The sequence below is a fragment of the Eubalaena glacialis genome, chromosome 5 (assembly GCF_028564815.1).
Source record: "Eubalaena glacialis isolate mEubGla1 chromosome 5, mEubGla1.1.hap2.+ XY, whole genome shotgun sequence".
Lineage (NCBI taxonomy): Eukaryota > Metazoa > Chordata > Mammalia > Artiodactyla > Balaenidae > Eubalaena > Eubalaena glacialis.
In genome coordinates, this window is record NC_083720.1 from 31,933,451 (window position 1) to 32,005,539 (window position 72,089).

Genomic DNA, 72,089 nt, shown 5'->3' on the forward strand with positions numbered 1-72,089 from the left:
ACAGCTAAAATGGTGTTTATATACCAAAAATACTCCAAAGGCCATCCTACAATGAATGTCATTGCTTTTGGACATTTTAATGTCCAATGCAAAATATGACATAATTTGTGTAATGAATATGTGGTAACTGCTCATCCTTGTAGAATTATCAGAGCCACCAGCATGGCACTAACCACACAGCAGTTAATGTGGCTGTAACTCCTTAGAGACTGATCCAGCCTCCTCTGTAGAAGCACATGATACACTCTTAGTTGAGAATCTAGAAGACTGTTTACTCCCTCCCTCCATCACCATCCACCTCATCTAAAGATATCTAATTTTTTGCTTTCCAGTCATTTCTAGGGGAATTAGAAGTGCTTACCCTGCTTCTGGTTGAGTCCTTAATTTCATATGGTGTGGAGGAGACACGTGGGCTTTGAAATCATGCACACTAGGGGACATGGACACTTCTGCCATCCGTGATTTCCTCTGGTGTTTGATATCTCTGTATTTGATCATGTATATTCCATGATCAGCAGGTCACAGTTTGGCCATCACCTATCACAAGCAGGAGGTGCTTCTCTGTGAAGTTCCTTGTGTCACACAGCACACCTGATGGCGACAGGGGCTATGGTGGAAGAGATCCACCTCAAAGTTCTGTGATGCGGTTACTGGAGCAGGGGAATGTGACTGAGAGTGAAATGAAGGACAACATCCAATGGAGCCAAGTTTTGAGATGAGACAGTTAGGAATTCAAGCTCTGGAATAAAAATGCCAGATTTTGCCACTTCCTGGCTGTGAGATATCAGATGACTAACAACTTCTATAGTCTCCATTTCTAAAAATGAGAAAAAATATAGCACCTACCTTGCAAGCTGCTGAAAAGGATTAAATTAAGTAATATATGTGAAGGGTTTAACATAGTCCTGGCATATGGTAAGTAGGTCAATAAATCTTGGCTTTCGCTTTAGCAATATGGAGAATTTGAATTTCCAGATGCCATCTACTGATAAATGGTGATTAAATGCAACATTAGTTATAGTTTGACGACTTCATTGGAAGGATTTGGTCAAGAAGGTCCAAGGCTCTTCCTGCCCTGTATTTCCAGTATTCCTGGAAGGGTTAGAGGAAGGAGGGAGTGTGCCAGCAGAGGCATTATTCCACAAAACCAATTACTTGGGAGTCTAATACACAGGTGCCCTGGCATGGGTACTATATGAAAAAGTAATGACAGAAATACCCACTTCATAGGATAACTGTAAGAATTAAGTGTGATTAATTGTTTGAAACTACCTGGAGTCTAAGAAGTCATTTTCTTTTCCTCTTTCCTTTGCATGGTTTGGAAAATGTTTAAAGGTTTTATTTGGTAGCTTACAGAATTTTTTTAACCTAAAATCTAAAGAGATTGTTTCTTTCCATGATAAATTCTTGGAATGCTATTGTTTATTAAACATTTTTTTCTACTAATCTCCCCTTCCTTTTCACTCTTTGATCCTTTCTTTCCCCTATAGACCCTCCATTTCTCACATTCCTTTAACTTACATTTTGTTGCAAAATCCTGGTGCAAGAGCTTTATTGTGGCACCAATCGCAGAATGACTTTTTTAAATGGTCAGTTTCTACAGAAAAGAGTAGAATCCTAGCAAGATGCATCCTGCCACACTCTGATAGACACCCTTTTCTGAATTAAAAAAATGGCTCTTTTGGTATTCTATGCAAATGAACTTGAATATAAGTTGGAAACACATTTAGCTGTCTCCTCAAGCAAACATGTCTTTTCAATGTCAGAATTCTTGAAAGCCCTTGAATAAAAATTCACTTCCCTCTAGAGTTGTATTGATGTATTTTTAATATTGCTATATTTCTTTTATTGTTGCATAAAAATGCATTCTAATTTTGTTTGTAGTTTATAATAAAAAGGAACCAAGGGAAAAACAAGTAAGGGTCTATTGAAAGAGTTAAATCATTTCCCTACAGCTTTCCTAAGCGGAACTGATAGTCTTAGTCTGACTTAGAGAGCTGGAATAGAAAGGCTGCCAACATCTGTTTTGGTCAGAGACAGATAAAAGAGACTAATTCATAGCGGGAATAACCCATGTACGGCATTCTGTATTCCATTACCCTTTTCACAAAAAAATACACATGATATAGATAGACAGATATATTTCTACCTAAACTTTTCCACAGTGAAATGAAAGAAAGGTGAAAGGCTCAAAAGAGTTATTACTGATTTATTACCTAGAATGAAGCCAGGAGGCATGGCACATCAACAGTACCACCACCACCTTGCAAGGATGGGTCTCAGACATTTAGCAAAACTGATCTTAAAATCTAAAAATACAGAAGTGAAAATAACTTTTCAAATACCTGTGGAAACATAGGTCAGTGCTGACATAAACAACTGAAATGCAGGAATAATGTAAAGCCTTCATTTTATCCATTCGTTTCAACTTTCTCTCCATTAAAACTAATTCAAGAACTGCTAACACAGAGCCAAATGAACTAGTTTGAGACCCTCTTTTCTCATTATCAACAAAGGTGCTAACAGGCAGGCAATAGAAGTAGTAAGCTATCTGGAAAACTGATGAAATGCGTAAGCCACACAGAAATAATCAGGACTTTCCTGAATCAAGAGATCAACACCAGAAGAAAAAAAGAATTTTGCATTTGACATGAGCACAACTGTGGAGGTGGGGAGCGAGATTTGGTTTCTTTGGTTGGTCAGTTGGTTGGCTGGCTGGGGATGAAGACTGTCAGATCCATTTCTTACCTAAGAATCCACAAAAATCCCTCAGTACCCAGTGTCATCAAGAAATTTGTTTAACTCTGAATTTACTTCAGACAAGTAGTTCAGGTTTAAAATCTATTTCATTTTTGACATGAATCTTTGCATGATTGAAACAGTGTTGTGATAAGTAGAAGGTTTATGATATACTTTTGACAATGAACAGGAAAATCTTGAGTCAAAGCAGCCCAGTGGATGAACTACATGCCACAGTTTTGACATCCAGAGCCTGTGATTCCCATGAGAGGAAAAGCTCCGCCTTGGATACTCCAAAAGCAAAGGGGATGGGCACTCTTGTTCTTCTTGAGGTTTGAATTCTCTTCTCCTACTTAAAAATTAAGCATGAGCTCTTCATGACTAATCCTACTCTTTCACTCTTCTACCTCTTTCCTTCTTTCTTTTCTTCTTGGTCCTCTTTTTCACCCTCCCTTTCTCTTCAATTGCCTTGGAAACTGGTCTAGGTGGGGAATATGTCTTATACCTGAATACTGGAATTCAAGCTCATTGGGGGCTGAGACTGTACAATGAGAAACAGAGAACATGCTCAAATAGGCACTTTAAAGATAAAACCAGGACCACCCCAAGGTCCCATACTGAGGAAGTAGCTATGTCAGAGGGGAAGTAGCTCTTGCACAGGGACGGTCAGGCTGATGTGGTATATTGTTTCTTATACCTCAGAATCTGAAAACATTTGCTTATGAGCAACTGTCTTGTTAAATAACAACTATAGTATTTAATACTCAGAACACAGTATAAATGTTTTATGTTTCTGAATTCTTTAAACATCTAGAGCCTTAATTAATCAGAACTCAGTGAGATGGAACATTATCACCACCCCACCCCCACAAAAAAAATTTTTTTTAGAACTTTTTGGTCATCCCACTTAATGAGAAAGATATAAACTTTAAGTGACTCACAGAGACCACAGACATGATTGATAAAAATGTCTCCATGTGCCCTTAAGACAGTATACATTCAGGCCAATCTCTTAAATCTTCTACAGGCAGAGCATACAATACTGAACACATTCATATTCAGAATTTTAATCCTGAAGCAGAACAGAGCCATGATAATGGAAGAAATATTAACATGTTCTCTGTTCTTACTAAAGCAAGAAAAACTGCTACTGCCCTTCAGAAAGACTTTCAACAAGAGAGAATATTCTTTTTTCTTTGCATTCCAGATAATTGAATTTCTTTTTTCATCTGCCAAAGAATGTCAGTGCTCTGATCCTTCTAAGAAATCTGGGAGTAGTAGCCTGGAATTATTTATGATTTATGCCTACTGCCATCAAGGATTTGAGGCCTGGAAATCAAAGAATTGATATGACCAATATGCTAGACTCTACCCTTGACTTTTGGACCAAAGATGTGTGCTTCCTTTACTCGTAACTGTAGAACAAGAGGCAGAAAGTGATAGGATGACAGAGTTTGAAGGGACCTTTACTACTGGAAACTGTAGATCATTTTACAGAAAACTAAGTCCCAGAGAAGTAAAATAACCTGTCTAAGGCCAAAGGGCTCATCAGCAGTAGAACGGGGAGTAAAACCAGGTCCCCCGGCTCCAAATGTTTTCCCACTGGCCCAGACAATCTTGCCTCTGTTCAGGAATTGTTATCAGGGTGAGACCATTTTGTAAAGGCTGTGAATGCTGGAACATGCCCTGGAAGTACAAAATATTATCCAATTTTCTTTTAAATACCAAGTTCCACCCTGATACTTAGACTAATACATAGGGCACCTCAAACGGGTCATAAACCAGCACCTCAGCTGCCACGCGGCCACCACCAAGTTCTTCCTTTCCCTGGCATTGTCCCTGGGGTTACTGCCCCTGGAGAAGCCATTGATCAAATGGGGTCCAACAAGCCCCTGCCTCTGAAAGCATCACGCCCACCATTAGGCTTCCAGGTTGCCTTCCCTGGGTGGTGAGGGTGGGGAGCGGTGGGGTGGTCTGGCTCCTATGCTGTGGGCAGAGCTGGTGGCACTGGCAGATACCAGACTGTTCAGCTGGGGGTGCGGGAGCATAGAAAGAAGGAGGGATAATAGGCTGTAAACTGAAGAGGGCCTGAAGCATGTGTTGGGAGATGGAATATGGCCCCATGGTTCCAGAGTACCAGAGAAAAAGAATGCCACAGGAAAGCAGCCCAAAGAAATAGCTGGTCTTTTGCTTTTCACATGGAGTCTTATGATGAATAAGATCCACCCTTAGGGCCAGTGGGGTGATGGCTAGAAAGACTGCCTCTTTCTTCCCTTCTGTGCCACCTCAAGCGGGCCAGGTACCTATGTCCCTCACTTGTGCCATAGCCCCTCCTTCAGTATCTAACACAGGGGAAACTTCGGCTCTGGGAAAACAGAGGAAAACTCCAAACAAGAGTAGGAAACAACTTTATTTGTGGGCAGTGGTGTGCTAGAAAAAGTTTAACAATCAGCTCTCTGGGGAAAAAAAAAAGTATGCATAAGTTTAGTATAAATTTTACTGATATAAAGAATGTGTGGCTACAATTTATAAATATAATAAAATATATAAACCTGTATTATAAATTCTACGTAGACAATTGATTTCTCACAGAATGCTTTCCTTGATTTTTATCTAAGTTTTGTATCCTTAGCCAACCTACGGTTGCAATTATCAAACAAGTATAATTTTCACAGGAACACTGGTTAATATTTTCATGTGTCTTAAGGAGTAATAAACAACTAAGACATATATAGTAACCACACTTGTTCATTACTGACATAAGCAACTTCTTTGCTGAATCAGATAATAGTGTTTGAATACTGGAAGAATATTTCCTCAGTTTGGGAGACTATTCACAATGTAATGAGTACAGGTAAGACACCTGATTAAATTTAGTATACATTATTATTATTAACATTGTCTCCATCACTTTCTCAGGTCTAAATAATCAACAAAACAATAAATCAAGCCCTGATTTGTAGTCAGTTTCTGTGATGTCAATACTGACATCATGCTTATTTCAAACCACCTATGTGATGTCACTGAAGGTGGGGTTGTGAAGAGACACACAGCAGCACACCGTTATATGATATGTCCACTGTACAGGTATGACAGATGTAAGTGACCTCAAGAGCAGAGTATATTATATTGAAAAGTAGTAAAATAATTAGAAAGTGGTAAGTTTAGGGTATTTGCTACCTTTGTTTTTAATATAACTTATATAATTGTTAGTTTATATAATTTAATTTTAAATAGTGGTTGTGTTTGACGGTTGGCTCACAAAATTCCTAAAACCTTAACAATCAGCTCTCGTAAGCTGGTACTACCTGGCTCCAGCACTCCACTGAGGGGAAAAGACATTCTTTGGAAAATAAAGTGTCAGGAAAAAGATTACTATTTCATAAGATATATGTTCATATTAAGTTATAAAGCCATTTATTAAGAAACTGAATTTTCAAAACCCTTATCTGGTGAGTAGATTTGACATTTCTGTCCAAGCATGTGTGGAGTTAGATTCCCGCATTTCCCCCACAGCCTTTAACCACCCTCACCGACTTTCCCACAGACACCCACTGCGCAGAAGGGATTCATTTAACACACCTCATGAGAGCTTCACCTTGTCCTTTCCAAAATAACTCTTTCTGGAGCCAATTTTTTAGTGTAATTTATTCCAAACCTTTGATGGGGAAACTTGTACTCTTGAAGCTGTTCAGATGTGTAGTCAGCGAGGAGCTCCTGGGCCACAATGGCTGTTACAGCTACAGATGCTGTGGCCAGCCCTGACGCCCAGGGACAACACGTGGGTTTATAACATTCCTTGAGGGATAGCCGATCCATAGCCTATAAATGAATGCATTATGCTTATCCACGTACATGTTTTTCATCTGTGACAGGTATTTTATGGACTGGAGCCTTCATTTAAACGTTACATAATCCTCCTTTAATAAGTAATGTGAATATTCAATATAACTGAAACAAGAAAGATGGCCTTTGTTTCAGCATAACTGGTTCAAAAATGAAAGAACTCACCACAGACTAGAGCTTCATCATCAAAAAGATCAGTTACGTTAGAAGGTACGATCACACATCTATCACAGTGTAATCATAATGAAAGAAACATAAATGATGTAAGGATTTTTCCCTTTTTATATGGTCATCTTGAACTCCTCAGACATAAGAAGCTAGAGAAATACACCGTGGGTCAAATTACTAATTTGGCTTAACTAAAAGCAAGGCCAGCATGAATCAATTAAAAATGCTAAGTTACAAAATACTTTTTACCAAACACATTTAAAAAAAATTAGTTTGCATTACCAACTATCAAGTAGAGCTCTTACATCCATAGTTTTAATGTGTGGGAGATTAATGTCAACTAGGGAATCTGTAACCTAATCTTAAAGAATTTGTACCTGTAGCATTTAGCACAATGTCTGGCTAAACACTCAAAAGGAGTTTCAAGAATGAATGAATTGGGGGGAGGAGTCAAGATGGCAAAGTAGGAGGACAAGGAGGTCGCATCTCCTTACCACTAGGGCACCTACCAGGGGCTGGTGGGGGACCTTGGACACATAAAGGGACAGGAGGAATCCCTGCGTGACCCGGTAGGATGTGGGGGTGAAGGAGGAGGGAGAGGAAAAGTGGGGGTGGGATGGGACCAGCACCCCTGAGGGGTGGCTGGGGGAAGGGAGAGTTTCCCATGATCAGAGGGGCACACCCACGGTGTGGGGATCAGCAGGGATGGGGAGAGACCTTTGGTGGACTGGGGGATCAGAGGGGAACACAGACAGCATTTCCCTCACCTGCTCAGGCCGGGGAGCCTACTGGGGTCCCAGGCCTGAACCTCCACCCTCCACGGCACCCTCCAGCCATGCTGAGCCTAAGCCCCGTCCCCACCCCCCAAGGCCTTTTCTGGCTGTGCCCCTGAGACTAGGGACCACCCCCCCACACCAAGGCCTATTCTGGCCTTTTTTTCTTTTTTTTTTTTTTTTGCTGTTGTGGTTCTGTTTTGCCTGTTGTTATCATTTCATGTGTATATTTATTTTTCTATTTTTATTCTTTGTTATTTTTCTGCTCCTTTTTTTTGTTGCCTTTTTTTTTTTTTTGGCTGTGCCACATGGCTTGTGGAATCTTGGTTCCCAGGCCAGGGGTCGGGCCTGAACTCCTGTGGTGAGAGCGCTGAGTTCAAACCGCTGGACTAACAGAGAACCTAAGACTCCAGGGAATATTAATTGGTGTGAGGTCTCCCAGAGGTCCTCATCTCAGCACCAAGACCCGGCTCCACCCAACTGCCTGCAAACTCCAGTGTTGGATGCCTCAGGCCAAACAACCAGTAAGACAAGAACACAGCCCCACCCATCAAAAAAATGAGACCCCAAAAAAATGTGTTACAGACAAAGGAGCAAGGTAAAAAAACTACAAGACGAAATAAATGAAGAGGAAACAGGAAACCTACCTGAAAAAGAATTCAGAGTAATGATCATGAAGATGACCCAAAATCTCAGAAATAGAATGGAGGCATGGATTGAGAAGATACAAGAAATGTTTAACAAGAACCTAGAAAAACTAAAGTACAAACAAACAGTGATGAACAACACAGTAACTGAAATGAAGAATATGCTAAAAGGAATCAATAGCAGAATAACTGAAGCAGAAGAACGAATAAGTGAGCTGGAAGATAGAATGGTGGAAATAACTGCCAGGGAGCAGAATGAAGAAAAAAGAATGAAAAGAAATGAGGACAGTCTCAGAGACCTCTGGGACAACATTAAATGCACCAACATTCGAATTATAGGGGTCCCAGAAGAAGAAGAGAAAGAGGAAGGGTCTGAGAAAATATTTGAAGAAATTATAGTCAAAAAATTCCCTATCATGGGAAAGGAAATAGCCAACCAAGTCCAGAAAGTGCAGAGAGTCCCATACAGGATAAACCTTAGGAGAAACACACCAAGACACATTTTAATCAGAGTAACAAAAATTAAATTCAAAGAAAAAATATTAAAAGGGAAAAGCAACAAATAACATGCAAGGGAATCCCCATAAGGTTATCAGCTGGTTTTTCAGCACAAACTCTGCAGGCCAGAAGGGAGTGGCAGGATATACTTAAAGTGATGGAAGGGAAAAACGTACAACCAAGATTACTCTACCCAGCAAGGATCTCATTCAGACTCAACAGAGAAATCAAGAGCTTTACAGACAAGAAAAAGCTAAGAGAATTCAGCACCACCAAACCAGCTTTACAACAAGTGCTAAAGGAACTTCTCTAGGTGGGAAACACAAGAGAAGAAAAAGACCCACAAAAACAAACCCAAAACAATTAAGAAAATGGTAATAGGAACATACATATTGATAACCACCTTGAATGTAAATGGATTAAATGCTCCAACCAAAAGACACAGACTGAATGGATACACAAACAAGACCCATATATATGCTGTCTACAAGAGAACCACTTCAGACCTAGGGACACAGACAGACTGAAAGTGAGGGGATGGAATAAAGATATTCCATACAGATGGAAATCAAAAGAAAGCTGGAGTAGTGATACTCATATCAGATGAAATAGACTTTAAAATAAAGACTGTTACAAGAGACAAGGAAGGACACCAAGAAGAAGATATAACAATTATACATATTTATGCACCCAACATAGGAGCACCTCAATACATATGGCAAATGCTAACAGCCATAAAAGAGGAAATCAACAGTAACACAATAATAGTGGGGGACTTTAACACTCCACTTACACCAATCGAGAGATAATCCAAAATGGAAATAAATAAGGAAGTACAGCTTTAAATGACACAATAGACCAGATAGATTTCATTGATATTTACAGGACATTCCACCCAAAAGCAGCAGAATACACTTTCTTCTCAAGTGCACATGGAACATTCTCCAGGATAGATCACATCTAGGGGCGCAAATCAAGCATCAGAAAATTTAAGAAAATTGTATCAAGTATCTTTTCCGACCACAACGTTATGAGATTAGAAATCAATTACAGGAAAAAAACTGTAAAAAACACAAACATATGGAGGCTAAACAATACACTACTAAATAACAAAGAGATCACTGAAGAGATCAAAGAGGAAATTAAAAAATACATAGAAACAAATGACAACGAAAACATGACAACCCAAAACCTACTGGATGCAGTGAAAGCAGTTCTAAGAAGGAAGTTTACAGCAATTCAATCTCACTTCAAGAAACAAGAAAAATCTCAAATAAACAATCTAACCTTACACCTAAAGCTACTAGAGAAAGAAGAACAACAACAGCAACAAAAAAACCCCAAAGTTAGAAAGGAAGAAATCATAAAGATCAGAGCAGAAATAAATGAAATAAAAACGAAGAAAATAACAGCAAAGATCAATAAAACTAAAAGCTGGTTCTTTGAGAAGATAAATAAAATTGATAAACCTTCAGCCAGACTCATCAAGAAAAAAAGGGAGAGGACTCAAATCAATAAAATTAGAAATGAAAAAGGAGAAATTACAACTGACACCGCAGAAATACAAAGGATCAAAAGAGACTACTACAAGCAACTCTATGCCAATAAAATAGACAACCTGGAAGAAATGGACAAATTCCTGGAAAGGCACAGCTTTCCAAGACTGAACCAGGAAGAATTAGAAAAAGTATAAACAGACCATTCACAAGTAATGAATTGAAACTGTGATTAAAAATCTTCTGACAGGGACTTCCCTGGTGGCACAGTGGTTAAGAGTCCACCTGCCGATGCGGGAGACACAGGTTCGATCCCTGGTCCGGGAAGATGCCACATGCCACAGAGCAACTAAGCCCGTGCGCCACAACTACTGAGCCTGCGCTCTAGAGCCCGCGAGCCACAACTACTGAGCCCACGTGCTACAACTACTGAAGCCAGTGCACCTAGAGCCCATGCTCTGCAACAAGAGAAGCCACCGCAGTGAGAAGTCCATGCACTGCAACGAAGACCCAATGCAGCTAAAAAAAAAAAAAAGTTTGTAGTTTTACTTATGACACTAATCTTTTAAATAAACATTTCTCTATTAATACTATTAAAATTTAGGCCTTCACTAAATTATCATATTTTCTATTATAGGAGTTGGTAACTAAGAAGTTACGGTACTCCTTTGTTGTTTTTTCCTGTCCAGAGTCCATTTCCCTTTCTGCCATTTCCCTGATTTTCTCTTTGGAAACTGTCTCTCCCCTTCTCACAGTGTAGTCCATCAGGCTACACTGAAGTTGACTCCAACCTCAGTCCACAGATGGGCATATGATCCAAACCTGGCCAGTCAGAGCATTCCATCCTGCTGTCCATAGTAACTGATTTGGGGATGGGCATGTGATCCACTCTGCACCAAAAAAATATATTCCCAAGACTTTTGCTGGAACTATTATGAGAGAGATGCTCTCTTTCTGTTAGTGTGCTAATCTCGTAGGTTGTAAGCCTGTGTTGATGGTAACCACATTCAGCTTAAGGAGAGAACCAGCTCAGGAATAAGCCAGTGCAGGAGAATGCGGAGCTGAGAGCTAGAAAAAGACAGACTCTCGATGGATGATATTATCTGCACCTGCACATTGACTAAATGCTGCTCTACTCTTCGACTTTCCAATTTCATAAACCTGTAATTGAGATGGGTTTCTGTCACTAACAACCAGATGAGTCTATTCTACAAGCTTCTCTATGCTTATTTTCAAAGCATGTTCTCCTTGTTATATTTTAAATCCCAGTGAAAGTACGTAGGTTTCTTCAGTTGACAATATGTATAATTTAAACTCTTGCTAACATTTCCGAACATTTTAATTAAGGACTTCAGCAATTCAGAAAGCCAAGAACTGAGCTTTTATAGAACCTACAAAGAAAAGGTTTTTCTGTGTCCCTTGATGGCCTCAAGAAGCTAAGATAGTAAATAACTCAAATCTTGGAAGACTGTGATTCAAGAAATCCTTTCTCCATACAGGGCTCTGTGTACTCGTTAAATAATACCCATCACCACCAAAAACAGGGATCTAGAAATATGGTGTTAGGGTGGCCAGACGTACACAGATTCACAAAACGAAAAACCCAGAAGATTGCCATTCTTCTAGGATTCATGGAATGCCTCACAAAACTCCTCTCTTCAAAGGGAAATTTTAAGAAAACTATTCCAAAACAATTTATCATCCCAAATGCTGTACTGTGGAATCAAAAAGGAATATAAAGGTGTGGAAAGAGGAGCCCTAAACTGGATGTGGTTCCTACTTCTGGTGCTTGCCATCTGTGTGATCCAGTATGTTAGCTTCAGTCTCTCCATCTAGAAAATGGGGATGCTCTTCCTTATTTCTGCCTCATGAGAATCAATGGAGATAGTGTACTTTAAGTGTTCCAAGAGCTCTATAAATGAGCTGTCAACTATCATCTTCATCAACATATTAATAATATTGTTGTGTTTATTGACAGAGTTCACATACTTAAAAGAAAATCTGGTGTGGTAAGCAGTTAGTATACAGGGTATTTATCCACAAACTCCCTATCTATGTACCTGAGACAGACTTACACAAGGGTCTAAGCACCTTGCAACAAGAGGATAAATAGCTTGGGTGCTCCTCTGCTTTGTGACCTGTGCTTAACTGTGGGTGGCAGAGTGAATCTTGCTTTTCTACACAAGGCAGTATGTTAAGCACTGTCAGAGTTACAAAGGTGTGTAAGACAGTCTTCGCTTTCTAAGAACATAGAGGCCAGCTTAGAGCCAAACATATCTAATACCAAGCACAGCATGAGTGCTAGAACAGATGGGCAAGCAAGTGGCTATCTCAGTGGCAAGTAAGAAGCAATTAAATCTAGTTAACCTTCATCAAAAATGGGCATTTCCACGCAATTTTGAAAATGGCTTGGGTTTTAATAGCTGCTATGGAAGAAGACCCACAAGAAAAAGGAGAGACATCTGGAAAGGAACTGAGAAGTGAAAATGCATCAGGGATTCATGAAAGGTTGGAGTTGGGGAATAAACTCTGAATGAAGGGTTTGTCAGATTGGGGAGGGCTTTGAACACTAGCAAAGAAGTTGGACTTTATTCCACAGACAATAATGAGCCATTACAGTTTTTAAGTGAATAAGCTACAAAAACCAAGCTAAAATCTAAAAAGAAAACGCAAGCATCAGTGTGAAGGATTTCTTGAATAGAAGAAAGAACGTTGGCAGGCAGAAAAAGTACGGAGTACTGTAATTTATCCAGGTGAGGAAATGTTAGAATCTGAATTATGCAAGTGCCAGTGGGCATGAGAATGAAGGAAAATATTTTAGCGACTTCTGCATATAAACTAAAAATATTACTAAATATTACTAAAAGTATAAAAAATTCCATGTGGGAAATAAAGGAAGGCACCAGTACTTCTTGATAGAATGACTGGGAAATTGATAATAATCAAGTAGGAAATTCAAGTAGGATCAAGTAGGAAATTCAAGTGGAGCAACACATTTGGAAAGGAAGGCACATTTTGTACTTTTGGGATTTGAAGTGCTGGTGACATAGCGTAAGAGATATTGAAAGGCAATTGAAAATGAAGATGTTAGTCAGGATGAAGGGTAGAGCTAGAGCTAGAAATCATGAGATCTCCCAAGGACAGACCGTAGAATGGTATTTGGGGTCATGTGGGAAAAGAAGAGCCAGAAGTGATTCACCACTTCAGAAGTGAAGAAGTTTTAAGAAGGGAGTGGTCCCTGAATAACAGGCTGCAGAAAGAAAGAAGAGAAGAGCATTTGCCCACTAAAAGCTCAATTTGACTTTAACTGAAAGCTTGAAATTTTTTTTTTTAAATCTCGTTTTATATATACAAATACTTTAGAGTTTTTCCATCCCCAGGACCAGGGCCAATTAATACACTAGTTGTAAAACTAGATACTATAGAAAGGTGGTTTAAATAAGAATAATCATGTACGTTTCTTAAATCCCAAACACTGTCTCAAATGTTACTTTCCTGGGTTTTCTTCCCCCAAATTACTCTTTTTTCCAAAACATACCAAAAAATGTATCACGACAGATTTGGGTGATTATTTTTTTAATTAATTTTTATTGGGGTATAGTTGAGATTATTTTTTAGTTTTACACATTTAAGCACTTTTCTATTTTAAAAAATATTTTAATCAACTTTATTTTCAAAACACTAACCTAGGAATTACAATTCAACAAAGCTTCCATTTGAAAAAATATATAATCACTTAGATATTGATAGATAATTCAAATTTACTTTAGAAAAGAGACAAAAGAGCCTTAGGTTTCTTGCTGTCTTCTGGAAGCTCAGCAATGGGAGGGTCCAACCTATGGAGAGGAAAGCAAGGAGAACTCCTTGGTGGAGAGATATTTTGACAGAAGGATGTTGCAGACCAGAAAAATTGCTTAGCAGAACAGATCCTCATGGTGGTCCTTACAAGCTTTCTGGGAAAGCAACAGGATAAAGTCCTGGTGTCATGAATGTCCCCTTGGATCCACCAGCATCACAGAAACTTATTGGAGTGAGAGGTGGAAGAGCAAAACCTAGGCACCAAGGTGAGAATAGGAAAGGAGGGAAGGGAAAAAGTCTTTCCTCTGATGAGGGATGACCCTTTGGGGAGGACCATGCTGGATGCTCTAATGGGGAAGCCACTGGTAATTTCATGGACTTGATTTTTGTCCTAGTGATTCTACATTTCCAGAAATATCAGTCTTCAATGTATCTAGATCCACCTGCTTAGATATCTTTGCTTAGTTCTTCTACTATAAAGTCTATTTCACTGTGAAGTGCAAGATGTAGTTAAATGGAAAGGTTAAGTGGAATTAACTTTCACCAGTCATGTCTTTTCTAGCTGTTCCTGATCACTTATGATTAAGGCTGACTTCTATTAAGAATAACTTGAGGTCATTAATGTCCATCTATGTTTAAACATTTCAAAAATTTTACACTTACTTTAGAAAGTTGCATAGCAAAATGTTTCTCTTTCTCTAGGCAGTTAATTTTTAACTGAGTGAAAACTTTTGCTCCAAAAAAAGAGAATTATATAAAGTTCAAGGGTGGCTGCCCATTCCATCATTTTCCAAAGAAATCTGCAGTAATGACAGCTGGACTCAAGTTGTTGGCTGCCAGTCTTATAGAGCTACTCTAGAAGAAGCCCAAGGCACAAATCCAAAGCAGTCACAGCCTCTTCATGGCTCTGGTGGCCAACACAGAGGTGCTGCTAGCTGCCAATGTCCCAAGAACCACAACAAACTAAGCAGAACACTCCACAAAATTCAACCTGGATCCAAACCTGCCTCTGGTAAATGGGAAAGCCCATCAGTTGAGCAGGTCAGTGGCAAAAGAGAGGCACATCAAAGATGGAGAGAGCTTTGACATATGTATATACCCATAAAACTGTCACTACAATCAAGATAACAGACACTTCCATCACCCCCAAAAGTTTCCTTGTGGGCCTTTGTAATCCATCCTTCCCTCCATCCTCATCCCCAGACAATCACTGATCTGCTTCCTGTCACTGCAGATTTGTTTGTATTTTCTAGAATTTTATCTAGAAAGGAATCATGCAATAGGTATTCCTTTTTGTCTAGCTTAAAGCATAAGGATTTTAAGATTTATTCATGTTGTTCTGTATATCAATACTTTGTTCTTTTTTACAGTAGTATTCTATTATCTGGCTATAACACAATTTGTTTAACTATATACATATTGATGAGCCCATGGGTTGTTTCCAGTTTTATAAGTAAAGTTGCCACAAACATTTGTATACAAGTATTTGTGTGGAAAGATGCTTTCTCCTTCTTTTGGTTAAATACCTGGGAGTAAAATGACTAGGTCATATGGTAGGTATATGTTTAACTTTTTAAGAAATTTCCAAGATGTTTGTGTAGAATTGGTGTTATATTTTCCTTAAATGTTTCGTAGAATTCATGAATAAAGCCATCTGCGCCTGGGGTTTTCTTTGTGGGAAGATTTTTTACTATTAATTCAATATCTTTAATAGGTATAGGTTAACTTAATGTGCTCCCAAGGCTCACTGATGCTCTGTTTTGATCTTTTTATCTCGCTTTTTCCTTTCTCTGTTTCATTTGGAATAGTTTCTATTGCTGTGCCTTCAAATTCATTAATCTTCTCTTCTGTAGTGTTTAATCTGCTATTAATCCCATCTGGTGTACTTATTCTCAAACACTGGTTATTCTTTTTTTCTTTAATATCCTCATGGAGTATAATTGTTTTACATTGTTGTGTTAGTTGCTGCTGTATAAAAAAGTGAATCAGCTATATGTATACATATATCCCCGTATCCCCTCCCTCTTGTGTCTCCCTCCCACCCTCCCTATCCCACGCCTCTAGGTGGTCACAAAGCACTGAGCTGATCTCCCTGTGCTATGTGGCTGCTTCCCACTAGTTATCTATTTGACATTTGGTAGTGTATATATGTCAATGCCACTCTCTAACTTTGTCTCAGTTTACCCTCCCCTCTCCCCGTGTCCTCAAGTCCATTCTCTACATCTATGTCTTTATTCCTGTCCTGCCCCGAGGTTCTTCAGAACCATTTTTTAAAAATATATATTGCATATATATGTGTTAGCATATGGTATTTGTTTTTCTCTTTCTGACTTACTTCACTCTGTAGGACAGACTCTAGGTACATCCACCTCACTACAAATAACTCAATTGCGTTTCCTTTTATGGCTGAGTAATATTCCATTGTATATATGTGCCACATCTTCTTTATCCATTCATCTGTCGATGGACACTTAGGTTGCTTCCATGTCCTGGCTACTGTAAATAGTGTTGCAATGAACATTGTGGTACATGACCCTTTTTGAATTATGGTTTTCTCAGGGTATATGCCCAGTAGTGGGATTGCTGGGTCATATGGTAGTTCTATTTTTAGTTTTTTAAGGAACCTCCATACTATTCTCCATAGTAGCTGTATCAATTTACATTCCCACCAACAGTGCAAGAGGGTTCCCTTTTCTCCACACCCTCTCCAGCATTTATTGTTTCTAGATTTTTTGATGATGGCCATTCTGACCGGTGATCACCAGTGAGGTGATACGTCATTGTAGTTTTGATTTACATTTCTCTAATGATTAGTGATGTTGAGCATCCTTTCATGTGTTTGTTGGCAATCTGTATATCTTCTTTGGAGAAATGTCTATTTAGGTCTTCTGCCCATTTTTGGATTGGGTTGTTTGTTTTTTTGATATTGAGCTGCATGAGCTGCTTGTATATTTTAGAGATTAATCCTTTGTCAGTTGCTTCATTTGCAAATATTTTCTCCCGTTCTGAGGGTTGTCTTTTCGCCTTGTTTATGTTTTCCTTTGCTGTGCAAAAGCTTTTAAGTTTCATTAGGTCCCATTTGTTTATTTTTGTTTTTATTTCCATTTCTCTAGGAGGTGGGTCAGAAAGGATCTTGCTGTGATTTATGTCATAGAGTGTTCTGCCTATGCTTTCCTCTAAGAGTTTGATAGTGTCTGGCCTTACATTTAGGTCTTTAATCCATTTTGAGTTTATTTTTGTGTATGGTGTTAGGGAGTGTTCTAATTTCATTCTTTTACATGTAGCTGTCCAGTTTTCCCAGCACCACTTATTGAAGAACTGTCTTTTCTCCATTGTATATTCTTGCCTCCTTCATCAAAGATAAGGTGACCATATGTGCGTGGGTTTATCTCTGGGCTTTCTATCCTGTTCCATTGACCTATATTTCTGTTTTTGTGCCAGTACCATACTGTCTTGATTACTGTAGCTTGTAGTATAGTCTGAAGGCAGGGAGCCTGATTCCTGCAGCTCCGTTTTTCTTTCTCAAGATTGCTTTGGCTATTCCGGGTCTTTTGTGTTTCCATACAAATTGTGAAATTTTTTGTTCTAGTTCTGTGAAAAATGCCATTGGTGGTTTGACAGGGATTGCATTGAATGTGTAGATTGCTTTGGGTAGTATAGTCATTTTCACAATGTTGATTCTTCCAATCCAAGAACATGGTATATCTCTCCATCTCTTGAAGTTTGATATGGATCTTTTTGATTTCTTCCATGTCTCTCCTTATCATGCTCATGTGTTCCTCTATTTTCTTGAACATATGAAGCACATTTCTAACAGCTCTTTTAACGTCCTTACTATTAATCTTCTGATCATGTCATTTTTGGATCTGTCTCTATTGACTGACTTTTCTCCTTGTTATATTATGAATTTTCCCATTTGTTTGTATGTCTACTCGTTTTTTATTAGGGCTAGCCATTGTGAATTTTGATTGTGTAGTGATGGATTTTTGTTGTATTCCTTTAAATATTCTGCAACATTGTTCTGGGAAAGTTAAGTTACTTAGAAACAGGTGATCCTTTTAAGGCCTGCTTTTAACGTTTGTCAGGCAGGTCCACAATAACATTTAGTGGAGGGCTTGACCCCACAACTAAGGAAATACCTTTCTGAGCACTCTACTGCATGTATTGTGTTAAGAGGGCTTTCCATTTTGAATGGTGGGAAGATGAACTACTCCTTGCTCTGTGTGAGCTCTGGGGATTGTTCTACCTACTTCTTTCCACTGATTCTTTTCCTGGCCTCAGAATTTTCCTCACACACATGCACTGATTAGTACTCAGCTAAAGACTTGAGGGTACCCTCTGAATATCTCCAGAGCATTTTCTCTCTCTCTCTGTAGCTCTCTACTCTCTGGCACTCTGCCCTGTGAATTCTAGTCACCTTGGCCTCCTCAAGCTGCAAACTTTTTCTCCTCAACTCAGGGAGGATTGCACTGCAGTCTGGAAACACTCACCAGGCAGTGAGCAGGGCCGATCATAGCGTTCACTTCATTTGTTTCCCTTCTCTCAGAGATCATTGTCCTGTACTATTTTTAAATAACTAAACACAATTGTTTCACATATTTTTGCGCCCCCCCCCCTTTCAGTTGTTTAAGGCAGAAGGATAAACCCAATCCATCACAGCACAATGTAAAACTCTGATTCAGGGAATTTAATATCAGGTTCAGAGATTTGAACTATAAATTCCAAGGGTTAATACTGAACAGTTCCCACAAACTTCTCAGTCTGACCCAGAGCCTCCCAACATATATGTGGACCAAGTGGATTCAGTGTTCCTGATAGGAATCCTATTTTCATTTCCATAAGCTAAAATTCAAAGTATTAGTGTGTATGGCTCTACATTTTCAGATCCTAACCCAATGAATTGAAGATATTTTGATATTTTCTCTCTAGCTCTGTGCGTGGGGCGGGGGGGTGGTGGTGAGGGGGGCGGGGGGAGTGGAGGAGGTATTCCTGTAAAGACACATGCATACACATAGTTTGCATCCAGCTATGACTGGATTTAGGCTTAAAATAAAATTTATGAGCAAACTTTGTTTAATGCACATAAACAGGAAATAGTTACTTGTGATTTCATTAATTAAAATGCTGTTTATAGAAGTATTGTGAAGGATAATCCTTTGTTCACATGAATGAGATCTGGCTGTCAGTATGAAAAATACAGAATGAGGTCCCGTTAAGGAATCACCTTGGAACTTCACTGCACAGTCAGCCAGTTTCACTCAAGAGCTCTCTGCATTTCCCATATCCTAAGATTGGGTCTTACTCTCAAAGGAGTAAGCTCTTGACTGGGCTAGAGCTTTGCATGAGAATTAATCACAATTCACCTGCCCCCCACCCTGTCCTTTCCTCCAACTCTGTTCCTAGAGCTGCCTTGGCTGCCTGCCCAGACCCTTGACTTGTCAAATTAGGCCCACCTTTTTTCTCATGCCTGGCTAAACCCAAGGCCATCCACCTTTCCTTGACCTTTTGGATAAACTTTCTAGACTCCTGTCTGCCTGTCCACCTGGCCATTGGTTGGCCTGATGCCCAGTATATGTTAAAAGCAAAAGGCAGGATATAGGAATCTACTTGTTTCCTCTGAACTATGGAAAGGCAGCCAGCGGTCAAGTGAGATGGATATGGTACGTATTTATAAAGTTAAATGAACCAAGGATGCAGCTACAATATTAATGCAATTCAACAAAACACTTCTTAATCCAGGCACTATGGAAAGGTCTGGAATACAAGCTGAGTAAGATATTGGGTGCTCACCTTGCAGTTTGGGAGACAGGAAAGAAAAGAGATTGTAAAACAGCATATGAGAAAATCACAGATTCTCCTTGCCTGTCTAGTTTTGAACTCTCTACTCTTATTTACATATATGTTCAAACAACAGACTATATATATTACTGCTAGATGACAATGACACCATGTCCAGACTGATTTCCACAAACAGTTTATATATCTGTCTTTCTGACTAAATTATAAATTCCCTAAGGATAGAGGCCATATCTTATTCCTCTCCTGTCACTCCCAGTGACTAACGTAAATTTTCCTTGAGTTAAAATATATGCAGCTCACATATATAAGGGTCTACTATAAAGTAATAAATTAATTATACAAGCAACACATAATAAACTAAAGCATACCTCTTGATAAATAGTAATAATTCTAAATATTTAAGAAAATATAGTTACAATTCACAATGTTAACAGGTTAATTAACTAAATGATTAAAAGGTTAATAAAAAAGTTATTGTTCAAACTTCATCTTTGATATATGTGTGTGTAGTAAGGCTATATCCACATATAAGCAACTATGGCACTGCTGGTCACCACTCATTTAGGTGATTGACAAGATGACAGCTAGAATTCATATTTGCAAACAAGAAAAACTCTAGACCCTGCCATTGTTGCCATTTTTAAAGGCCACACCTTTAAAGGCCACACCTCTACTCTGTATAAAGTTGCCTGAAAGAAAGAAGATAAGCCCAGATAGTTTTGTGCCTAGTAGGGGTAGTAAGGATTTAGCTAACAGCCAAGGAAGGGCAGGAGGTGGAAGGGGCAGTCCAGCTGACTCAGTTGGTTAGGATTCTTCCAAGTGACAAAAAGCCAGACCCAAACTGCTATAACAATAAATAAATAATAAAGGAAAAGTGTTTATGCTTCAGGTACAGCTAGAGCAAGGGCTCAAACAATGCCATCAGATGCCGTCTCTCCACCGCACAGTCCTGCTCTGTGTTGCCTTCATTCTCGGCATTCATTCAGCTCACTGAACAATTCTACCTTTGGTAGAAGCTGACTGTAGTGAGATATTTTCTAGAAACTTAACATTGCATTTATAGTGAATGAAGGGTGAATGAAACTGTTTAGCTACTCTCTGCTTTGGTACACTGTAATGTCAAGCCCACTGACAAAAGTATTAATACTTAATACTTTAATTTTAAAATATGATCTAACCAAGAGAGGGGCAGCACCTTCTATTTTGGCAGTTCCTAAAGTCAATGGTATCTTCAAGTCTCATAAATACATACTACGTTATACAAAATGAAAGATAAACAGTTCTGTAGGTCTGCTGATGGATCTGAACCTTAGTAAGCAGTACTTATTCAGTTTATCTCTCAAAGTCCAGGATGGGATTTATAATCCAGTTTTTAATTACATTTTATGTCCTCAGTTGCCCATTTGTCATGGGAAAATAATAGCATTTCGTTCTGGCCTTTGTCTGCATTGGTCTGTCTTAGCACGTACAATTTTGCAAGGTCATATTGTGTTTTATTCAAGCACGGTGCTTGGTCCAAAGTAGGTGGGTAGTAGTATATTTTGAATGAATGGCCTCCATCTTCAACGGTCTGTCAGTCTAGTGTTTTGCTGACTCTACATGACTGCTTGCTGTCTCATCACATAGTTTCTAGATCATATGCCCTGTGTGTGTGTGTGTTTTAATTAAGGTATAACTTACATATAGTAAAGTGCACCAATCTCTAGTGCTCAAGTATATGATTCGATGGATTTTTTTTATGACCATAAACCAGCTCAATAAAGAAAGTGTTTCCAGAAGTGTTCCTCATGCCCCCTTCCAGTCAGTACCCACCAAAGATAACTGCTACTCTGACCTCTATCACTATAGATTAGCCTGTTTTTGAACTTCAGATAAATAAAATAATACACTGTATTGGTTATCTTTGCTGTATAACAAACCACCCCAAATCTTTTTTTTTTTTTTTTTTGGGTTTTCTTTTTTTTTTTTTTTTTAATTAATTAATTAATTAATTAATTTTTGGCTGTATTGGGTCTTCGTTTCTGTGCGAGGGGTTTCTCTAGTTGCGGCGAGCGGGGGCCACTCTTCATCGCGGTGCACGGGCCTTTCACTATCGCGGCCTCTCCCGTTGCGGAGCACAAGCTCCAGACGCCCAGGCTCAGTAATTGTGGCTCACGGGCCCAGTTGCTCCGCGGCATGTGGGATCTTCCCAGACCAGGGCTTGAACCTGTGTCCCCTGCATTAGCAGGCAGATTCTCAACCACTGTGCCACCAGGGAAGCCCACCCCAAATCTTAATTGTTTAAAACAACCACCATTCTACTTGCTCATAATTCTTTGTGTTAGCAGTTTGGCTTAGGCTCAGCTGGGCAGTTCTTCTGTTTGTTCCACCTTGGGTTATGCATATGGCTGCAGTCATCTGGCAACCCAGTTTGGTGTTTCGTGATCTAACAGGGCCCAAATTAATGTCTGGTGGTTTTTGTTGACTGTCAGTTGGGCTACACGTGTCCCGCAGGGCAGCCTGGGCTTTATCACGTGGCATCCATGTTCCAAGAGGGTGAGAGCTGCAAGCCTCTGCGGCTCAGTGCTGAGAAGTCACACAGTGTCACTTCCCTCACATTCTGTGGGTCAAAGCAAGTCATAACAGCAACTGATATTCAAGGGAGGAATAAATAGACTGTTTCCTCTTGAGAGTAGTTGCAAAAACTGTGTGCCTGTTTCCAGTCACCACATACAATACATAACTATTTTTTCTGACTGACTTCTTTCATTCAACATCACATCTATGAGATTCATACATGAGATTGTGCATATTATTAGGTTGTTCTTTTTCTTGCTATGTAGTATTCCGTTTCGTGAAAATACCACAAACTATTTACCCATTCTACTATTGATGAGCATATGGGTTGTTTTCAGGTTGGGGCTATTATGAATAAAGCTGCTATGAACATTCCTGTGCATGTCTTCTAGTAGACATAGGCACTCATATCTGTTGTGTATATAGCCAGGAGTAAAAGAATTCAGTCACAGGGTATGTGTATGTTTAGCTTTGATAAATATTTTTCTAAGTGGTTATTGCACAGTGCTGTGATCTAGAAGTTTCACAGAAGCTTGGAAGACTATTTCAGCACCACTACCCTTGTGTCTTCTTGGGTTCTCAAACAAAATTACACATTTTTTTTCCTCTTCATATATACTCCTGCTACTCCTTTAATGGTAAAAAGTGATTTCATCATAGCCATTTCTTAATTGATTTAGTCTAAACAAATCTCCTCGAGCAATCAAAATATCAATTCTTTTTTTCAAATCTAGTAAGTCTGACTGACAGTGTTTGCAGCAGCTGAGTCAAACATGATCAGAATCACACCAGCAGCAAGGTGGGGAGAAGGGTGAGGGGAGGGCAAGTCATATTAATCGGAGCCCTACTGTGTGACAAGCACTGTGCTATGCACTCTGCCTGTGGAATCTCACTGAACCCTCAAAATAATATTGTGAGGTAGGCTTGATTATTCCCATTTTATAGGTGAGTAAGTGAGATTCATCTACCTACCTAAAGTCACATTCACCTGCTAAGTGGCAGAGTCCAGATCTAGATTTTCATGTGTACTACCTAGCATTGTATCAAATAATTGTGAAATAAATATCTTCAAGGCAAGCAAGATCCATGAATTGCAGCAGATCAGACCGGAACCGATACCTTGATTAGCACTAGGATATACTGAGGCTCAGAGGAAGCCAACATGACAGTGTTACTAGCTCCACAGCATGTCCTAAAAACACAAACTAAAAATGTCTCAGATAGTTTTTTATGATCATTTTTCAAACCAGATGACCCCCACCAGCCTCAGGTATCAGAGGGTGAACAGCACTTTGCACACACCCAGGAGTAAGGACCACTTTGTGGTTGAAATAGCCCCGGTGCAAGGAAAGCACATTTGAGCCCACACTCATGTGTTCCGTTTCCTGACAGCATTCCCCCAGTTCTGAAGTCCTCTTCATTCCAGATGGTGACCTTTTGAGCTCCCTGATGAAGCTCTTCGTGCTCTCTTGGAGTCCCTGTTCCCGCCTTTCCTGTTCACCGCTGACTCACTCTGCCCCCAGGTACAGGATGAGTCTGTCTATCTCCTGTGCCCGCCACATGCCAACCCCACAGGCTCTTCCGTCCTTGCTCAGCCCTCTCACCAGGCAAACACAACCCATTCAAACACATATACGGGACACAATTTACAATTTAAGAGTATATGGTCTGTGCTTCCTACAGTTTTGTTGCCATAGGGAAACATTTAGTTCTGCCTCGACGAGTGCTATCAAAACAACGTGCCTCCACACACAACTGTTAGGTCTCCCATTCTTCAACACACGCACGCACACACATGCACGCACACACCCCACACAACCATCTCTTCATGGAAGTTAATCAATGCCTTTGTCTTTTTCAGTCTGTTATTAAGCAAGGCATTTTTTCTTCTGTCAGAGCTAAATATTTTCCATAATTATCTAGGCTTTTCTGAAGAAAGAAAAAAAAAAAACAAATCAATAATCTATGCATGCTGCAATTGTCTCAGTCTTTGAGGTACTTTTCGAGGCTGTGATTCACTGTGGAGCTTTGAAGATCACCCACCCCAGGCTAAACAAAAATGAATGTCCTTCTCCTGATTACTACCTCAAAGAACACAGGGCCTGACATCTCCTGAGTTCTTAGGACTTCCACCCCGGGCTTGACATGTGGGAAGTGTCTGTGAAAAAGCAACACTACTTGTTGGAACTTGGGGGTTTATTTTGGAGGCTGGATGTGTAATGATTAGGACAGGCTCTGAAGTGTGAACCCTAGACCTGCCACAGGCCAACAGCCTGACCTTGAGGAAGCTACTTCGCCTTCTAGAAAACAGAAATGATATTTTTGATCTCACATTACTTAATGAGATAATTCATGAAATCATAGTACAATACCTTAGTACGGTACCTAGCACATAAGAAGGCATCAATAAATGTTAGCTATTATTATTTCAACAAACTCTGTCAGGATCACCATTGCATCTTCAGGCTGTTTCCCATTCTCCTTTCTTCTTCCTGTGACTGGAATATTGTCCTAAAGGGGAATTTCAACCCTCTGTCATTGCTTCCCACACCTCCTTCCAATTTGGCTCAACTCCTTCCATACCCACATCATGAATTCCTGCACCTCCCACCAGGCTCTTCCACTATGTCCTGCGGAACCTCTGTCATAATATAAATACACACACTCTTTGTCCTTTCTCCTCAATACTGGCTTGTCCCTGTAGACACCATTTCCCTGACAACCCTTTCTAATAGTGACCACTCATTTTACAACCCGTCACTTTGACATGAGCACACTCTAATCACAAACCTACTTCTTCCGTCATCTCCCAATATCTGCTTACATTGGAAATCAAAGCCATCACATATATCACCTTTCTCCATTTGTTGCATTTATATTTCTTAGTTTTTTCATAAATTATACCTGATTCAAATTTTGTTCTTACTCCTGTACTTAACAATTATGCTCCGTTAATAGGTGCATGAAACCCTGCATCAGGCACTAGGAATATAAAGGTAAATATGACCTTATTCAAGTTGTATGAATTAGCAGTCTAGTGGGAAGGCACACATGTGATAATAAAAGAACAGTGCTATCACGGAGCTCAGTACCGGTGCAGTGAAAGCTCAAACCCTGTAGGCACCTCAATGTCCATGATGTTAACCCTTCCAAGCCCTGTATCTTACATGTCCTTAATCACCTCCATCTCCTACTTGCCCTGTCCAGAAACAGACCCCCACTTTAGATCTGGTTATTCATAATTTAGAATTGCTCACTTCCAGGATCTTAAACTCTTAAATTCCCCTCTTTGATGATACCCTCCAACCCCTGCTAAATCCCTGCTCTCTGCCCTCATTTTCCTTCAGTTCCTAAGACATTCCCTATTCTCATTACTCATTGGTCCCTTTTAGACCTTTTTACAACCTGTATCTGTGCTATTAATTCTATCAGCCCGTGTTCTCCAGTCTTAACTTACTTTAAGACTCCCCAAGCTGGGTCTTCAAAACATCCCCCTTCACATTTTCTCCTCCCAAGGTACTAACTGTTCCTGGAGACATTAAAAATAATTTAAAAATGGAATGGTCCCACTAAAATCTATATATCCAATCTCACTTGGCCCCTTTTCTTTCTCAATAGTACTTTTATTCGGTGAAACCCAATCACATTCCTTACAAACCAATTCTACATCATTCCCTTTCTTCAAATCCTCCTACCACTTGCCTCAGCTGAGGCCATGGGAGAGCTCTTTCATCTTCCCCCATTCCTCCTCAAAATATCTTTAAATTTTCATCGATTTTCTCCTCTTTCCTTCCCGGCACAGAGAAGGGTTTCCTGCTCTCCAAGGCTAACCGCTATACTTGTGACCTTGACCTTACCCACTTCATCCTCCTCGAGTATCCATAACAATTGTCAGCTGACTCGATTCTTCCCTTTCTCCCTCTCCAATGGTCCTTCCCCCTCAGCCTATAAGCAAGGTAAAATCCCTCTCCCCATCCCCAAAGAGCATTCCCTTGATATACTACCCCCTGAAGCTCCTGTCCATTCTCTTTTCTTCTCTTCACTGCAGACTTCTTGAAAGAAACATACTCACTGATTCCCACTTCCTGACCACCCACTCATATCTAATGCCTGTGCAATCTGGCTTCCAGCCAAGTAGCTCTAATAACAGTGCTTTAACACAGATCACCAAGGAAAATACAGGATACTAGGGGAATCACTTGAAACCACGGTTAAAATAGAATAGAGTTAGGCCTTTTCAGTGAAATTCTCACAAGAATTAACCACCACCCAATTCCCATGGCTGTGTATTGTTGATTTAAAAGGAAAAAAATGTTCTTAATTGTTTTTCTGAAAGAGGAAGAAACTTCAGGATGTAAATTACAAATCATGTGGGCTCTTTTTCCTCTTCCCTAAAATACTCTAATCTTTAGAGCATAATGACAATATATGGTGTTTCATAGAACCATCTTGATTTATAATCTGTAACTTTTCCATTTGGTATGAAATGAATCATATTGGATCTTCTGGTTCATACAGTGCTCTCTATGTATAAAAGTAGTTCCCAGGAATTGCAATGAATCAATTTAATTAATTCTTCCATTATTCTGAAGAGAAGAACTTGGGGAAAACGTCTAGAATGCAGATATGTCTATAATCCCTAGTCCTTGCAATCAAGGACCATGACATGCCCTTCTAAGTATGGCAGAATAAAATTCAATATTAACATTATGTTTTCGTGAGTTTTAGGAGGTTTTGGCATGTTGCTGGTTCTGTCCACGTCTTTACTGTGACTCACTTTCACTGGGATTCTGCTGACAACCTGTTCCAGTGCACTCTTGCCTTGCAAAGAATTGCATTACTTCTGCCTTGAAGCAATGCAATCTGTATTAGTGTCATCAATTAACCCCATGCTTCCCAGTTTCACAATATAAATGCCTTACAATTAGTATAATGACCTTTAATCATAGTGTAAGAATCAACTGAGCCGTCAGAAAACTGAGGGTGTGGCCTCTCTGCCTGATCTTCCCAGGTTTCAGACAACTAAAGACATTTCTATTTCTGCCTTTTGCTTTACACCTCTTGCTATGCAGGGTGATATCTGAGAGTATCTACAGAGTAAGAGTGTTTCTGTCATTTAAAAAAAATTTTTTTAAGTGTTAAGGTTTAATAATTTTAGAAGCAAAATGGAAGGAAAGTATGATTTGGAGACTGACAAAAATTCTTGGTTCCTAGATTTTATTTCTTAAAGCGCTCCTCTTGTGGGTGTATTCTTAAGTAGAAGGAGCTCATTACGATGACTATTCACCATCACACAATTAAGCAGAAATGAGTTGAATGCTTTTGCAAGTACCAAAAAAATGTCAGAGCCAAATAGCCAAGATGCATGGAAGTCATCCTCTCTACTGCAAAATCACAAAGGTAGCAAAATACAGATAGCCAGGGCTGTCTTTTAGTTTTAATGATCTAAGTATTCAGGTTGAGAAACTGTCTTTCTCTTATATTTCACCAAGAGTATATCCAGCTAAGAACCTTAAGTCTGTTAGCTGTGGAACAATAGGCACCTTTCCACAGCTATTTCCTGAAAAGTGAAGTAAGAAGCCTAGGGTAGAACTCCTCTACACTATAATTAAGACTGGAATTCATCTTGTCCTTTGTCCAGTACTGCTTTCTCATACAATGTTATTCACACACCAAAGGAAATTCTAGTTACCATGAAAAACAAGCCACGGGGACACTATAGAAATTTCCCACAATTATTTGTTCCAAAGTAAATACATTTCCTTTGATTTGGACAAAACCATAAAACACAGAAGTGTACTGTGAGGCTTTGTTTAGCGGTGTGTTTACCAATACCCTTGAGGCTTCACTCTTTGAAACACAACAAGATTACATCATGCTGTTTCATCTCTCATTGCTTGGCATGCATATATATATTATACCTAACAATCAGACATCAGCAGAAGAAAACAGTACACTAATTCATGAATCAGGACTCTTGTTTTATACTCCATTTGCGAAGGATAATCATGACTTAGCTTAAACGCGACTCTGTGTCTTGATTACAGGTTTCAAAGCATGAGTGTTGACTGAGCCTGGGTCCCTGATACAACACACGAAACATAGAATGTTCATACCATCTTTTCTGAAGGGCCTTATGGGTGTTAGTTCACGTACATCATAGGAACAAACAACACAGAGTATATAGAAGATTTCTAAATTTTATCACCATTCTTCTCAGCCATAATAACAATAACTTTGTTTTCACTGAATTTTCTTTTCTCTTCCAACCAAACAGGCCTCTCTTCCAAATATTTAAGCCTCTATGACTCTACTCTCCAAAACCAGAGAGTCGCTTCAAGGGAGCATTTTGTTTTCATTTTAGATGGCAAACTTCCATTTTCTCTCTTCATCTATTTTATTAGATCTATGGGTATACTGGGATTATAAAAGAGTGATACATGCTCACAAACCACACAAGTAAAAAAGCCCCACTACTTCACAGTTTCTCTTTGTATTTATCCTTTTATTTATTCACTGACTCTGTAAATATTTAATATCTAAAATATGCCAGGCATTAACCTTCCAAGAAACAATACAGAAGGATCTTGTACTTCTATGACCCCCTTCATTCTGGTTCATTTACATCCATTCCCATGGCAACACCTTAGCTTTATCACCACGTGGAATTGGGTCACTCTGAATTCATAAACACAGACCACATCTTCCTATCTATATCCTTCTGCTATTTCTTTACTCTTTTAAAATCTATTCTTTGATATTACTGACACCTTCAGTTCCTCACCACTTAGAGATCTCCAAACACACCTGGATTCAGATACTAGCTTACCCAGAGCCCACATTTAGTCTTTGTAACAGCATGCTAGCCAGTATCCTTCTTTCTAGTCTCCTTTGTCCTTTCACTGCCTTCACCATGGCCAACCCCAGCTCAGCTCAACCCAGCTGGACCCACAGAAGGATCAGTGGAATGACATGGCCCCAGACAAGGTCCTAGACTTTGGAGTCAGTCTGTGGTTTGCCTTTGCTTCTGCCAATTGCCAGCTGTGTGGCTTTATTAAGTTTTTAACCTCCATAAGCATCAGTTTCTCTGTCCCTATGATGTAAACAGTGATACCTACACACAGGCTTTATTATGAGGAATAGAGAACGGGCATCTTAACCATATAGCATCGATCCAGGCATATAGGAGGCATGAATAAATAGAAACTAGCATTATTTTGTCTATTTGTAGTTCAGGTCTGCTAAGTCTTTCTGGAGGAAATTGCATATTCATGTTGCTGGGCTCCATTATAAATTTATGAGCTCCCTCCTTAGCTGGGCCCTCAAGGGTTTCTCATCTACTCCATTTCTGTTCTCCGCAACAGCTGTTCCAAACCTTTACCACTTTCCTCAAGGGTCCTACCAGGTTCCTGTCTCCCCTGCTCTCAGCAGGCAGCCTAACCTCCTCCCTTCACGGACAAAGCAGGTGCCTATGAGCAGTACAACTTCTGCTTCTGTCCTGACCTCACCAGTCAGCTCTATTGTCATGCCTCCTCTCCCACTTCACTCCAGTCTCAGGAAAAGAGGTATCCCTGCTCACTCGATCATTAATGAAATGGCCCGGGAGGTATTTATTGAATGCTGATTGATAGAGCATATGTCAGACCCTGGGCTGGGTGCCAACTTGCCCTCAAGCAGCTCTAGCCTCAAGGAGGAGTCAGGTCAGTAAACAAACAAGAAACAAACAACAGGATTCATGCCATAATAAATGCAAAGACAGCTACTAGCCCAGGCTGGCAAGGTCAGCTAGGATAGCTTCCCGCAGGGGGTTGCATCTGAGCTGGAGACTGAAACAGAAATAGTAGTAGCCGGGTTGGGGGGAAGGGGAGGGGGCTTTAGGCAAAGAAAGCAAGATGTACCAATCATGGAAACATGGACGAGCCAGGTGCCGGGCCCACATTTCATTGCGGATGTAAGAAACCTGGCGCAGCTTAGCTGTTGGAAACAGTAGCTGGGCTAGACACTCAGTTTGTGGCACCGAGTGGACAGAAATGGAGAAGCCAGACAGACCCTCCTGCCTTGCTCCAAATCCAAGTATCTAGTGTTACAGAGGATGATCAGGAAAACTCCCAATTTGGGCATGACACTTCTGTGCTGGAAATGGAATGGCTTTCCCTACATCTGACTGGGATGAGACATATAGATTATGACCACAGTCCTTAAGAAAAATGGTCAAAGTCCCTGCACCATTTTCTGTCTGCATGGAAGGAAACTGTAGTTGGAAACATTTTTGTTTAAAAATTCTATTTGCTTCCTTTTTTGCTATGTATACCTCCATAAAGAGATTAGAGAGAAACTTGTCTTTTTGTATCCCTAATAAGGCAAAGGGAAGTTAGTTATAAGTAGCTTTCAAAATGTGGGTCTACAGTTTCTTCTTTGAAAAGCATTTTAAAAGATTGGAAACTCCTAGAAGAAAACATAGGCAATAAGTTCCTTGACATTGGTCTGGGCAATGATATTTTAGATTTGACAAAAAATGCAAAGGCAACAGAAGCAAAAATAAACAAGCAGACTAAACTAATGCACAACAAAGGAAACCATTAACAAAATGAAAAGGCAACCTACCAAATGGGAGAATATATTTGCAAGTCATATATCTGATATGGGGTAATACCCAAAATCTATAAAGAACTCATACAACTCAATATCAAAAACATGAACAATCCAATTTAAAAAACAGGCAGAGGATCTGAATAGACATTTTTCCAAAGAAGACATACAGATGGTCAACAGGCACATGAAAAGATGCTCAACATCACCAATCATCAGGGAAATGCAAATCAAAACCACAACGAGATATCACCTCACACCTGTCAGAATGGCTATTATCAAAAAGACTAACAATAGCAAGTGTTGGTAAGCATGTGGAGAAAAGGGAACACTTGTGCACTGTTGGTGGGAATGTAAATTGGTGCAGCCACCATGGAAAACAGTATGGAGGTTCCTCAAAAAATTAAAAATAGAGCTACCATATGATCCAACAATTCCACTTCTGGGTTTTAATCTGAGGACAATGAATATACTAATTCAAAAAGATATATATACCCCAAGTTCACTGCAGCATTATTTACAATAGCCAAGATATGGAAAAAACCTTAGTGTCCATCAGTGGATGAATGGATAAAGAAATTTTGGTATATATATATATATATATATATATATATATATATATATATCGTGGGATATTACTCAGCCATAAAAAGAAGGAAATCCTGCTATTTCCAACAACATGGATAGAACTTGAGGGCATTATGCTAAGTGAAAGAAGTCACAGAGAGAAAGACAAATACTGTATGATCTCACTTTATATGCAGAATCTAAAAAACAAAAACAAAAACAAAGAAAACAAGCTCATGGATACAGAGAATAGATTGATGGCTGTGGGAGGAGAAGGTGGGTGGGCAGGGTGGGAATGGTAAAAAGAGGTTAAAAAGTACAAAATCCCAGCTATAAAATAAATAAGTGATGGGGATGTAATGTACAGCATGGTGACTACAGTTAATAATACTGTATTTATATTTGAAAGTTGCTTTGAGAGTAGATCTTGAAAGTTTTCATCACTCTAACAAATATAAGTTAACTTACATTTCTCTATCAAAGTCAAGAATTATTCAGAATCTTTAACCTATCTCTGCTCAATCATCACGATCAGATCTTCTGCAGAATTTTAATTCCTCTCCTCACTCTTAGGCTTCATTGAAGTAAATTGAAATTTTAGTTAAAGATTGATTTTTTTTTTGGTATAATTTTTCTCTTCTGGTATAAAAATTCTTAAAATATCCATTAAACTTCACAATTATATTATTAGTTAGTTACTACAAATTTTATACTCACCATTATATCTTGTATACCTCACCTTCCCTTCTTTACCTCTTTCTTCTGATTTATTTTTCGTTTGGCTAGAGCACTTCCCTGAGTAACTTTTTTTATAAAAGATATGTAGGTAGCATGTTATCTGTCTTTTCATATCTTCACAATTGAATGACACTTGGCTGTATGTGGAATTCTGGGGCCATGGTCCTTTTTCCTTTAGGATCCATCATCTCTTAGTATGTAGTCTTTGCCTATGAAGAGTCAGATGACAATCTGATTATCTTTCTTGGTAAGTAATCTGTTTTTTTCTGCTTAGAAGTTTGGATTGAAAAATTTCCAAAGGATATGAAGTAAAAAGTTACTCAAAAAGAAAGCAGTAATGTCTGTCCCAAGGATTTAATGATTTCATAAAACTGATTTAAGAATAATTCATATTCTACTAGAAAAACGATGGCTAATTTTTACCAAAGGTATAATCATTAGTTTGTTTTTTTTTTTAACCGAGTAGGAAAAGAGCAAATGTGATTAATCTCTATGATTAAAAAAAATTAGGTTATGCAGAATTAATTATTTTCTAATGACAGTGGTTTTGGAAAAAGTTTGTAAAATTAAGTACTGCAAAATAAGTTTCTCAAGAGTCCAGGATAGTCCCTGGAACTGGGAAGGAATTCCAGGTTCAATCACATAACATACAGCAACAGAAGAGGATGTGTCAGGCACTTTACCTACACTATTTTCTTCAGAACTGGTTCTCAGAGAAGTTAAACACTTACTCAAGACCCCAACACTAGTAAATAAGAGGCAGAACTAAAATTTGAACCCGATTCTATGCCTCCAGCACACGTCCCCTTTGCAGTCCACCATGATATTGGGAGTGTCTATGTATTCAAGACACTAGGCTAGGAGCTGTGAGGGATGGAAAGGTGAATGTCCCTACCTTCAAGCTGTTAGCTAGGCAGACCCTATTTAATGTACTTAGCTTAAAAAAATTAAAAAAAAGGAAAGAAAGAAAACTAGCATTTCTCTTCTTGTTAGTAAAAATTAGACCATGAATCTATGATTCAGAAGAAAAATGTCCTTATCCAGGTGTATTTTTATACATTAGCATTTAGGGCAAATTGCCCAGAAATCCAATACTAATTTACCCTTAGGATCTCAGCCCATAGTTACTGTTGGGATTTTTGGCAAGTAGATTTCCTTGAGGGTAATAGTCAAATTAAGAAGTCTTCTTAAAGAAAAGGTGTGAGAGTCTTAGGCAACAGTTCAAAGCTCGGCGTTCAAAGGTGGGGAGGGGTTCTCAGCCAGGCAGTGCTCCAGCGGGTAAACGAGGTGAGAAATTGCCTGTTTCCCTACCCTAAGTCCCTGCTTAGCGGATCAGCGGTAGACGTGGTGTGCAGTGGTGACAGTCTCTACTTTGCACTCAAAATAAAAGTGGACCATATTTTAAGTTCTAACTCCAAAGTTATTACAGCAGATTTGGGAGGTGAACATTTCCAGGGTCAAACTTGAACTCTTTGCAAGTATGAAATGCCAGTGTGAGTTTAGCAGCCCAGATAAGCACTTCCACACCCCTACCACTCTCTTACAGCAGAACCCAAATTGATGAGTTCTGTTCCTATTGAACTGAGAGTCCCCTTAGATTAGCCAGGAAAATAATAATAGTAACAACAATAGCTACCTTTTTTGATCGCTTACTATGTGAAATGTACTCTTCTAAAGGTTTTACCATTCATTGAATCCTCACAACAACTCCATGAGTTTGCATACCTATTGTATGGATGAGAAAACTGAGGTCCAGCGACATTAAGTGATTTGGCAAAGATTATAAAGCTAGTAAGCGGCAAATCCAAGATTGGAACCCACAAAGACTGGCCCCTGAGCATGCATTACTGACCACTGCCATTCATAAGGTTCCATGCGGTCACGTGTGACCTTTAACGAAAATTTTCTTTATTACTTGGATTAATCTTGCTCAGGCTGAGTGTGAGTTTGGTTGAGGAAATTGACTCGCTTTAGGACTAACTCCTACAAGTTACGCAGTATCCTTTGCAGACTCCAAAGGGATCTAGAAGAAGGACTGTCAAGGAAATTTAAACATCAAGATGGGATGAGGTGAAAATCAGCGGGAGGACAATATTAGGGAGAAACTACAACTGAATGGGTAGGTCTGTACTCATCCCAAAAAGTCTGTGGCAATAAGATGAAGTCATCCCCCACTACCTCATAAGCCAAAGCTACTAAACCTGCTCAGTGTTCATCAGAACTGATTTCAGAGTTGGGTATGGCTGGGCCTGCAAATGGAAGGCATTATGGGCAAGGGGCTGAGAAGGCAGAGACTGGAAACTAGAACACACATAAAAGGAACAATTTTCAGGCTCATGCCCAATTCCAACTTGGGAAAATATCTACTTATAATTTCCCAATTTGAATTAAATTTCTACTGTCAAGATACCTGACCTACCTTAGTGTCCCCTTCTTTTGCACATGGCATAAAAGAAACGTTCAATACAAGTGTGTTGATTGATGTCAGGCGCAAGATGAAGGAAGGATTGCCCTTCATCTTCTCCCTGTCTCCCAGTGACCCTCTTGGAGAACCACTTCCTCCATTTTGCCAGGAAGCACCTCCGTAGGATACAACACCTACTCTAGAAAGCCTGCAGCTGTACCAACTAGGAGCTGGCTAGATATGTTCCAGCTGGCCAGATGACCCAAAAGGTGCTCAGCAAAAAACTGATTTTGTAATCAATTAGCTTGATAAATACTGCATACCAGAGCCCCTTTCAAGAGTCCCCATTCAAATTAAGCTACTAAAAAGGCTTTTCAGTTCTTCTGTAAAGAAATACAGATTCGCCCTCTACTGCTTCCAACAGTCCTTCGAGTGGATATTCTAGACTTTCCTCTGAAATCATTAATTCCATGAGCCTGATGAACTGTAATTTCCAAATCGTCCTGAGTGAAAATAGGGATAACAAGCTCCCTTCCGCCTTCCTATGAGGAGAGGTTAGCACTATCCTCTCTCAGGAGAGGAGTTGTCTAAGGGCAGCTCTACGTCCTCTCAGCAATCGAAGAGGGCTGCCCGGTGGGAGTAGGAGTTGGACCGCTGTTCGTGAACGCTGGCTCCTGTGACTGCCTGTGACGTGTCAGCGAGGCTACTATCCCCAGTTCTTAGATTAAACACTAATCTGGGTGTTGCTGTAAGGGCATTTTGCAGGTGTGGTGAACATCTACAATCGGCTGACTTTGGGAGATTACCCTTGATAATCTGGTGGTGGCGGGGGGGCCGCTTCCAATAAACTGAAGAACCATAAAAGCAATATTGAGGTTTTTCCTGAGGAAGAAGAAATCCCACCTGTGGGCAGCAGCCTTGGCTCCTGCCTGAGGGTCTCCAGTGTCCTGCTGTTTCTGGTTCTGGACCCTGACTGGTACGCTGCCTGTTCGTTGTAGAGTTCCCTCAACAACGTCCCTGTCAGGCTGGCCGTGATCTGTGCTGACACACTTTTCAAGCAAAGGTAAGTAAGGGGCAGCAGAGATGGACATCACATCTTCCCCTCAGGCTGTGCACAGGGTCTGCCTCAAAGCCGTGGGGAAGTGTGTCAGCATCTGCAGCGACAAGAAGGCTGCAAAGGAGAGACAGGAGGGCCTCTGCCCTCCACCCCGGGGGAGCACTCCTCCCTGTGGCATTTTGTGCCTCTTCCGGTGCTGTTGCCCAGCGGCGGGCTGAGGGTGAACTGCTCGGCACTGAGGTGTTTCCACGCCTAGGCACAACCAGGTGAATTAATTTCTGGAAAAGAATGATTGCCTTCAATTTAATTAAATTTTCGTAGTTTAATAGTATCTCAGGGCATTTACTTTGCACTTAAGATGAAGATCACAGATTTGTATATATTATGGAAATAGACTGTGATTCCCATTTTGATAAGGACTGTGAAAGCCCAGCCTAGTCACCAGCACTGACGTGAGGGAGAGATGGAACGTGTTCGTGCACTGACGTGGATGGTCTTTGCCTGAGTATAAGGAGGACTTCAATTTTCATAATATACACTTAAGACCTCAAAATGTACATACTCAGTGATTCCAGGCCCGAGAATTTATCCTGGGGATATGTGTAAAGTTATAACTTATGAGATTTCATCTCAATTGTGAAAAATCAGAAGCCATTTAAATGTCCAACAGGAAGAGTTGAGTAAACTATGGTACATGATATACAATAGAATAAAATTAGAAGTTATCACTTATTGAATGGTCTGCCAGGCACTGTTCTATAAGCGTTTTATATGTATTAACTCAATCCTCACAACAAACCTACAAGGCAGATTCTATCTGCCTCCTTTACAGATGAGCAAACGAAGGCACAGAGTGGCAGAGTAAACTGCACGAGTTCACACAGAGGGTGGAGCGAGGACTCCAGCCTGGGCAGCCTGGCTCCAGGGCCCATACTCTATATCTATACTGGGCCTCACTTTCAAGAAAGATGGTGCTCTTTCAAACATCCATAACTTTATAGACATATATACAAAACACAGCAACAAAACTGGAAAGTTCTATACTTTAAAATCAGTGATCTTCCTTTTCGCTTTATTCTCATATGTATTTACTAAATTTTCTACAGTATCTGATATTTTATAGTTTAAAACTAAAAACAATAAAAATTGATGTCATCATTTTCATTGGGAACCAAACTCCTAATATCCCAGGTCAGAGACTAAAGTCAGCTCAACATACAACGAGGTTCAGGGCAGCCACTCAAGCCAATCCATGCCAGAAGAATAGGAACCAGGCAGCATGGGAAGGGCTCCTCCAGGGCCCAGTGTCCAGGCCTCTAGTGACACACACCATCAACAGTCCAGTCAATCAACAAGGTCTCTGCTAGGAATAGAGCTAACCAGAGACCATCTCCTGGACCTTCCTTCAGCTAGTTTCCAAACCTCAATTTTCTCAACCCAACCAACTTTTATGATTACCAACAGTGACAGTGAGTTTCAAGTACACAGTCTTTTGAAAAGTCAGGAAATAAAATAAGTTAATAAATGTGATGTAAAACAGAAATATAGATCAATGGAACAGGATAGAAAGCCCAGAGATAAACCCACGCACATATGGTCACCTTATCTTTGATGAAGAAGGCAAGAGTATACAATGGAGAAAAGACAGTCTCTTCAATAAGTGGTGCTGGGAAAACTGGACAGCTACACGTAGAAGAATGAAATTAGAATACTCCCTAACACCATACACAAAAATAAACTCAAAATGGATTAAAGATGTAAATGTAAGGCCAGACACTATAAAACTCTTAGAGGAAAGCATAGGCAGAACACTCTATGACATAAATCACAGCAAGATCCTTTCTGACCCACCTCCTAGAGAAATGGAAATAAAAACAAAAATAAACAAATGGGACCTAATGAAACTTAAAAGCTTTTGCACAGCAAAGGAAAACATAAACAAGACCAAAAGACAACCCTCAGAATGGGAGAAAATATTTGCAAACAAAGCAACTGACAAAGGATTAATCTCCAAAATATACAAGCAGCTCATGCGGCTCAATATCAAAAAAACAAAAAACCCAATCCAAAAATGGGCAGAAGACCTAAATAGACATTTCTCCAAAGAAGATATACAGATTGCCAACAAACACATGAACGGATGCTCAACATCATTAATCATTAGAGAAATGCAAATCAAAACTACAATGAGGTATCACCTCACACCGGTCAGAATGGCCATCATCAAAAAATCTACAAACAACAGATGCTGGAGAGGGTGTGGAGAAAAGGGAACCCTCTTACACTGTTGGTGGGAATGTAAATTGATACAGCTACTATGGAGAACAGTATGGAGGTTCCTTAAAAAACTAAATATAGAACTACCATATGACCCAGCAATCCCACTACTGGGCATATACCCGGAGAAAACCATAATTCAGAAAGAGTCATGCACCACAATGTTCATTGCAGCACTGTTTACAATAGCCAGGACATGGAAGCAACCTAAACGTCCGCTGACAGATGAATGGATAAAGAAGATGTGGCACATATATACAATGGAATATTACTTGACCATAAAAAGGAACAAAATTGAGTTATTTGTAGTGAGGTGGATGGACCTAGAGTCTGTCATACAGAGTGAAGTAAGTCAGAAAGGGAAAAACAAATACCGTATGCTAACACATATATATGGAATCTAAAAAAAAAAAAAAAATAGTTCTGAAGAACCTAGGGGCAGGACAGGAATAAAGACGCAGACGTAGACAATGGACTTGAGGACACGGGGAGGGGGAAGGGTAAGCTGGGACGAAGTGAGAGAGTGGCATTGACATATATACACTACCAAATGTAAAATAGATAGCTAGTGGGAAGCAGCCGCATAGCACAGGGAGATCAGCTCGGTGCTTTGTGACCACCTAGAGGGGTGGGATAGGGAGGGTGAGAGGGGGACATAAGAGGGAGGGGATGTGGGGATATATGTATACATAGAGCTGATTCACTTTGTTATACAGCAGAAACTAACACAACATTGTAAAGCAATTATAGTCCAATAAAGATGCTAAAAAAAATAAAATAAAATAAATGTGATGTGTTGGAACTTCACAGAAGTCTCTGTGGGAGTGCTCTGGATCTCCTGCAAAGAGTGCACATATTGAATGACATCAGAAATAATCAGAAATGTCAAGGTTAGAACTGTATAGACTCTTAGAGATAAAATCCAAATATCTTCATTTAACAAAGATCCCAAGGTTCAGAGAGGTTAAATACCTTGTACTCGGTTACCGAGACTGCCAGGGGCCAAACCAGAATTAAAAACCAAATTTTTAGTGCCTAGTTCATGCTCTCTCCATTTAGCCGTACTACCTCAGGGACTTGGGCTCAGCTGAAAGAAGGGGGAAAGGCACTGATACAAAAACAACAGATATTTTATGAAAACCATTTTCTATTTACTCTTACTACACTAGCAGCGTATACAAAAGAGGGGTATACGGAGTAAACCGTGAAGGTGTCCTCCACACACCACAACTGCCCCCAGCAACAGGTGATTACCGCGGTCAGTAATTTGGGGTGACACCCTCCAAACCCCTTTCCATGAATGTCATACATGTACTTAGCAGTGTGCTGAAACCAGCCTGAACTGGTTCTTGAGAGCCAACTTAAATTTTCAGGAAAGTTGTGAGCTGGATGTTAAACACAATCATTATTAAAAATTAATTTATATAGACTTACAATTAAATCACATTTTTAAAAAAGATAAGAAGTACTCAAAACTCAAAAAAAAAACCACTCATCACTCCCCTTTTTTCTTTTTTTTTTTTTTTTTACTACGTTTTACAATTACCTATGTTTTGGGGTTTATTTATGTTTATTGTATCGTGTGGTGGAAAAACTAACAGTGTGTTACTGCACATCTCTTTCCAGCTTCACGTTCTGTGACATCACACTGTAGAATCCACCAGAGTGGGAGTATTTACACCAAGGAAATTGACAAACACTACAAATCAGGGCCTGCCCTCCCCTCCTCCAAACAGCCAGTTTTTAAGCATTTGCTAGCATACCATGATAGACACATTTTTTTCAAGTATTTTTTCTCTTCACAAATAGACTATTGAAGAAATTTTAAAGTCTGTTAAATGTATTTCTTTTCCCTGTTGGAAATAGAGCAGAAGCGCTCAGTGAAACATGTGAAACATCTTTGCCATCAACCAGTTTTTTAAACTATTATTCACCTTCTTTCCCTCAATGAGCTCTCCCTTGATGTTCTAGCCTATTTGAACTAAATCCCAGTTCCTTTTAACTTCCCTCTTCAATATATTCTGTCTCCCCTCCTCTGTTCACCCCCAGACCTTTCAAGCCTTGAAGAGAGAAAAAGCATTTTTAAAGGTAAAGGTGAAGTTTTCCTAAGGTAATTACTTAATAGGCAACAAAACAAGAATGGCTGGATTTGCTTTGCCATGGTCAGCGCTAGATCCTGCTAGCTGCTACTTTGACACTCCTAGGCTCCTGAGTGGCAGAGGGAAAGCAATACACTTAGTCCCTTTTGTTTACACACCAAAAGATTAGGTTTCCTTAAATTCCTAAGGAATTTCAGAAGATTAACTTTTAGATAGGAAACTTCATAGGCTAAGCAGGCTGAGAAAAGAAAAAAAGAAAAAAAATCATGTCACCCTCAAGCGGTTCCATCAAGGGATGAAATTTTAAATCACATCATGTCTCACACCCATCTCTTAGTGCAAAATAAATCACTTGAACAGAGTGCAAGCCAATTTTTACTTTAAAAATGTTGTGTCCTAAGGCTGTCTTCTTGAACTTCAAAAGCACACTTTGTAATTACTCTACCTATCAAAGGAAACTCAACACTTCACCTCCAATCTTCTTCAGCTTGTGTTATCACTTTTAATTGTTAATAAACCACATTAATTTTAAACTGATTATTCTGTTTGGGAATTCAATGTTTTCAAACAGAATACACTGAATTATTTATAACTGAACTTATTTATGTACAAGCTAAAGGTAAGTGGGGCTTTTTCTCACTACCTGTCATTGGTTTTATTTTTAGAAATTTCTGGCATTTTGGAGACTCACAGCAATTCTTGTCCCTCGTTTTTTAAAGGAATAGTTTTCTGGTAATGAGAAGGATTTTAAAATCCCAGGGATTTTATCAGGGTTTGTGCCCAAACAGATATCATTTGATTGTGGCTTGTGAGTCAGCTTGCGACTTTTTTTCAAGGAAAGTGAAGGGCTAAAAGATAATTTGCCAAATTCAGAGCACACTATCAACCTGTATAATTCATTCAGATTTATTTACGCCCTTCATTTTCTTAACAAGTTTTTCCCCACCTGGAATTAACAAGGTAAGGGCTTGTTCTCAACCTCCCCGCCTCTGTAGGCACTGGGCATGTCTATTTGACAAAGTCATTTGTTCACAAACCGTGTTTTTCCAGCCTGGCCAATTTTCTCTCATGGCTACTAACAAAATGTTCTTGAGATGGAAACAGGCCATGTTTGTTTCCACTCTGGCACCAAGCTCAGAATTCAGGAGTTGAAGGTAGTTCCCTGCCGGACTAAAAAGCTCTCAGACAACCTTCCCTCCGCCCTATCTATGCCCACAGTGCTGAGCCCTCCACCTGAAGGCAGCTCCCTCTCCTTTGCCAAGCACGACCAATTCTCCAGTGCCCTTCCCAGTCTCCCGGATAAAACGGGCAAGGCTTCCTCTGGTTCCCACACTGGAGCACTGACTACCCCCCCACCCCCAACAACATCGTGATCACCATCGTCTTTGTCGAGAGCTTTCTGTGGTGCCAGGCACTATTCTGCATGTTGTACATGTGTTAAGTCATCCTCACCACAACCCTGTTAGTAAGTGCCATTCTTATTCCCACTTTATAGATAAGAGCACTGAGGCTTGAGAGATTGGTGCCCGGGGTCACCAGGCTGGCAGATGACAGGGCAGGCCAGCTCCAGAGTCTGTACACTCAACACCCTACCATACCATAGCTCTCTACTCCATCGAGCAACTGGGTTTCCTACATAGTGGTTTCTCCACTGGCCCAGGCACCCTCTGACGGCAGGGTCCATTTCTTATCCATTCCTGCAGCGCCCAGAGTGCCTGCCATAGTGCCTGGTGAGTGGTAGGGGCTCATTAACTATTTATGGAATGAATGGATTTTTCCTACCATTTCTAGGTATGTGAACTGGGAGATGTCTCCACAAGAAAGCCTGTGGTGGCATCAGGAAAGGAGCCCACCAAGCTGGTGGCACTAGACTGTACCTGATCTGAAGCCCAGATCTGTCCGTTCCTGGGCTACATAAGGGGAGCAACATAACTGACTTTGTCAATCAGGTAAACACTGATCAAGTATCACCTCCCCCAGAAAGCTGCAGCAAGAAAGGGACCCCAGGGGCTTCCCTGGTGGCGCAGTGGTTGAGAATCTGCCTGCCAATGCAGGGGACGCGGGTTCGAGCCCTGGTCTGGGAAGGTCCCACATGCCGCGGAGCAACTGGGCCCGTGAGCCACAACTACTGAGCCTGTGCGTCTGGAGCCTGTGCTCCGCAGCAAGAGAGGCCGCGATAGTGAGAGGCCCGCGCACCGCGATGAAGAGTGGCCCCCGCTCGCCACAACTAGAGAAAGCCCTCGCACAGAAACGAAGACCCAACACAGCCAAAAATAAATAAATAAATAAATAAATTTAAAAAAAGAAAAAGAAAGGGACCCCAGATGGTACCTGACATAAGTCAGTGATTGAGGTTGGAATAAACTAGCAGGGCTGGTCCTGGAAGGTTGGCATTAGCATGTCTTTCTGATTCTTTTATCACTCCGCTAGCAAAATTACAATTTAAATTTATTCAGTTACTTATACATACCCTATCTTGTCCCCAGAATAGTTTTTATATTCAGCAGATTTATAAACTGGCAATGAAAACAAATAAGAAAACAAAACCAGGGACAATAAGTGGAACTTAGAGTGAGGCTAATACAAAAAAAACAGTACATAATAGAGTTGTTACACGTTTGCTATGGCTGCCACAAAAGAATGAAACGTATGTAGTCCTTTATGATGTACATTCACAAAGATGCTCATGTTGCGTCTTCAAAGAGGACATTCCCTAGAGCCAATGTTATCATGTGCAGGTTCCAGGTGAGGAACTTGAGGCTCAGAGAGACCAAGGAACTGAACTGAATTCACACAGATAGTGTGAGTGGGACCAAAGCTTAAATGAACCCTTTGAGGTCAGGAACTGACTCCAAAGCCTGCTGCCTGAGAGGCCTCACAAATCGGCCACACCTGAACCACCTTCTCCAAATGGGGGAAAATAATCGACCACAGTTCAGGTAAAATATTTATTTGTCCCTTTCACCTACGATTATTACAGCCTAATAAGAATAACTGCAGCTGTGGGAAATCTGAGTTTGATTCTAGAACTAGTGTTTTGTGAGTCTAATGGTACATCTTCACATACTCCTGATGACCTAAGTCACACTCTCTCCCTCCTAACAGTTCAGGCCCAGGTTTTCCTGAACCTGCTTTCTGGGTTAAGATCAGAAACTTCACCTCCACCCCTTTACTCTAAGTTCCTTGGGTTAGTGAACTCTCGGGGAGGATTGCTGGGGGAGGGCGGTGATCCCTGGGCAAAGTGGGTCTTCCCTCTGCACGGAGCATGAGGAAACATGTGCACCAGCATCCCAGCATCTTGGCATAATCCTGACACCCTTCCCCCACCTCTAGTTACATAGGAACCAAAATATGAATCAGAAGGGCTCTGACATAGGTGCCTGAAAAAGAAATGCAAAAAGCAAGCAAAAGAGATTTCTGATAACGGAGGAAAAGAACTACAAGGCAGGTAATTTCTGGGAGAGTTACTTCCAAAGAGGGACCTGTATCTTACTAGCCTCAGTGGACTCTCCTCCCTCTCTGCCCCTTCAGGCTTGGCTCTCCTTCCATCACTCCCACTCCCTGCCCGCCCCATGCCACCACCTTTCCCAGGACAGTTTTCCACCTGAGCAGCCCTAAGGAAGGTGCTTCAGACACTGCCTTTCCAAAAGTGTGTTTCTGAGCGTCTCTGCTGTCGCCAGCATCTACAGAAGATTTCACTGCAGGGTACACTGGTCGACAGAGCGAAGAAACATAATACTACCCACTTAGACGTGGGATTAGTGGCAGCCAGACACACTGAGGAACAAAAATTCCTTGGTCTCCTGCTGACTTACTGAGTGAAGGAGAGGTCCAGCTGATGTGCTAGCAATCTTCCCCAAACAATAAAACAATCTAATGCTTTCTATTCAGAGACAGAATCACCACTAAGGGGACCTAGCCAACGACACAAACACCCTTGATGTGCTAGCAATCTTCCCCAAACAATAGAACAATCTAATGCTTTCTATTCAGAGACAGAATCACCATTAATGGTATCTAGCCAACCACACAAACACCCTTGCTGTCCTCACCTTTTCTGACTTTCCTTACATGGCCCCTTTCTGGCTGTGATACTGTACCAGCATGTACAAATGTAGATACTTCTCTTCAGAAAACTGGGAGGTTGGGGGCAGTCCTGACATCATCTTGAGACTATCTGGAGTCCAGCTATTTTGTCTCTTTATAAAACTATCTATAACCAATAGACTGTGGATTAAAAAAAAATACTTGTGGGGGAACGTGAAATAAAACCCAAAGATATCTCAAAAAAAGAAAAGAGACTTTAGGAAATAGTTTAATCATCTTCCTAGTCAAGTACCCTGACAAGATGACCACAAAATAGCAGACAACTCACTAACTGGAACAAACTTTGGAGATAATGTACTACACCTTCATTTTACAGATAAAGAAACTGAGGCCCAAGTTAAAGTTAAATGACTATCTCAAGGTTGTAGTACAAGTTAGTGTTTGGACAAGAAACTAAATGAGGAAGACGGGTGGCAAGACAAAAGAAGCAGTGAAAGAGAGCAGCTTCAAGAATCCAAGACTGCTGGGATCAGGCCAGCTCCTGCAGAAATTAGAGGCATTTGCACCCTGTTGTACCCTGCTGGTCCCATACATTCCCTCGATCCCACTGCCTTTCCTACTGCTTCCACCCCTGCCACCCAGCCTGGACTGGGTGCTATTTCATATGTACATCTGGGGATGCTGTCACAGATGATAAGGTGCAGATTGGATGACAGAAGTCATTTGAGCCCCGTCCTACACTCAGTGGGTCCACTTTCCACTCCAGGAATGGGCATAGGAAAGAGTACAGCAAAGGGAGCAGTAGTTGCTTTACTTATCCTTATTTATATATGTCCGCCTGCCTACCAAGAAAAAAAAGCTTGTTGCAAAAAGATATTAAGACAGCTTATATATTTTTTAACATCTTTATTGGAGTATAATTGCTTTACAGTGTTGTGTTAGTTTCTGCTCTATAACAAAGTGAATCAGCTATACGTATACATATATCCCCATATCTCTTCCCTCTTGCGTCTCCCTCCCTCCCACCCCTCTAGGTGGTCACAAAGCACGGAGCTGATCTCCCTGTGCTATGAGGCTGCTTCCCACGATAAGACAGCTTATTTTTTAAGGCTTAAGCAACAGAAGTATATGAACTTCAGTGTTTTAAAAAAAAAGTGCCACAGTGAAAAATGAGATCAGGATGTCGTCGTCCTACTGCAAATGGATAGTGACAACACCCTCTTCACCTTGCTTACAAAAACATGTCGCAGAGGAATTGGAAAGAAGACTCCAACAAATGTTACTGAGTTTCAGGGTTTTAAAAAAATCAATGTTACCACTTAAGAGCCAGCTTCCTTTTTTCTATAGTCTGGCACGTAGAGCTTGAAGTAACAGTTGGCTCTTGGTGACAGTACTCTAAGGAAGCCGCATCTGCTTCTAACGATCCTCTTGGAGGCCTTAAGGGATTCCTGAAGACTGGATTCTAATTTTATTCACTATTGACTTACTTACAGACTTTATTTTCTGAATTCCCTTGTGATGTTTAATAATACATAGTTAAGTTTTACCATAGAAATAAAACTGATCACCACTGCCAGATGTATCAAAGGTAACTGTTAAACTTCGAATCTTTGCAAAGAGGGGGAGTGTTCAGAGCCTGGATATGCAAACCAGCGTCTAATACTGTATATTGAGTAACGGAACACATCCGGGAAAAGAAACTCACTGCTGCTTAAAATACCTACTCTATTTTCCAGCACATCTGTGGAGCAATTAAAGAACCAAGTTCGCGGTTAAAATTCAGGTCAGCACACAGTAACAATGGGGCTCTTTGATGTGAGGTCAGCTTTGGTCATTCTCATATACTCATTAAACAGGTTAATCAACTTAGTGCAGGACATAGGACGGGAGTAACCAAAAATTTATTTAATTACCTTTACCCTGAAAGCACCTGCAAAAAGATCTGTTTCATTTGTTGAATGTAGCAAATTGCTGTTTCATTGTCAGTGCATTCTGGAGCTAAAGGCGCTGTTTCTGGAATTGTGTGCTTTTTTCAAGCTAATGAAATGTAGATATTACACTAATATCTGTTTGTATTTATTATTAATTCATATATTACAAAAATAGGGGGTCTGGTGTGTGCCTTCCTTTTTTACTCCTTACACATGTCTCTTTCTTGGTTAAAGTAACAAAGCATGGGTTGAATTTATGGATATGTGGATATGTATCATGCTCTTTACATTTGTTTGTCTTCCCTCGAGTTAAGAAGGTGTTAATGTGACACATTCAGCTGAGTAAACTTCATTCATATTCTCCTAATATGTTTTATGAATTACCCACAAGGAAGGACAGTAAATATAAACAACTAGTGTCTACTGTGAATGCTTTAGTAGAAAGACTTGGAAAGACCTGGACTTTAGGTCAAATAGACTTGGATTCAAATGCAGCTCCCTGATCTACAGATGCTCATTTGTGAAATGAAGATAATAAGACCTACTTTGCAGGACTGTTGTGAGTATGTAATAAAATAGAGCATATAAAGTGCTTACTGAAGTGTTTGGAACACAGTAAAACTCAATGGCAACTATTTTTACCATTAAGAAAAAGCTTTTATAAGTCACTGAGGAATGTACAACATCACTAATCAGGGTACAATTTTCTTTTCCTCCCTAAAATCTGTATTCAGTGCTTCTCAATACAAAACCACTGTTGTTGTTGTTTTAATGATGAAACTGAAGATACACTATATATTAAAGTAAATAATGAAAATCCTTCACCAGACTTCTAAATAATGGGGTCTAAACAACCTCAAGAGGAAGCATCGTGAGGGGATGTCACAGGCATCCAAATACTTCCTGCGTCATGCCCAAATAAGATACAAGGAGTCCCATCTTTTAGGAGCAAGAGGTGACGTGGGTACACTCGAGGTTAAAAATCACAAGTGGCCCAAATAATCGTCAAATATCCCTTAGGAAAGTATACTTGATTCTTGTTATTTGCAGTAGTTACGTTCTGTAAAATCACTACAAACACTAAATTAACAAATACTGAACCATTGCTACTAAGAGAAATATAGGGTTAGATTACTGTGAGTCTCTGATCGTATTTTTGTCAACCGATCAACACAGAACTTTGTTTTCTGTGTGTTTCTTATTTAATATATATCGTTGAACTCACAGCCAATAGCACTTCGACTCATGCCTGAACAAGGCTTATCTAATGCACATATTTTCTCCATAAGGCACACTATAGCCTCATTGCACATAATAATACCAGCCAGCACTTCAGCACTGTGCTTGGGGGCCATTTTAAACATCAAAATCACCAACACAGAGCACAAAAATGCAAAAAACATGGCACTAACTTGAGCACAAAAAAGACCCTTGTCCTCAGTATGAGAGCAGAAATAAGAACGCAGAGTGTGGGGTTTCCCTGGTGGCGCAGTGGTTGAGAATCTGCCTGCTAATGCAGGGGACGCGGGTTCGAGCCCTGGTCTGGGAGGATCCCACATGCCGCGGAGCAACTAGGCCCGTGAGCCACAACTACTGAGCCTGCGCGTCTGGAGCCTGTGCTCCGCAGCAGCAGAGGCCGTGATAGTGAAGAGGCCCGTGCACCGCGATGAAGAGTGGCCCCCGCTTGCCGCAGCTGGAGAAAGCTCTCGCGCAGAAACGAAGACCCAACACAGCCAAAAATAAATATAAAAATAAATAAATAAATTAATTAATTAATTAATATAAAAAAAAATAAAAAGAATGCAGAGTGTGAGTTGCTCCATCTCAGCTGGGAAACTCGTGTCCTAGGCAATTCAAGGGTTCACCACTCTGCCCATGTCTGTGAATGGGTATGGAAGCACCACAAATATTGATTTTGTGGGTACAAATAAATTTTAACCTGTAGGTGAATTCACAGGTATAGAATCCATGAACAATGAGGATCAACTATGTCAGCTTGAAAACGGACCTACCTCCTCTCAATACGCCCAACATAGCAAGTCTTTTCTTCATTGTTTGAAGGGAAGCTGTTTCTTTGGGGAACCACCTGATGAAGTTGTTGACTTGAATTCAGGAACCACATTGCATGAAAAGCACTCGAACAAAATTTTAAACACTGGAACAAAAACTCTGGAGACTCTCAGAATGAGGAGACTGAAGTGTGGTACTGAAGGAGTAAACAGACCAGCGGAGTGGAATACACAGCCCACAAAAAAAAGTGTGTTTGTATGGATAATCATCTGCAGCAATACTTGAAATTATTCTTCAAAATAAGATACAGATTAAAGAGCTAAATATTTTATAAACTAGAAAATACAGATAAAATATAAATTGATATTTATCAGACCTGTTTAATAAGGGCATTTCAATTTTTCAATAGTGGTAGAAATTACAAAAGAAAATATCTACAATGTAAAACTTTAAATCTTCTGTTTAAGAAAGATGACTAAAAGTTAAAGTTAACAAAACAGGAAATACATTTTAGCAGACTCTGATGGTTGCCTACCCAATATCCATTCTCTCCTTTTCACTTACTAACAGAACTCCAGTTCTATTAAAGTAGCAACATATGCAACTAAAAATCCTGATTTAGACATCTTTGCAAAGAGGGGTGGCTATGTGACAAGCTTGGACAGAAGGGATGTGTTGGAGATTGCCAACCAGGGCATCCAGAGAGGCTTCACAAGAGAGACAAATCGCAGCTAGTGCTTGGTGCTCTGCCCAGACCCCTCAGAAACCCTTTATCTGCTCCGGGCGCCCTGCACTTGTCTCTGTGCTGGCCTTAACATCTGGCACCTGTTACTTTCTTCAGACAGCTACCTCTGGGCTGCAAGAGCCTCTTTGCCTAGATGTCAGAAGGCCCGGGTGTTCACGTCCCCATCCCTTTCCCATTGACTGGGGCAGGAGTCTGCTACTTTCTTGGAGATGGAGACGACACAAACTTGTATAATTCATGCCGTGTTCCCCTTGAGTTCAGGCTGAAGCACTTCCTTGCTTGGCTCTATAGTCTTCTCTGTGCTGCTTCTCTTACTCCATCCATTTACTGATATCTCCTAGAACTACTTCCTTAGTAAATCACTAACATGTGAATAGGCCAGGGTCTGCTTCTGGTGAATCTGACCTAAGACACATTCCCTTCTATCTTTTGCTCCTTTGCCCTTCACACTGCCACCTTTTTCCTTCCTGGAGCATAGAAGAAATGCCTGGAGGTTCAGCAGCCATCTGGCAACCATGAGGCAATAAGTACAGTGTCAAAGGTCCATACACTAAGGATGATATAGCAGGAAGATGGAAAGAGCCTGAATATCTGATGGTATGACTAGTTGTCATACCAGTCCTGGACTGATACCCTTAGACTTATTTTTGCATAAGACAAGTAAACACCTCACTTGTTTATATGCTTGGTGTGGCATGTAACAATGGGCCCCCCAAAGATGTCCACATCCTAATCCTTTGAACCTGTGGCTATGTTATGTTACATGGCAAAGAGGAATTAAGGGTACAGATGGAATTGAGTTTGCTATTCTGCTAACCTTAAAACAGAGAGAGTATTCTGGATTACCCAGGTGGGCCCAATGTAATTCCAAGTGTCTTTAAAAGTGGAAGAGGGAAGCAGGAGAGAGATCAGAGACAGAGAAGATGATGTGATGATGGAAGCAGAGATGGGAGTTATGCTCGTGAGAAGGACTCAGTCTGCCATTGCTGGCTTTGAAGACGGAGGAAGGGGTCGTCAGCCAAGGAAAGCAGGCAGGCTCTAGAAGCTGGACAAGGCAGGCAACAAATCCTCTCCCCTAAAGCCTCCAGAAGGGACACAGCCCTGCCAACACCTTGATTTTAGCCCAGTGAGGCCCATTTTGGACCTCTGACCTCCAGAACTATAAGAGAATACACTTGTGTTGTTCAAGCCACTAAGTGGCTTGAACACTAACACTAATTTAGTATAGCAACAATGGAAAACTAATACACCTATGTATACTTGAAATTTGCTAACAGAGTAGATCCTAAGCAGTCTCATCAAAAAGAAGGTAACTACATGAGATGATGGATGTGTGAAGTTGACTGTGGTAATGATTTCACAATGTACCGCATATCAAATCATCATGTCGCACACTTTAGATACATACAATTCTATTTGTCAATTATACCTCAATAAAGCTGGGGGGCAGAAAACAAATACACCTGCTTTTCTGTTACTTGCAGCCTAATTCAGTCTTAAATGTTATTTTTTAACTGAAAATAGTTTATATATATATATATTTTTTAATTTATTTATTTAATTTATTTATTTTTGGCTGCATTGGGTCTTCACTGCTGCGTGCGGCCTTTCTCTAGTTGTGGCGAGCGAGGGATACTCTTCTTTGCGGTGCACAGGCTTCTCATCAAGGTGGTTCGTCTTGTTGCAGAGTACGGGCTCTAGGCACGTGGGCTTCAGTAGTTGTGACTCGTGGGCTCTAGAGCGCAGGCTCAGCAGTTGTGGCGCACAGGCTTAGTTGCTCCGCGGCATGTGGGATCTTCCGGGACCAGGGCTCGAACCCATGTCCCCTGCATTGGCAGGTGGATTCTTAACCACTGCACCACCAGGGAAGCCCAATGGTTTACATTTTTGATATAGAAAAATCTTATATAAATCACTGGAAAACACTAAATCTAATAAATGTATGGACGAGTAACACATGTAAGACAAGACTCACAGATGAGGAAGTTAAGGTGCTAAGAAATAACATGGAAATAGGTTTCCATAAAAATACATGAAACATTTTTAAATATCAAGAGAAAGTCACTGCTATAATATTACATGAAGAAGCAAGACAGAATTTATATTGTATGTTTCCAACTATATTTTTAAAATAAGCCTTGAAAACAAGATTGAAAGGAAAGAATAAAAGGAAAGATTTTTAAATGGTGACAGTTGGGGTTTTTTTTTCCTTCTTTCTATTACTTTTTTGTATAAGTCATATTCAAATGGCTAGTTCTCTCACTTTATTTAGGTCTCTTTGCTAGGAAAAGGAAAATAAACTTTGCTTTAAAAATAATTACAAGGCAGTATACTGTTTCTGATAATACATGGAAGGAAGTGTAAAGCCAAGTGCTGGCACAAAGGAGTGGAGGAGGCTTTGCCTGAAACGCTGGGAAAGAGGGGCAGGTAATTGAGTGGGGTCCTATCCAGGATCACAGGGGGAAAAGGGCACTCTGGGTAGAGGAAGGGCCATGCACAAGTACAGGGTGTTACAGAAACTGCAAACAGCTGTGATGGCTGTAATGCTGCATGGGAAGGATAGAGCAGTGCAAGATTAAGTAGAAGTAGCCACACCTGAGGGGGGTTTACATCATAAACAGTGGAGTTTGACCTGTACTTTATGGGGAAGTAATTTTTGGCAGGAAAGAGCCATGATCATATCTGTATTTTATAAAGATTTTTCTGCCACCGTGTAAGAATGCACAGGGGACCAGAGGTAGTGGGATAAGTTAGTGCTATTGCAATTGTCCAGGCAAGAGCTCTGAACTGAAGCACAAACAAGGGAGACAGAATAAATTCAACAGATACTTGGAGAGTCACAGAGGAATCAGAGGAAGTAGTGAGGTTGACTCTCAGTGTTTACTGAGCATTTTTCTACCAATTATTTCCTAGTCTATAAAATGAGAGCCAGCACGCATACAGAAAGCCACACAAACAAAGGCACGTCATGTGCAGCTCCATGAATTATCACAAAGGGAGCACACTTATGTGATCACCATGCCACCCATCACTTCTTGGATTAGTGGGGCCTCAAAGGAAGTGATATCCACTTGCTCAGGCCAAAAACCTAGAAGTCATCTTTTATTCCTTTCTACCCCTCATATCATACATCTAAGCTATCAGCAAGTCCTGTCAGCTCTACCTTCAAAATATATTCAGAACTCAACCTTCCTCGCCATCTCCACTGGTCCTACCCTCCCCCAAGCCACTGTCATTTCCATGGCTCCTGCGTGTCCTCTCTCACTCCACTCTTGATCCCCAAATCTCTTCTCCATGTAGCTACTGGCATAGTCCTTTTAACATGAGGATTGTATCATGGTACTCTCTACGGTGGATCGATCTCACTGACCCTAGTTCTTTACTCCTCCCTAGATTGGTGGCCTTTGTCATGTAACTTTGCAGTGACCTGCCCCACCCCTTTGATTCTGGGCTCAGCTGTGTGTTTTGCATAGTAGATACCATGCAAGCAGAGACTTGAACTGACTTTCAGCACTTAACCTTTTTTTGTTTTAGCAAAATTGTCCATGAATGGGAAACAATTCAATTCATGGTATCGCCACATCCTCCTGATCTAATCTGCCTTTCCGGAGTGCCTTGCGCAGTCTTGCCCTATACATCTGCCATGATCCCAGACTCTCCTAATCTACTCTCTGGCTCTCAGGGTCCTGGCCAGGATCCCACCTTTCCCCTGGGCCCTTCCCTACGCACATTGGCCCATGTTGGTCTCTCCCACTCTGCACAGTGCCTTTTAGCAATCACTGCCCAAATTCCACATCTGGCATCAGGTTAAAGGGAATACCTAGTTTCTCTCTCACTATGCACCTGTCTCCCTTCCCATTTCATTCTAGACTTTATTCAGCTGCCCATTCCATCTTTGCCTTGTCCTGGAAACTGACCACTTAGTATCTTTTTGGCTAACTTTGAATCCCTGAGAGCAGGGTCTCCAACCCCTGGGTCGAAGACCAGTACCGGTCTGAGGCCTGTTAGGAACCGGGATGCACAGCAGGAGGTGAGAGGCGGGTGAGCGAGCGAAGCTTCATCTGCCACGCCCCCCTCCCCGTCTGTGGAAAAACTGTCTTCTACGAAACTGGTCCCTGGTGCCAAAAAGGTTGGGGACCGCTGCAGAGCCATAGTTCAGATCAAAACAATCTTCTGATTTTTTTCTATGTCACTTATTTGGAAACAGGACCAACTTACCCATGAGGCACAACGGCACAGTACCTAGAAGCCACAAACATTTATGTTTTAATGTTAATTTCTTTTAAAATAAAAACAAAAAAGAAAATAACAATAATAAAGATATAATAATGAATCCAGCCTGGATTATATTCCTCTTTGTACCCTACATTTGTAGAATATATTTTTTAATATTTCTTTAATGGAGGAAGGGAAAAATTTCTAAGACAAACAAAAGTCCTAATATGATCCTGGTTGCTTTTGAGTATATTGTCATCTTCTGTGGGTGCATAAGTGTTTCAACTTAACTATAAACTCCTTAAAAATGAGTATGGCCTGGGCTTCCCTGGTGGCGCAGTGGTTGAGAATCTGCCTGCCAATGCAGGGGACACGGGTTCGAGCCCTGGTCTGGGAAGATCCCACATGCCGCGGAGCGGCTGGGCCCGTGAGCCACGACTGCTGAGCCTGCGCATCTGGAGCCTGTGCTCCGCAACAAGAGAGGCCGCGATAGTGAGGGGCCCGCGCACCGCGATGAAGAGTGGCCCCCGTTTGCCGCAACTAGAGAAAGCCCTCGCACAGAAACGAAGACCCAACGCAGCCAAAAAATATAAATAAATAAATTCCCTCCGAAATACCTGGTGGTTTCTGTTTAAAAAACAAAAAACAAAAAAACATTTATCTGATTTGATCCTCACAACAATCCTATAAAAAAAAAAAAAATGAGTATGGCCTGGACTTCCCTGATGGTCCAGTGGTTAAGACTGCGTGCTTCCACTGCAGGGGGAACAGGTTTGATCCCTGGCCGGGGAAATAAGGTCCTGCATGCCGCGTGGTGCGCCCAAAAAAGAAAAAAAAAAAAGTTAAAAAAAATGAGTATGGCCTTTTTTTTTAACCTATTCATTTTCCCTACAGAAACTGTCTTCTTATCAGACACTTGTTTTAATTGCCTGACCACGTGCATCTTGCTGCCCACGACATAGAAAGGTCAATGGCTGCATTTTCCTTTCTCTATTCTAGCGTCAAAGCCGCAGATGGTAGACTGAGTGAGCCCCACACAGTTGCTTAATCTACATAAAGACAGTGACGATCACCCACTGTTGGCGGGAAGTTCACAATCAGGTAGCATTCTCACACGTTTTTAGAGGCAAATGAGCGGAGGCCGTAGGTTCTGCTCATTCATCCATTCATTCATTCATATAATGGAATCCTGGCTCCTCTCCTCTTACTAGTTATGTGGCATAGGCAAGTAATTTAAGCTCTTTGCCTAGATTCCTGAACTAGAAACTGGGGAAGAAATAAGGCGCTCACTTCAGAGGGCCGTGATGAATAATAAACGAGATAATCCGCTTCAAGGCCTAGAACAGTGACTGGTGAACACACTTGAAATGGTAGCTGTCAATTAATTAGACAAAAAATTGAGTGCCAATATGTTTATTGATTGAATGAACCAACAGTGATCAAACATCCAAAGGCCGTGTCTCTGGGCACTCTTCCTCCCCAGCTCTCCTCAGTGAGCACACGGGCTGCTGGAACCCCACATCAATCTGACCCGGCTACGTAAACCAAGCACATTCGTATTCCCTGGCCTTCAGTGGAATGCAGGCCCTTTGAAGGTTTCTTACCCTGCCAAGTGTCTGCTGACTGAGGAGAGGACTTGTTGGTATCTCCAAGGGTTGGGAGATTACTGCAGCAGCCATCTAACTGGTCTTCCCTGCCCCAGTTTTGCCCCACTTCAGGACGTTCTCCATAGAGCAGGAGACAGATCTTTCTGAAAGTGTACATCAGATCACATCACTTCCCCGATTATCCTTTTAAAGGCTTCTCTTTGAGTTTAAATGACAAATCCTCAGTAACTTACCAAGCTCTTCATCTTCTACCCCAGCCTGCCTCTCCAGTGTCTCCCTTCCCACCCCTGCCCTCCGATCCACACTCCAGACTTGACCTTAGTTTGTCAGTTCTTCAAGCAGCACTTTCTGTTTATCCCACAGACCTCCTGCCTGCCTCTACCTTGGAGTTCCCTCTGCCTAGAGCAATTTTCTCTTTTCTCTTCCCTTGGTTAGTTCTCACTCCACCTGGGAAATGATTCTGACCCCTAGACCAGATTAGATTCCCCTGCGTTGCTCTCCCACAGAACCCAGTTTTTCCTCCACCATCACTGCAGTCTGCTGTAATTATCTGTTTAATGTCTGGCTTTCCCAGCGGGTTGTAAGCTTTGTGGGGTCACCATCATGCCCGACCTGGTCTTGGCTGTATCCTCAACACCTAACACAGTGAGCGCCTGTCTCATAGTACCTCTCAACACACTGACTGAAAGAATCAATTAATAAATTAAAGAATAAAGTCCCGAGGGGGAAAACCAAAAATGAATCTCCATGCCAAGCCTGAGTCTGCATTCACTAAAACAACACAGGGCTGGGGCCAGAGAATAAGAGAGGTACACAGGTAGCCCCTCTGTGCCTCAGTTTCCTCATCTGTAACCGAGGATACTAAAAAGCCTATTTAGAGGGTTGTTGTGAGGATTAAATGAGTTAATAGAAATAAAGCACTTAGAACAGGCTGGGACATATGCTGGCACCGTATATGATTGTTATTTTTATTGTTCACATGGGGCATTTTTCCTAGGTAGTGTGACTCATTCCACACAGCAAAAGTGGAGGCAGCTTACTGAAGCAAGCACGTGCAGGAGGTGGTGTCTGCAGACTGGAGACGTCCAGCACCCATCCTAGAGGGGTGCAGAGCAGGGACGGCTGAGGCTGCTCCTCCCTGAAGTACCCTGTTATCTACAACAGGGTGTGGAGGAGAAAGTTACGAGCCTGCTCTGAGGAAATGCACATTAACTCTCTGCTGCATTTTCAGCCCATCTGGAGAGCTGGGCCCAATGCGTATTCCATCTTTATCCTTCCCAGTCCCCAAGAATAACACATCAAAGAGCATGTCTGCATCCCTACCACAGATAACAGCACTGCCATAAGCTTCAGGGTCCACACATGCTACAGATAGAGTGAATTAATAATTTCACATATTTATAAAATATAAATTAACCCAAGAAATATATAAGTCCAAGTGAAATTCCTGCTTTTTAAAACTGAGCAGAGAAAGACACTTTGATAAATAAAAGGTTAGTGAATTTTCATTATGTGGCATCACCAAATAGGCACTTATCACATGGAAAAATCACTCCTCCCTGATATACAGATGTTGACACACAGAAGCACCAGGCTATGGGTGTGGGGGGTATGGAATCCAGACGATAGATTTTTAAATTACATTTGGTTATTTGGTGCCTTTTTTAAAGCAATAAAACAGCAAGTAATATGATCAGTAAGAATTCTAGAGGCTCTGGTGCATTTATATAAGCACAGCAAATTACTCATAAAAACCATGGGGCATTTACCTTCGTCTTTGTGTATAATATACCATGTCTGTGTGGAACCCAGTTTGCTTTGATGGTAAACAGCTATTCTCTCTGAAAGCTTGCTTTCTCTTGCTCTGCTCTGTGTTGAGAGGTTCCCTTAATAGCCAAACTGGTTCTCCCAGAAAAGAGAAAAAGAAAGCAGTGAGAGAAATGTATGTATTAGACTTCTTTCTTTTCCATAATACTGTAATGATAATTTACATTCGTATTCAAAGAGGTAAAGATCCATGCACCAGCTTTGTAGAGAAGCAGTCAAAATGTAAAGCAGTATCTTACACTAAATGTAGCACAGCAAAGAAAAAATTTGTGAGTCTGTTACCCAAAGACATAGTATACTAAAAATTAACCTTTTTCATTCTCAGGTCCCTGACCCCAAAACAGAACAGTATGTATATGTGCAAGAATGCTGCAGATATTTATTTACATGGATTATTTATTACTGGGGTTGGGAATTATTTCGCTGCTAAATAGGCTTGAGGGAGGCTGCGCTTATCTATGAAATATTTCCAAACATATTAAGGACATATTAAGAGCAACTAAGTTATTTAGTTGCTCTTTTAAGAGAAGAGAGCAACTAAATAACTTAAGGTTCTATTTTCCTCATAAAGAATTTTCCATTGAAAACCTGAAATAATATCAATAATAATAATTTTACATATATATATTTATATCAGGATTTTATAACTAGAGTAGAAAAAATAAGATTAAAAAAAGAAGAAGGAATCATTAGCATCACCTGCAGGTAAAGAAATATGTGAGCTGAGATGGAAGGCCTTTACATGTAAAGCCAAGAATACTTATTTCCATATTGAAAAATATGTCAAGTTTTGCAGAGATAATAGCATTGACTGAAAAATGTTAATTATGATAAATCTCTCAGAAACACCCTGAGCTAGAATCTCTCCCTCCAGCTCAGGATGGTCTGCAGAGCAGACCAAGGAGCTTGACCCTGTTGTCTGGTCCTTTCGGAATGATCCCAAGTGAACCAGAAAATTTCCCTTTGGCAGCAGAGCCTGGAAGTGGCATCCAGAAGGACCCAAAGTTACCCTTAGCGGAAGCTCTCTAAGGGCCCCCTCAGACATGGAACAGTGAGCCAGAGATTCACCCAGAATTAGGCCTGTGAGCTCTGCCCCAGCTGGGGCCACCCGGCCTCCTGGCAACGCCCAGCTGGGCAGACACTCAAACGCTGCAGCCACACAAGGAGCTCTCTGAGAGAAGAGAAGAGATCCTTCCTGCTCCACACGCCTCCGCCCTCCAGGCGTACCTGAGCCAATTCCATCCTTCCCACTAGCGCACCCAGGAAAACCGAGCTGAGTACCGAATAAAGTAGCAATGTGTGGAAAGAGGAGAGGTTAGAAGAGTGTGTGGTATCTGTACTTGACAGAACCCTTATTACTGAAACTTCTTCCTAGACCTTTTCCTTCACAGCGTAAAAATTATGCTGCTAATACCAATCTGTGGTCTAGAGGGATGTGCTGGATGTAAAGCTTATTTGAGACCAGGGAGAATGGGAGACGGCCAGTGTATACAAACTACCTTTTATTAGAAATTCTATTGTACTACAGGCTATGCATGTGTTATCTCTGGAAGTTTCTGTGATCATTCCATTCTATAGAATCGAAGCTCAGAGACATTAAGTAACTTGCTCAAGCTCACACAGCTGGTAAGTATCTGAACTAGGTCTGAACCCAGATTTGTAAGACCCCATGCTTTTAACCACTGAAAAAAAAGCCCATCTTTGTAGCTTAGGCAAATGTGGACAGTAAGAAAAAGAACTCGTTTACTGATTTAACAAACAGTGGTTTCATCAAAATACGTATGACAACCTTATCAATAGCATTTGAAGGAGAGACATTCCAAAGGCACAAAGAAATGTTGGTTTGCCTTAATATTAAACCCGCGCACATACATACACACATGTTTAGGTTAGATTAATGGAGCAGTGCAAATACAGGAAGGCACATGTAGGGCAGAAAGGCTGGATCGTGCGATCACGTGATCTGATTCTGCGGTCACAAGGGTTCTCCTCTAGCCGTACAAGGAGCCTACATGGTTAGTGGGTTAGCCAAAAAGCAGTACTACCAAGTTCACTGCGGTTTCCTGATTGGATCCTGGAACCGAAAATGACATGAATGGAAAAACTAGTGAGACCTGAGTAAAGCCTAGAGTTTAAAGTAACGTACCAATGTTACTTTCTATTTTGACAAGTGCTCCATAGTTATTTAAAATATTAACATTAGGGCAAACTGGGTAAAGGGAATACAAGGACACTGTACTAATTTTGAAACTTTCCTGTAAATAAAAAGTTATTCCAAAATATAAGATTTGGTTTAAAAAGTTAAGTAAAATTTAAATAAAAAAATAAGAGAGAGAGAGAGAGAGAGAGAGAGAATGTAATGCTGGAGGCCAGAAAATTATCTTGCTGGCCTCTTACTATATCCAAAGGAGAAAACCATGCAGGATAATTTTGCAAATGTTTTTAATTTTTTTATGTTACTAATATAGTCACACAGATGCAAAATCATTGATTGTGTATATTTAAATAAAGAGAAAAAGGATTCTCAAAGATTAGAAATATACATCAGTTAAGTAAGTCAAAATCTTGCTTTGAATAACTCTTTGGGGAGCTTATACTCTTGCTAGTATTTCATTAGGAGGAATTCTCGTTACTGGAGTGAGTATTAAACGAATCTGCTACTAGACATAAAAGAAGACTTGGTATTTGTTTTTCTCTTTCTGACTTACTTCACTCTGTATGACAGACTCCGTATACTAACACATATATAGGGAATCTAAAAAAAAAAAAAAAAATGGTCATGAAGAACCTAGGGGCAGGACGGGAATAAAGACACAGACCTACTAGAGAATGGACTTGAGGACACGGGGAGGGGGAAGGGTAAGCTGGGTCAAAGTGAGAGAGTGGCATGGACATATATACACTACCAAATGTAAAACCAATAGCTAGTGGGAAGCAGCCGCATAGCACAGGGAGATCAGCTCGGTGCTTTGTGACCACCTAGAGGGGTGGGATAGGGAGGGTGGGAGGGAGGGAGACGCAAGAGGGAAGAGATATGGGGATATATGTATACGTATAGCTGATTCACTGTTATAAAGCAGAAACTAACACACCATTGTAAAGCAATTATACTCCAATAAAGATGTTAAAAAAAAAAAGACTTGGAAAAAATAGCAAAAAATACCATGTTCTGAGATAAAGACTTAATATCCTAAAATTCAATTCTCCCTATGTCAATCTGTAAACTTAACATGTTTCCAACAAAAAGGCTAACTATTTTTGTGGGGGAACTAGACAAGCTGATTTCAACATTCATAAGCAAACAGTAATAGCCATGAAAATTTGGGGAAAAAATAGTAATAGGAGAGAACCAACTCTACCAGATTTTAAAGTACATAATGAAACTACAGTTTTAAAAGCAAAGTGGTACTGACTTTGACTAGAAAACTGATCAGTGACATAAAACAGAATGTCCAGAAACAGAACTAAATTGCTGAGGTAATTTAATATGTACAATGGTAATTTTTGAAAATATTAATGAAAAGATACATTATTTTAAAAACGGTTTTGGGGCAAGCAGGTGGCAAAATGTAGAATATCAGTAAGGCTGTTTTTTTACCTTATGCCTTCCTCCAAAATGAATTCCAGATACATCAAATATGAATTCATTAACAAATAGATATAAACATGGAAGGATTTTTTAAAATAACCTGTTTTGGGAAAAGTCTCTTTAAGTATAATATAAAACCCTTAAGTCATAAAAGATAAAGACCTGGATATCTGACTACATGAAAATAAAAATTTTCTGCATAGTGAGGGGAGGGGGATAAACAAAATAAAATACAAACAGCAAACTGGTAAAACTGTTTGTGATTCATATTCCAGAAAAGAAGGCTAACATTATTAATATATAAAGAACTATAACAAATCAATAAGAAAAAGAATAACAATCCAATAGAAAAATGGGCAAAAGGATGTGAACATACAGTTCACAGAATAGGAAATACAAAGAGCTCTTTAAACTTAGGCAAAGATGTTCATCCTTACTTATAAGAAGAGTACACATTAAACTACATTAAGGCACAATGTTCACCTTCCGGATTGGCAAAGATCCAGAAGTTTGATATCACACCGTGTTACAAAGGATGTGAGGAAACAGGCACTCTCTCACATATGACGGGCGGGAGTATAAATGATCTTTATGTAAAGCAAGGCAATATAATTTCAAACAAAACCACCAATGCTCATACCTTGTGACTTAGCAATTCCAATTCTAGTTATTTACCCTCCAGGCACACTCTCACAACAGCAAAATCCCACAACTACAAGAATATTAATTGCCACATGGTTGGTGATAGCAAAAGATTAGAAACTACCAAAATATCTATCAATAGAGGACAGGTTAAATAAACTAGGGAACATCCATATAATGGAATGCTATGCTGCAGATAAAAAGAATGAAGCACTTCTATAGGGACTGAGAGTAAAAGACCTCCAGAATATACTAAGTGAAAAAAAGCAAACAATGAAACAATGAATAACATGCTATTATTTGCGGGGCGGGCGTTGTATATTTATAAATGGATATAAAATCTGTGTAGGGGAACAGTTGGCTAGGGGGACAAATGTAGAAAGAGATTTGGTGACAGAACCTTGAAGGGTCACTCTTTTGGCCTCTCAAATAATTTTATAATGAACATTAATTCCATTTTAAATAAGGAAAATAAACAAAAGTTAATTTTATAAGAAACTCCATCAAATGCTCTGTAACTACGCAAACGCATTTCTGAGAAGAAAATGAAAACAAACAAAACCACCTGGTTCTTCAGGCCCCTCTCCATGATCCTCAGCAGTCCTCACCCTCTCCCTAGGAAAACAATGCAGTGTTAAACCCTCAAAGCCTCCCAGCTCAGTTGTTAAGGTAATTGTGTTTACTCTTTTCCAAACAAAGTCATTAGAATCAGAAAAGTAAATGTGCTCAGTCTTCAGGTTCTTTGATGTCATCTTCCTCCTTGCTCCCCAGTGTGGGACACCGCCCAGCCACTGTGGCCCAGAGCCTGACACACAAATTCTATAAGCATTGCCATAGCTACACCATGCTGCTTGTGATCGTGATATAAAACAAACAAAACATAAGGAAAACCAAATTTGAAATAAAACAATAAGCCCCGAAAAACACAAGCTATGGGGATTTATTTTTCTCCCCTTTGAATACTTGTAGAGATTATGAAACGTTTGAGTATTTTAAAATTTCCGGACAGTTTTTTTGTGTGACAAAGTCCCAGAGACAAGACTATTTTCTTTCCTGAAAATAACATCTGATCAAGGCAAATGGTATGTTGAAACATTAAAAGCCAGTGTCTGTACCTTCTGAGCCTATCAGATGCTTTCCCTCTAGATGACCCTTGTTAAACATCACATCAGCTCTAAATATGATTTTAGGATTTCAGGTTCCTAAGACTCTGAAGCTGGTGGCTGTTTAGTCATGCTGACGGGATGAACCGCCTGACTCATCCAAATAAAGCTCTCTGGTCTATGAGACAACTACTGTCTCCTCTGCCCCAAACCTCCCAGGGATAAGTCCGTTCTCCTCACTTTGCAGGGTCCTGAGTCTACTCCTCTGGAGCTTCAGGTGCTTTTTATTGTCCCCCCGCCCCGCCTTTTTTTTTTTTTTTTTTTTTTTTTTGGCTACGTTGGGTCTTCTTTGCTGTACACGGGCTTTCTCTAGTTGCAGTGCGCGGGCTTCTCATTGTGGTGGCTTCTCTTTGTTGTGGAGCACAGGCTCTAGGCGCACAGGCTTCAGTAGTTGCAGCACGCAGCTCGGTAGTTGTGGCGACCGGGCTTAGTTCCTCCGAGGCATGTGGGATCTTCCCGGACCAGGGATCGAACTGGTGTCCTCTGCATTGGCAGGCTGATTCTTAACCACTGAGCCACCAGGGAGATCCCTGTTTCCCCCCCTTTTTTGTTTTATTTTTGGCTGCTTTGGGTCTTCGTTGCTGCACGCGGGCTTTCTCTAGTTGCAGCGAGCGGGGGCTCCTCTTCCTTGCGGTGCACGGGCTTCTCATTGCCATGGCTTCTCTTGTTGCGGAGCACGGGCTCTAGGCTCACGGGCTTCAGTAGTTGTGGCACACAGGCTTCAGTAGTTGTGGCTCCCGGGCTCTAGAGAGCAGGCTCAGTAGTTGCGGTGCACGGGCTTAGTTGCTCAGTGGCATGTGGGATCTTCCCGGACCAGGGATCGAACCCGTGTCCCCTGCACTGGCAGGCGGATTCTTAACCACTGCGCCACCAGGGAAGTCTCCCTTGTTTCCCCTTTTTTAACACTCCTTTCCCCCCCTATTCTTTATAACAACAACTTTGAAATTGGAAGGTATTTAAGAAGGAAAAAAATAGAAAAAGATTCAAAAGAAATCTGCTAGAATATCCTTTGCTCATTTAACACCCTGAGGTTAAGCTTCTCTAATGGCATTTAAATCCTTGGGGTTTTTTTCATAATTTTATGTACTTGCAATAAAAACATTCTTTTAGATGTTAGAAATTCTAAATAAAACAAGAACAAAGAGTGTTCCTTCTTTTCGGCTCTCCACCCAAATGTTACCATTGTAAATCAAGGTAAGAAAGTAAATTAACTACTGGCGTTTAGATGTTTGCTGTCCCAAATATTTATTTCTTTTCACTCCCCCAAATTTGTTTCATACAAAACAATGCTCATAAAAACAATAAATATTCATTCTTTATCGACTAAAATTTTAGATCAAAGTACTGTGTGGCCCAAATCCTGAATAGCAAAAAGTAATGCTGTTTGTTCAGCAGGAAGCCTTCAACTTCCCAAAAGCAACCAGACCAAGTTTGGTTTCCACTTATCTTTAAGTGCTAGTGTGCTAGATGTAAACATAATAATATGATTAGCACTCCACGTTTGCATAAAACATTGCGAATGTCGATTCACTCACCCTTTGAATGTACCGTGTGCTAGCAGACCTGCCCGTGGCACCCACCAGTGTGTGGTTTTTCTGAGTTTGCATGTGTGCCTCCCACTCCTAGAATGTAAACGCCAGGAAGGAACTAGGTCTCCTCTACCTTTGCATTCACAGGAGTCACACGCATTTTTCACACTGACTTGAGTGTACGGATGCTTCTCCTTTGCTCGGGCTCACAAAACTACTACGTGCCCAACCCGCATCCCCCAGAGCTGGGGGTTCCATTTTCCCTGCCACAGGCCTGCTCCTCCGCCAGCCGCATGCATTCGGGCTGAACATTTATGGGAAGCTGTGAGAACCTCCGAGAAGAGGCTCCGCCACCCCTCAGCCCGGAGCCAGGCTAGGGGGGCACAAACCATCCCCACCCTTGCCAGCTCTGACCTGCCCAGGGCCTCACTGCCCTCCACTAGTTGTGGCGGCCCTCAAGACCGCCCACCCACACGCACGCAGGCACACAGCTCCCGCGCTCGGAGTACCCGGCAGCCCATTGTTTTCCGTCCAGACCTGCAGGAGTCCCACGGCACTGCACCTTTCTGCTGGTCCCCTTAAGAGCTCTGTGTTTCCCCGAGCTGAAGTCCCTACCCCCAGAGCCTTTGTCTGTGTCTGTGCCTCGTTCAGTGACAAAGCTGTTGTCCCTGGGGACATGCTCTTGCGTAATGAACTTGGCAAACAACTTTAAAATGACTACCAATGATCCAGCCAGGGCAGATTACCCAAGGGTAGATACACACTGCCCACCCCTGCAGACTGCTTTGTGGTCCTTGAAGAGCCCTTGGGCATCTCTTTCAGAGAGTACACAGAGAGAGGATTGAGGTTAAGTCATAGACCTGGTAAAATACTTTTTAGTGAGATGGACTACTATCCTACCAGATTATTCGGTGACCCATATTTAGTGATGGACTACTGAGCCATCATTATGCTAGCCGCCACCAGTGTGACAACTGTAAGGCTCGGCCCCTGCCTTCAATGCCCTTCGTTAGAGGCGGTAGAGGGCACAAATTCCAATTCCCAGCTCTGCCACAAACCCATCTGGGTGACGCTTAGCCTAGCTTTGAGCTTCAGTTTTCATGCTGTGAGATGAAGCGACTCTGCTTTGCAGATTATTTTCAGGATTAGAAATGACATATGTGACACACAGGGTATACAGCAGGGAGGGAGAGGTTCAGTAAATGACAGGCCTCGTTATGTTGTTTTTTTAAGGGCTTGCTGAGAGGCTCAGTCCATGCTCTCAACAGACTTATGGACATAAGAGGAGGGGCAAACGTGTAAATGTCATGTGGGCCCCAGAGTGGATCTTTCCACAGGGTAAAGCCCCAAGATGGGGAACAAAGGAAGCACGGTCATGCCTTTTGGAGTGGGGAAGTCCTTCATAGAAGAGGTGACACAACCTGAGCCATGAAGGATGTTTAAATACAGGACAAGTGGCAAAGACTGTAATGGCATTGCAGATGGAGGGAACAGCATGAGTAAAGCCCTGGAAGTTCAGAATACCTACAGCCTATAGGATAAGCCTGAGACATATGGCATAAGACTGTAGCGTGGGAAACAGGAAGCCTGGGGGAGAATCAAGTGGCAGAGTATAGTGAATTTTCAGCCCCTTGCTTGTAAGCAACAGGGGGTGCTCATTGAACGTGTTTTCCTCTGAAAATCTTTCTCTTTATTCATTTTAATTGGAAAATTAACAAGCTCATTGTTAAAGAAAAATCAAGTCATATAAAAGCAATAAAATAAACGATCCTGGCCCATTCCCTAGAGATAACGGTTTAGTATTTCTCCTGGATTCTTCATTGAAGAGTGTTTTAGGAAAGAAAGTGTCATGATCAGGTTTTGTATAAAAAAAAAAAAAAATCACTCTTGGTATAAAGTAGTGGGTGGGGTGACTGAAGTCTTTCAGAGACCACAGGGGCCTGCATGGAGGCAGTGCCATGGGGTGGAGAGGACGGCACTTGGCTCCTCATCAGCTGCAAGGAGTCAAGGATGACATTTTGATTTCTGCTCAAATTAATAAGACTGGATATACAGAAGAAACACAGGTTTGTGGAGGAAAATTATGACTATAATTCTGAACATGATGAGTTTGATGTGGCCATGGGACATCCGGGAAAGGAGGTCGTAGGTCTGGAGCTGAGGATAGAAATCTGGCTTAAAGAAGTAGATATGCAGGAGATTTCATGCGATGGTGAGATCGCTCAGGGAGAAGCAGAGGAAGACCCACATTTAAGAAATGAGCAGAGATGGGGGCCTTTAGGAGGAGATGAGAAGGAGCAGACCTAGGAGGGGAGAGAGGAGAGCAGTGTCATAGTCAGTGAGGCAGGGGACTTCCAGAAGGATCAGCAGTGTCAAATGCTGTGAGGGAACAAGTAATGTGACTCAAGTGAAAATGAGCTTTACTCATAGTAGTCATAGTAGTCAGGGAGCTTTACTGGAATGGGTTCAGCACATCATTTATCATATATTATTAGAAAAGAACAGGAAGGAAATATAACACAATGTCAACAGTAATTATTTCTGGGCGTTAAGATTATGGGTGACAGCTATTTCCTTCTGTTCCTAGAAAAGAGATGAGGGGTAAGGGAGGAAGAAGAAGGTGCAATATTCCAAAAGGAAACATTTAAAAATTATATCAATAAAGCAAATTTATTCAACATGCCCAAACTTCAGCCATTTAAGTCCATGATTTTTGTCAAATCCCTTTACCACTAACTAGTCTTGTTATTTAATAAACATTGTATTTAAACCAACTCATTTTTTAAACTTAAATGGATCCATTTATATCACAATAGTAAATATAAAACAGAAGGTAACTGAAAAATAAGTATACCGAAAACAAAACAACTGTTAGTAATTCTAGCAAGATGTTCTCAATAACCCAAGATTTCCAGCGTGGGGCCTGAACTAGCTCTCTGGCAATAAGGAAGATCAACAGCACTAGAAGTAGTTAAAGCCTTACCGGTACTTAGTTTGGATTTCTCCAGAAGCAAACCCTTTGACAAGAATTCAATTGCAAATAGTTTACTTAAAAGGGGAAGGAAACATGGAAACACAAATAAGGGTGTTGGGAAGTGAGGCAGAAAAGGGAAGGAAGCCAATAAATGATGTGTTATCAAGCCAGCGATCACTCTGGGCAAACTCTGGAAGCCAGTGCAGAACACACTTCAGAACTAGCCCACACAAAGGGTGAGAGAGCTGGGGTATTTATACACCAACTGCTGTTAAAGGCTGATCATGGGGACATTAATTCCCCAGCATTCCAAGGCTGTCTTATGGGCAGCAAAGCAGGCCCCAGAGGCAAGAGAAGACCTCAGGCAAAGAATACAAGTGCTGCAGCTGGAAGCCTGGCAGTAGTACACTGACTTGATAAAGGTGGAGATAGGGACAGGGCTCCAATAGATGCTGCTAGATACTAAACTGAGTTCAAAAGGGAATAGAAAAGGAAATAGCTTTCTCATTACTTGAGTCAAAGGAATTTATGGCGAGCCTGTTAATCACTTAAAATCATCTCCCATACCACCAAGCTAAGATTCCTCCACCCCGGGAAATCTTCAGATACCTGGTAAGGCCTGAAGCAGTTCAGGAGGTATAGAGCCTAACCCAACAGCTGTCCTGAGGGTCCTGGTCAAATCTCATCCATACCAGGTTACTGAAAAAAACAGACTTTTAAAAATATTTTAAAATTTAAATTTATTTTCCTCCCTATCAGTTAGAAATAGCCTCATCATATCTGCCTGCCCAACAGAGTGGTCAAAAAGTTTCTTCTCTATGGAAGCAAGTCATTAGGATGAAAACCTACATTGACAACATAGACAAATGAGAGTATGGTTGGTCATTTTAAAAAAGATTTTTAACCCATAAAAAAGACATCAAATTCCTTCAAGTAATAGTTTCTCTGATTCATTTAAAATATGATTTGTTTATAAATATCAAGCTCCACCCATCCATAGCTCACAACAATAACCAGGGATAAAGTATACAGCTTCCAAGTGCTACCAAATGGTATGTACGTATTTTTGTAGATATTCTTTCATCAACAAATATTTGTTGTACTCCTTCTGTATATCAGGAACTATTCTAGGTACCTGGAGATAGAGCAACGAAGGAAACACAAAAATCCCTTTCCTCCAGGAAACTACACCCTAGTGGGGAAGATAGTCAGTAAATAAATGAATAATATGTACAGGATGTCAGCTGGCAATAAGTGTTACAAACAAAGCAGGAAAAGAGGATAGGGAGTACCACTGGCTGGGGAGGCATTATAATTTTAAATAGAGTGATCAGAGAAGACCTGACTGACAAGAAATATTCGGAAAGACCCAAAGGAGGTGAGGGAGTAAGCCATGTGAAGATCTGGGAAAGATAACTACGAAGAGAAGAAATAGCCTATGCGGAGATCCTGGAGCAAGATCCTGACTGAGATTTGAGAAACAGCAAGGAAACTGGTAAGGCTGGTGCAGAGTAAGCAAGGGGAAGAGCAGTAGGAGATGAGACCAGAGAAGTCCGGGGTGAGTGGGGATCACGTAGGGTCTTGTAGAACTTGTGAAACTGTAAACTACTGGAGAGTTCTGTGCAAGGAATGACCTGAACTGACTCGGGTTTAAAAGGATCCCCCTGGCAGCTTTGCAGACAACAGGCAGAGACAGGGAGACCAGTTGGGAGGCTGTTGTCAAAATCCAGATGAAAGATGATGGCAACTTGAACCAGGTTGGTGAGAAGTAGTTGGTTCTGGCTATATTTTACAAGTAAAGGCTTTGTAGATAAATTAGATGTGGGAACATAAGAGAAATAGCACAGTGAAGAATGGCTGTAAGGCTTTTGGCATGAGCAGCAAAAAAACAGACCTATCATTTCCTGAGAGAGAGAAGACTATGGAGGAGCAGATTTGGGGAAAGATCAGAAGTTGGATTTTGAACATGTGAAGTTTCAGACACCTATCAGACATCCAAATGGAGGGTCTGCAGGCAGCCGGAGCAAATCTGTGCGTCAAGGGTTAGGTCTAGGCCAAGGATATGACTCTGGGAGTTGCTGGCATCTACAGTGTATTTAAAGGCCTGAGACTGGATGAGGTCAACGAGGGGATAAATTACCTAGAAGAGAAGGGGCTGAGAGGCTGAGCCACAGGGGCATACTCCACCAACTAGAGGTCAGGGAGAATATGGGGAGCAAGCAGAGGAGACTGAGGGGTGGCCCAGGAGACCAGGAAAGAACCAGAAGCTGATGGCATCCTAGAGGCAAGTGAAGTGTTTGAAGACAGAGTAATCAACTGTGTCAAACGCTGATGGTGGATCAAACAAGGAGATTGAGAACCAACCATCAGATGTAGCAGTTTTGGTGGAGAGCTGGGGCCAAAAGCACGTCTGCAGTGTGTTCGAGAGAGAAGGGGTGAAGAGGAATGTACTTCCATTTGCCACCCTCTTTGTGTCGGTGATTTTAGCACTGTTTGGAACCAAAAGAAATGTCTGATTTTTTTCCCCCAACAAAATTAAGTATAATTGAATATTAGCTCTGCTCAATTTAATTTAAACTGACTAGTTCAGGTTAAAAAAACAGCTTTTTCTTCTACAGTAGGGTGTTTTGCCTAAGATATTTAATAATTGGTTTAACTTTCTGCTTTACTTTTTACATGAACAAAATATTGGCTACATACTATAATATGTGTGGTATATCTGGTAGATATTCTGCGTATGTAGTCTCTGTAGTAAGTGACCTGTTGTATATAATTTACATAAGTCAGTAAATATGTATCTCCTTCTGTTCCCATCTGGTGAGGCACCAATAATCTAGAAGATAGGAAAAAGAAGACAGTAAGAAGAAAAAGGAAAGCAAGCAATACTTCTGAATTATCTCCAGCCTGATGATGGAGTTAGTTCCATTTAAATCTAGTATCGACAGAAGGGATGAACACAAAGTCACATTCATCAGTGTTCACAGCATCAGAGGCTGGGAGCACAATTACTGACTCATGCACAATGTAAATTACCAAAACAAAAAGAGAAATTGCTCTTTCCTTTTAAATTAAATCTGTGACATGTTGATCTGAATACAATCCTGAGTTTTTAACTATATAAATTAGTCATAATGTCTGCAGTATCATTTCTATTTGATTGTAAATTCTTCTTTCATCTTACTAAGACTAGAAGGAACTACAAGAAAATAGGACCTCACTCATCCCCTGGTTAACTAGAAGTGAGAGCAGTTTTACTCAAAGGATCATAGTCCTAGGCTATAAATGTAATTATTGTTGTTTTCTTTATTTCTTTTTCTTTTTTTTCCTTCAATAAAAAAGGAGCAGAATGCCATTTGCAGCAACATGGATGGACCTATAGACTGTCATACTGAGTGAAGTAAGTCAGACAGACAAAGAGAAATATCGTATGATATCGCTTATGTGCGGAACCTAAAAAGAAATGATACAGATGAATGTATTTACAAAACAGAAATGGACTCACAGACTTAGAGAATGTTATGGTTACCGTGGGTGGAAGGGTAAAGGTAAGGGATAGTTAGGAAGTTTGGGATGGACATGTACACACTGCTATATTTAAAAAGGATAACCAACGAGGACCTACTGTAGAGCACAGGGAACTCTGTTCAATGTTATGTGGCAGCCTGAATGGGAGGGGAGTCTGGGGGAGAATGGATACATGTATATGTATGGCTGAGTTGCTTTGCTGTACACCTGAAACTATCACAACATTAATCGGCTATATTCCAATATAAAATAAAAAGTTAAAAAAAAAAAAAGGAGCAGAAAGAGACAGTATAGCTGAAATAGAATTACTTCCATAAATTGTTTCTTCCACAGTGCTGGAAACCCTAAGATAACAGTCCTGTATTCAAATGTGAGAGGCAGAAAATGTAATTTACTTCAAGCATTATGTGAAACAGAATAGATTTTTTAAAAAATAGACCATAGTAAGTGAAATACTCACAGTAACTAATATACAACGTCCATTTGATTTTCAACCTTTTTTCATATTTAGTAATCAAAAAATAGACATAATGACGATTTTCATTTAAAGATCATTTTTGCTGTTGCTATTGTTGGAATAATGAATATAATTAATTATAGGGCATTAACTCTTGCATGGAAAATAAACAAACAAAAAAATACCCACTTTGGTTTACAAATGAAGGGGAGAGACAAAAGAAAGTATTTAGTTATTAAGTAAACTTCCTCTCGCTTATTTTTCTCAGATTATAATTTTTACTGTTTCTGTCCAACTGGCTTTCTCATAGAAATGAATCTTTTTTATTATCTTAATTTTCAGCTCACGTATAATTTCTTACCTACATAGCCACTATGCAAAGGTGTTTTCTTACCTAAGTGACTCTTTCTGGTGACCAACTGACCACCTTGGGCACCAAATCATCCTTCCTGTCAGTTCTTAATTCCCTTCATGTTCAGGGGTTGAACTATGAAATTCTCATAGCTCACCAGTGGAAACAGTTTGTCAAGTGATTTCACACCCCACATGCTGCAGGGCCCATGAAGAAAGGGGGACAGATGAAAGGCAGGCGGGGGCAAGACAGCAGCTCGGGAATGTCCTGCAGTCCACACCTGGAGCAAGTCCTGAATGTCATTTTCACGTTATTGTTTTTATTTCCTTCACAGCATGCCGTGTCTCTTTGGACTACCAGGATAGTAACCCAAGAAGTTCTGACACTTAGCTAGGAAATCGTCTGACCTGAACCCTACTGCAGTTCATTCCACAGCCCTCTTTTGGGACAGTTCTGACCTGTTTACTGATTGGATTGTTCTGGCATGGGTGTCTGAACCCATATTTAAGTTGATGGAATTTTCCCCTTCCTGGAAGTCCAGGTTTATCTTCATGTTAGAGAAAGAAAGACAGAGACAGAGAAGACAAGAATGTCAACTATTTTACAATAAGGGGAAAAAACATCAGTCTACATCCCATCTCTATATTTTAACACTTCCCATAAGAGAAATCCAGGAAATGTGCTTGTTTCCCCCCAATGAGTACAATTTTGTGCCACAGCCAAGAGACCCTCCTGTTTGCTGTGCTCAACTGCATGTATCCAGTGGACTAGATCAGAGGCCAGAGGAATGCTAAGCTCAGCAGGCCTGTGCTGGGGGCACGCTTAATCGGCCGTATTGCTCTGCTGTGTCTCTACACCCACCAAAGATCCTCACATTCCCAAGTCTCTGGGATGCAGCTGCCTCTGGAAATCACCCCATCACTTCCTTCTCAACTTACCCCCACAGTCTTCTCCCCCAAACATCCGTGTCTAGAGCACCCGAGACTTCTTCTGACTGTTGTGTCTGTTGGGACCACAAACTTCATTGCATCCATTACACTGGAAAACAATTTGCAATACAAATATTTCAGTGAATTCACTTGGTCAGTGTTTCAATTCAGCATTTCAATAGTCAACCAAATACTATGAATTCCATTTCTTCCCTTCCTATAAACTACGTTATTAGCACATTTTCTGGAAGGCATATTTATCTATTTTAATATTTATTTATTTATTTATTTAATTTTGGGCTGCATTTGGGTCTTAGTTGTGGCACACGGGCTTTTTGTCGTGGCGCGCGGGCTCCAGAGCACATGGACTCTGTAGCTGCGGCACGTACCCCGCGGCACATGGGACCTTAGTTCCCCAACCAAGGATCGAACTCGCGTCCCCTGCATTGGAAGGCGGATTCTTAAACACTGGACCACCAGGGAAGTCCTGGAAAGG